This window comes from Malus sylvestris, chromosome 10 (genome assembly GCF_916048215.2).
Source record: "Malus sylvestris chromosome 10, drMalSylv7.2, whole genome shotgun sequence".
NCBI lineage: Eukaryota > Viridiplantae > Streptophyta > Magnoliopsida > Rosales > Rosaceae > Malus > Malus sylvestris.
Genome location: NC_062269.1, coordinates 18,917,914 through 18,990,002, shown reverse-complemented (window position 1 = coordinate 18,990,002; position 72,089 = coordinate 18,917,914). Strand labels below are relative to the sequence as shown.

The window sequence follows — 72,089 nt, the reverse complement described above, 5'->3', positions numbered from 1 at the left end:
GCGTATTGAGGACTCAGTTTTCCTCGCTTACCAAAATGAACAACACCCTTCAAGGGAGACAACTTCAAGAACACAAAGTCGCCCACTGTAAACTCATGATCCTTGGAGTGTTTGTTTGCAATGCTTTTCTGTTGGTGTTGTGCTGCTTTCAAATTCGCCTTAATTAGTTGGATATTAACGTTGGTGGTATCCACAATCTTTGGTCCCACCAACGGCCTTTCTCCTGCCTCTGTCCAACATAAGGGTGTCCTACACGCCTTCCCGTAAAGTGCTTCAAAAGGCGCCATACCAATACTCGAGTGATAACTATTATTGTAAGCAAATTCCACCAACGGCAAATAGTTATCCCAACTACCTTTCCATTGTAATACCGACACTCTCAACATGTCCTCTAAAGTCTGAATTGTCCGCTCGGACTGACCATCAGTTTGTGGATGATAAGCAGTGCTAAATAGTAACTGAGTACCCATAGCGGCATTAAAGGCTTTTCAAAACCTGGAAGTAAATCTGGGATCTCTGTCTGACATAATGGAGATGGGTACACCTTGAAGACGAACAATATTATCGAAGAATAATTTCGCCAATTTCTCCAATGAATAGGTCTGTCGATTTGGTAAGAAATGAGTGGTCTTGGTAAGCCGATCGACAATTACCTAGATACCATCGTACCTTGACGGTGTTCTAGGCAGTCCGTACACAAAGTCCATAGTGATAGCCTCCCAGTTCCAAACTGGTATCGGAAGATTCTGCATCAATCCCCAAGGTCTTTATCTGTTTGCTTTAACCTGTTGGCGGATTAAACATCTACTCACATACTCCGCTACATTCCGCTTCATCCCTTCCCAGTAATTGAAAGGATAAATGGTACAATACAATTTAGTACTTCCCGAATGCATTGCATAAGCTGAAGTATGAGCCTCATCCAGAATTTCCTTCTTAATAGCTTCATTATCTTTAGGCATGAACAAACGGTTCCCTTTTAATAACTCTCTGTCCTTACGGATGACGAATTTCTCATTATCCCCCTTCAACACTTGTTCCTTTAATTCAGGGCATTCTGGATCAAGTTCCTGAGCTTCTATGGCCATGTCTACAAAGATAGGTCTAACCTAAAAATATGCTAGCCAAGCTCCGTGCTCACCTGGTTACAAATTAACACCAGTTTCCCGAAGAGAAAATAGTCATGGAACGTGTATAGCTTGAAGTGATGCAAGCTGCTCGTGATGTTTCCGACTAAGAGCATTAGCCACGGCATTAGCATGCCTAGGATGGTACTCGATCGAACAGTCAGAATCACTGATAAGCTCCATCCATCTTCTTTGTCTCAAATTTAGCTCATTCTTGGTGAACACATACTTAAAACTCTTATAATTCGTAAAAATACGACATTTCTCCCCATATAAGTAGTGCCTCCAAATCTTCAAAGCGAAAATCACTGTTTCTAACTCCAAATCATGAGTGGGATAATTTCTTTCATGGGTTTTAAGTTGTTTGGAAGCGTAGGTGATAACTTTTCCATGCTGCATCAGTACACACCCAAAACCTGATAAAGAAGCATCAGTATACACCTCAAATTCACCACTGTCATCTGGAAGAGCGAGAACAGGGGCCTAAGTGAGACGTCGTTTAAGCTCCTGAAAACTTTGTTCACAATTTTCATCCCACACAAACTGGATACCTTTACGAGTCCATTTAGTAAGAGGTAGAGCAATTGCAGAAAAATTCTGAATAAATCTTCAATAATACCTGCCAAACCCAAAAAACTTCTCACTTCGGTGACATTCTTCGGTTGTTCCCAGTTAGCCACTGCTGACACCTTTTGGGGATCCATGCTAATTCCTTCAGCAGAAACTATGTGCCCAAGAAAACCAACCTGAGTTAACCAAAACTGGCACTTACTGAACTTGGCATAAAGCTGGTTGTCCTTTAGTCGTTCTAGCACTAGTCTCAAATGCTTCTTGTGCTCATTAACACTTCTAGAATAGATTAGAATGTCATCAATGAACACAATCACAAACCGATCTAGATACGGTCTAAAGACTATGTTCATCAAATCCATGAATGTTGTAGGTGCATTTGTCAATCCGAAAGGCATGACACGAAATTCATAATGCCCATACCTCGTATGGAAAGCAGTTTTCAGGACATCATCCTTGCGAATCCTCAATTGATGGTAACCCGACCGAAGATCAATTTTAGAAAAAACTTGAGCACCTTTCAATTGATCAAACAAATCATCGATCCGAGGTAGAGGGTAACGATTCTTTACCGTCACCTGATTCACTTGCCTATAATCGATACAGAGTCTCATTGATCCATCATTCTTTTTAACAAAAAGAATAGGAGCTCCCCACGGGGATGTACTCGGCTGGATGTAACCTTTGTCTACCAATTCCTGGAGTTGGATCTTCAATTCTCTCAACTTCACTGGTGCCATTCGATAAGGTGCCAAGGAAATAGGATTTGTACTGAGAGTAAATCGATAGTAAACTCAATTTCCCTCGTAGGTGGCAACCCCGGTAAATCATCAAGAAACACATCGATGAAGTTCCTTACAACTGGCACCTTTTCTAGACGTAAAGAAGGTTCATCCTTCATAGCCACATGGGCTAAAAACCCCACACAACCCTTATTCAACAACCTAGTTGCTCGAATGGCAGAAATAATACTAGTGGGGAGGACACGTCGCTCACCCATAAATGTAATTGCTGGAAGTCTTGGCCGATTGAACGTCACAAATTTCTCCCAACATGCGACATTTAATCGGTGTTTAGATAGCCAATCCATTCCTAGAATGACATCAAACTCCGCCAGTTTGAAAGGAATTAAATCAATCTCTAAGTTTTCCCCTTCAATAATAACTGAACAATTCCGATATTGCCATTGAGCACAAAATAATTCACCATTTGGCATTTAAATCAACATATCAAAACCTAGTGGCTAAGGTTGAGAAGGTATAGCCCGAGCAAAAGATGAAGAAACAAAAGACTGTGTAGCACCCGTATCAATTAAAACTCTAGCCCAAGTATTACAGACAGGTAACGTACCGGTTATAACTCGAGGATCCTGATTAGCCTTATGCTGAGTCATGGCATTCATACGTCCATGAACTTGATACCCTGCATTATTGTTCTGATCAACACGACATTTGGAACCACGTCTTGCTCTGTTCCTCTAATTACTGCTAACAGAAGATGTTCCAGCCTGCTGCTGGGTCGAAAACTGAACACTCCGGCTGTCATTTCCTCTAAAACTCTGGCTACCTTTGCCACCAAGCTACACATCTCTGATACCCTCGTAGTTCTGATTAGTACTGCTACCATAACTCTGACTACTACTGCCACCGCTATCATAGCTCTGTCAAGCGCCAAAATTCTGAACTGGTTGATATCCACTGTAGCTTGAGCCAGAGGTAAAATCACCAGGTGGTGTTGAAGGACAATCATGAACAAAATGCTCGGTGCCATTGCACCTGCGACAAACTACATTAGTTATCCCATAACTCCCTCGATGACGTAACCCACACTGATTACATATCGGATAACTTAGAGTGAAATGACCTAAAGATCGTCTCGTTGACTCATTGCCTGAGCCTTCACTGGACGACCTTGAACCCCAAACTGGTCATTTAAAAGAAAAAGAATGTTTGGGACCTACAGAACTGAAGGGGCCCACTGATTCTCTGGTACTTCGTGACTGGAAATTCCGACTCATCTGATTCTGATTCCGCTACCTATTTTGTCTCAGGGGTTGGATCCAAGTCTAAGGTTGATCTTATATCTCCGTATCCCACTTAGACTATTCTATACTCAAACTTATCACGATTAGTTCTTCATAAGTTTTAGGTCTATGAGCAGCTACCAGTGTACGGTACTCTTGGTTCAGTGCAATTATTTCCTGATCCATCTGTGCTTGTGGATTATCATAAGTCTCATTATGATGCCTAACTAAGCGCCTGAAGGTACTGTCAAATTCTGTGATGCTAAGGTCACCCTGTCGGAACTCTAAATACTCCTACCTCTTCCTCAATATGTAACTGGGGCTTAGAAAGTAAGTAATAAAACATTTCCTGAAGGCAGCCCATGTCATCCAAGAACCAAATGGACGAGATTCCTTCATTGATTTCCACCAACTCCTAGCATCACCCTGAACGAAGAAACCTGCAGTGTTTGCCCACTCATTTAATGGACACTTCATAGCCTCTAAAGTATCATCCATTTTCTCTAACCACTGCTCAGCTTCTTCACAATTTTCGACAAATTTCAACTCAGCAACTCCATGACTTCTAGCGATTTCTCGGCCTATAACCCGGAAGAGCATTCATTAATGCAGAGGTAAATTAATGGATTCCCTCCATTATAGAAGAACGATGTCGTCGAGGCATATTCCCACCAGGATTAGACATGATTCTGACAAAGACAACAAGATTTAGAAAGGCTGAAATTTACCAAATTTGTGGAAAGAAACCCTAACCATGCTCTGATACCAATCTGACATGTCCCGACCCCGATATTCCCCGAAAACCCAGATAGGCACGTGCTAGCTAATACCTGAGGGTGACAAAAGCCATTTATCGAACACAAGATTAATGATTAGGAGGAACATAGGCATGAATAATCATTAGAATCTAAAGGTAATAACCAAAGTTTAAGGAAATATCTAGAGTGCACTGAATATGATCTAATTCAAGATTCACAAAAGGAAAGATCATTACAAGATATCACACAAGTGGGTGATAGATTGCTACTGGTAGGGGAGTGCCTCGTACGTTGTGTCGTAGTCCTCATTTCTAAGACCTGAATGGGGGCGCAAAATAAAGGTGAGTGGACCAAGTTCATATATACAATAAAAATAAAACAATTATCAAGATACTAACCCCCACAGTTTATATAAAGAAAACTACTAGCATAATAAGTGATGGTTTTACTGAAAACCCTAGCATGCCAAAAATATCTCAAACGTCTCACAGATCATCTCGTTGCGCAATGTATTACTAGTAAGATCACTAAAATAAATATATCTCCCGGCCCTATGCCAGCACTGTGGTCTCTGCGCCCGTAGCCAGAGATTACCAACTCCCGGCCCAATGCCTGCTCCGTGTCCCTCAGCCCGTAGCTAGGGATTATTTCTCCCGGCCTAACTGCCAACACCAAATCCTCGCCCCAGGCAGCATAGTGTCCACTAGGTACGAACAAACAGTTACGCCTCTCATAATAACCATTTCATAGTATAAAGTCATCCATCGTCTATACTATAAAGAGGGGTTTCTAAAACATGTTCTAGCATCCTATCGTAATCCATCAGATAGTCTACCAATTCATGGTTTTTATAGAAAATACGATATATTAAAATATAGCTCAATATAGGCCAACAATTAATTCCTCACAAAAAACAAGACGATAAACAACATATTTCATAAACATGCTTAACATAAAAATCAATTCATAAACTCGTAAGGCATGTATTTTATTTATGCAATTAAACTAGGAAATTATGCAAAATTTAGAAAGGGTCCACTCACAGATACTCCGTAGCAGCAAAATTGTGCTGAAACGGATTAAGGAAATCCCCACTAGCAACTTCACCTAAGCTAAAAAATATACAATTTATCAAACTACCCCACTATAGAATTTCAAGAAATGGAATTGTGGGTTTGGATCCGGATTAGGGCTTAGGTTACATAAGGTTAGAGCCTATTGGGTTTTAGTTTTGGATAGGCTTACGAATAAAAAGGGTGGTGGTTTGGGCTTTAGCCTAAACCCACGCAACACATAACACACACACGCCAGCACACACACATGCATTCACAACACACATGCACACATCTGCCCACACATACATTCACACACGTGCACCACACACATGTGCACATGCTTTCACACACACACACACACACATACACTCACACACACTACACACTATGCACGCATGCACGGACACACATACATACATACACACACACACACCCACTAACACGTACAGCCCAACACACATACACACTCACACACACGCGCGGCCTATGCAGGGCACGGCCCCCAGGCCAATTAACCAACCAAAGACATAAGAAACTGGGCTGGTCCAAAAATAGGCTAAGGCCCGTGGGTGTTTTGAGAAGGCCTGATGGCCTGGTGGCTTGGGTGTTGTCGGGGAAGAACATCGGAGCTGTTATAGCTCTGGTCGACGGCAAACGTGAAATCAAACATTCAAACCAAGTACCAAATTGAAGAGGGAAGATAGCTGAAATGATGGGAACAGAAATATAACACTGTGAGTATCGACTGTGGTCAAGAATGACGAGGTTGATCAAGGAACTCGTCGAGTTTTCTCGCCAGGTTTTGGAAAACAAAAATATAATGTATGCACATATTAAAACCTTCAATTTAGACTAAGAATGACTCAACAAAATAGAGTAGAGTACTCGCCTGAGTTCGAGTTTCAGAGATTTGAAGCTCTCGGCTTCAATGGCAGAACACATAGAGGTGGTCTACTGATACATGCAGGGTTATAGCTGTGTTCCTCTAGCCCCAAGGATTCTAGATATGTGGTTTAGCTGATGGATTTGATTAGTTTTTGGAGAGGAAGAAATCAAGAGATTTCAGAGCTCTAGAGTGAGTAAGGGTTCCCGTGAGAAAGAGAGAGGTTCGAGAAGAAGTGCTCGGGAAGAGAAGGAAGAGAAGAGCTGAGAACCTGCCACTTGGCAGTTTAGGAGCAATAGGGAATCTAGATCAACGGCTATGATTAAAAGAGAAAAGGGATTAAATTGATAGATTTAAAATATGTTTGAGGGGAAAATATATATAATTAAAATGTAGGGGTGGGTGTACCAAATTTTGTCTATTTAAGCTAATTTCAATATTGTGAGTTAATATTTTATTTTCATTTGATGTGATTAGATCGTGTGGATGCAATTTCATTTTTATCGGCCACTTGAATATTTTTTAGTAAACGATTTAAATTTGACGGCAAACTACAAATGGCTTGATCCTGTTTGAGGGTATTGTTGACCCTAAAAACCACCAAACCTACGTGGCGCGCATGCCGAATAACTAATGAGCTAACTATGTCCTTCAGTTGTGTATGGGGCGTGCCAACTCGACGGCCAAGCTCGGCTGGTGAGTAAAATTTGTTGATGTTGCGTTGGGCGCTCTGTTGACTTTTGAATCTCATGATTGTGACCGAGGAAGGAACACGTCTCGACCTTCGGGTTCTAGAGCCTAAAGAAAAGGCTATTAGTTCTGCGAAGTTCAATATCAAATTCGACTTTCAGGGTGCCGAATGTAGTAACTTGGTAACACCTCACTTCGTCGAGAAGGCTAATGAGATGACCTCTGCCAAAAAGGATTTGAAAATCCTTCTCGACTGAGACTTGGATAGATAACCAGTCGGCCTTGTCGCAATACTGTTTATCCAAACTGAAGGTGCTTCCTGGTTGGCTGATTCTACTGCAACAATGCTGTTTATCCAAACTGAAGATGTTCGCCAGTTGCCTTCACAGTGTTGTTTATCTAAATTGAAGATGTGTTGGTGAAAAAGAAAATAAAAATCTCAAGGTTGTTGAGTGGTTTCGCGTACAGCGAGAGTTTGCGCAGGGCAGTTTTTGTGTTAAGTTGAAGAGGTTTTACAATGCACAATGCCTCTCTATTTATAACGCTGCTCTCCCTGATGGCCAAGCCGTAAATCTCTAAGTCTCCTAATGTGTCACGGCTACTAGAAAATAATCTCTTAGTCTTCTAATGTATCACGACTACCAAACTGAAGCAATCCATGAGTCTCCTTAATATTTAAATACACCACATCTGACCAAACATGCCTACTCCTTATCCTATCATCATGTGATCAATGGTCAAGAAATTACCATGTCACTATCTTCTGATAATTAGCTTTTCCATCATGTCCATAGGCTGAAGCCTACTCATTTTTTTTTATCTAGATATAACCATCATAATCACATCACATCACCATCTTTTACCTTTATCCCATGCATGGATTAATTGCATGAAATTAATCTAGTATTAGCTGCACTGCAAGATACCGAATATCCCATCATCATTCAAATTGGGATTTAGATAATTATCGGGTTTAAATAATTTAATATATTACTAAGAGATAATATCATGATTAAAATCACAATATCATTTCTTAATAATAATTAAAAACCATTTCAACCACTTTATCTTTCAACGGTCTAAAATCTTGCTCATTCAACAGTCTTGATTGCGCGGGTTGATAGCGTAAATTTGGGTCTAAACAAGTACGTAGACAGTCTAACGAGAATATTAGATGCAGCCATAAAATGACCAAATTAAATTTATTGTGGTTAATAGAGTATTGATTAACCATGACTTTATTTTTGGCCTATTACTGAGAATCGCTTCCGAATAAATTTTGGGTTGTTACAATGATTTCCTTTTGCATTGCTTGGGGCCAATAAGCATACTTGGAAGCTTGCAGATAGGTAGTAGGAGTGTAATCTTGAGAGATATGTGAGGGAATTGGATGTTTAGTGGCAATATATGCTTTTGGTTTAAATATCCCTGATTTGGACCTTGTTTGCAGTGGATGAGTATTAGTTGGTAAGGTAGATAAAGGAATGGAAGGACTATGTGTGGTTGCAAGAATATGAGGAGTAGGGACTCTAGGTTAAGATGGTAAGGATTCAGAAATAGGATTTGGTGTAGATGGCAGTGGAGTAGGGTTTCTAGGATAAGAAAGTGAGGTAGTGATAGAGGTCAAGGTTAGATTGGATTGGATGGTATGTGTGTTTGTGATAATGGAGAAGATGCATTGGGAGGTATGAAAGTTGACGGATGAAATGGGAAACTAGATTCATCAAACAGTACATGTCTTGAAATATACAACCTCTTGGTGACTGGATCAAGACACTTGTTACCTTTGTGATGCAAGCTGTAGCCCAAGAATACACACAACTTGCTTTTTTGTTCCAGTTTTGAAAAAGAATAAGGTTGCAGCCAAGGGAAACAACTGTAGCAAAAAACTCTAAGAGTAATATAAACTGGTGATTTCTTGAACAAAGATTCCCAAAGTGAAGACTTTGTAGCAGTAAGAAGTATGTTTATCAAATAAATGGCAGTAGTAAAGGCCTCAACCCAATAAACATAAGGAACCTAGGATGTAGCTAAAAGAGTCCTAGCAGTTTCAACTAGGTGCATGTGCTTTCTCTTAATACCATGATCAATCAAGAATTTTGAGAAAGAAGAGCTCAAAAATTCTCCACCATAATCAAACCTTAAGGCAATTATTTTAGGATATAGAGAATTCTCAACAAGAGACTTAGGGGTGGTTTGGGAGTGAGTTGCTTAAAAAAAAAAACACCCATGAAAAAAAGCTGTGCGGGTTTTAGATGTTTGGTAAACTGAAAAAAATGGCTTATTTTGGAAGCTGTTGTGAGAATAAGCTGAAATCAAAGGAAAAAGTTGAAGCTGCTATTTGCAGCTTTGGAAAACTGGCTTTTTTTCAAAGCACACGGAGCTACAATGCTCATTTAATGAAAAGACCCACTATCAGACTGTTTTTTTTTTTCCAAAAGCACTTTTACAACAAAGTTTACCAAATACTCTACTGATTTATTTCACAGCCGCTTATTCTCATAGCAGTTTTTTTTTTCAAAGCACAGGAATACCAAACCAGCCCTTATATTGCCCAAAGGTTTGAAATACATTAGATTTGTACTTAAAAGGGAAAAACCTGCTACATTATTTTGTGTAATCATCCACGAAAGTTACATAGTACCTATAATCATGACTAGAAGTGATAGATATTGGCCCCCATACATAGTATATATGAATTCTAAAGGCTTACTTGAATTACAAGAAGCTGAAACAAACGGAAGCCTAGAGCATTTGCTTAATGCACATTTAGAGAAAAATGACTTATTCTTACTATGAAAAATACAAATACAGGACTGAGCAGAGAACTTATTTAGAATTATAACAGATGGATAACCCAATCTTTGGTGCCAAATGCTGCTTGAGACCTTACCAGTTGCTGCAAAAGCTTTATGAATACCAACTGGAGATGGTGATTGAGATGCATGGAACGGATAGAAACCATCTTGAACAGGACCTTTAAAAAAACATCCTCCCCGAGGAAAGATCCTATAAAGATGAATAGAATGCCAATTATCAAGCAAAAATTGATTTGCAAACAATAGATTTTGTTTCAAATCAGGCACATGTAAAATATTATTTAGTTTAAAAATGTAATTAGATGTAGGTAAAGTAGAGGATTCGGAGTGAAGGATGGGCAAACATTTTCCATCACCAATAAAGACTTTTTCTGGACCAGTATAAGCTTTTGGACTTTGAAGATAAGCATAAAAGTTGGCCATATGAGAGCTCGCACTAGAATCAACAAGCCATGATGGAGTGGAGGGTGATGTACTTGCAAACATAGCTGACTGAGATGGTTTACCACTGTAACCAAGATTTTTCATGTGAGGACATTCATTTGCCTTATGATTAAATTGTCGACAAATTTGATAGTTGATCTTCTTGCTAGAGTTATAGTTACCAGAATTGTAATTGTTACGACCTCTATGATTGTAATTTTGCCTCGAATTATTATAACAAAAATTAACACGATTGTAATTCCTAGGGTTTGAGTTGCACGTCCTTGATTATTTGAACTGAATGTATTTGGAGCAGAGAATGCCTGAGAATTTTATATAAGCAATGTAGGAAGAATACCAACAAATGAATTGTATGCCTGAAAAGGTGTGGCTGCAATGGATTTTTTGCAATTTGTGGGTTGAATCTCCTTGGTAAGAAGCAGTCCATGTAATTCATCAAGTGTAGTAGAACCAAGATGGAACAGGATAACATCCATGAAAGAATCAAATTCAGAAGGCAAGCCATGGAGAGTAATAGAGAGAATTCAGAATCCTCAACTGAAGCACCGGCACTAGCAAGAGCATCAGCCATTCCCTTAATTTGCTAGAGGTATTGAGCTAGAGATGATTCTTCTTTTGTTAGATTTCGAAGGAGTGAACGAAGTTCATGAATATGTGATTGAGAAGCTGCAGCAAGGCGCGATTCCAATTTTGCCCTAAGTTCATGAGTATATGTGACTCTAATAGTATATGGAATTAGGGATTCAAAAAGTGTAGAATTGATCCAGATAAGAATATTTTGATCATTCTCAAACCACGCTACATGCTCCAGATTCAAGATCGCAGTGCAATTGCTAGAAAATTTTGGAAGAAACTTAGGTGTTCCTGTCAGAGATCCATCAATTATACCAGTAAAATTGTAGTGATGGAAGATCAGAGCGAAAAGAGCACTCTAAGTGAGATAATTGGTGGTGGTGAGTTTGATTGGGACCATGGAGCCAATGTTCTAGATCGTAATGAAGGTGACTGTTTAGAATTGGAGAAATTTGAGGAGTTAGGGTTTGGAATCGTATTAGGAGACGGATGAATCTATGATGCCGAGTTAGAAGACGATAAATCTGAAGTTGCCATAGCCAAAGATCGAAAAGCTAGGGTTTTCATTCGGTGTTGAAGATTGAAGAGAAGACAATCAAATCAGAGAAAGAGAAGGAATTTTGGATTGATGGTCGTTAGACATAGGAGGCGGGTGATACCATATTAGGAAACATAGTTTGTATTTCATCAAAGGAATAATGTTACATACTTGAGTATTTATTTGAGGCACAAAACTTAATGAGTATTGCCTACTAGCTGCCAAAACTAACTAATTGCTATAAAAACTATTGTATCCTTAAGTTATATCTCTAGAGGACACAATTACATTTTTACCCTTAATAATCTCTAGCCATATTATGCGTGTGGCTGCAAAACAACTTTGCTATCTTTCCCACGTGTGGGATTTTCCCTCTATATCCTTACAGAAAGACCAAACCAAAGGGCTTAAAAACCTCAGGCACATAAGGGATTCTTAGCCACGGCAATGCCATGTCCACCACGCGTGTGGCCTTTGCAGCTAAACGCCTTGTAAGCGACACGCCTTTGATTTCCACCATAAACAACTCATTACTGTAACATCTCACATAGCCCAGAAGAGTGGATCCTATAAGGCTTATATGTATATTTCCATCTCTACCTAGCATGAGGCCTTTTGGGAGCTCACTGGCTTCGGGTTCCATCGGAACTCCAAAGTTAAGCGAGTTCGCACGAGCGCAATTCCATGATGGGTGACCTACTGGGAATTTCTCGTCTGAGTTCCTAGAAACAAAACCATAAGGGCATGGTCGGGGCCCAAAGCGGACAATATCGTGTTACGATAGAGTCAAGCCCGGGATGTGGTGGGGGCCCAGGCCGGGATGTGACAATTTGGTATCAGAGCCAATCCTTGGCCGAAAGTGTGCTAACGAGGACGTCAAGCCCCTAAGGAGGGTGGATTGTAACATCCCATATCGCCCAGGAGAGTGGATCTTGTAAGCCTTATATGTATATTCCCATCTCTACCTAGCACGAGGCTTTTTGGGAGCTTAATGGCTTTGGGTTCCATCAAAACTCCGAAGTTAAGCGAGTTCGCACGAGAGTAATCCTATGATGGGTGACCTACTGGGAAGTTCTCGTGTGAGTTCCCAGAAACAAAACCATGGGGGTGTGGTCGGGGTCCAAAGCGGACAATATAGTGCTACGACGGAGTCAAGCCCGGGATGTGGTGAGGGCTCGGGCCAAGATGTGACACTTACAGTTCCATGTACTCAAAATTGCCCAGGACTCGAGCGGGTCAAATAGAAACTCGACAAAAAGCCACCATAAAAACCTGGTAGGTACGGCAAAATATATGTTGAGATTGAACTTGTTTTGTACAATCTTGTTGATGTCATGAGGGAAAAACTCAGTGGTGGAAAATCAGGGGGTAGAGGGCCTTGAACTCCTGAGGGTTGAGTTTGATGGCTGTGAATCGGTTCTGACTTTTAACACAGTGAGCAAACGCTGATCGAACCAACGTTGAAGGAGTATTGAATTTTTTGGTGAAGAGGTTGATGGAAGCTTTGTTGTCCACTTCAGTTGATATGTATGAATACTCAGCTCCATTTTTCCTAAACCTCCATTTTCCCTAAACCATTCTTCCATTTAATTAACCAGCTTTAACCCAATACCTCTTCTCCTGCAAAAGATCACATGACATTGAAATTAAATCAAAATTTTGAGATTAACCAACTAAATTAAACTAAAATGAGTCACGTTATTGATCGCCTCTCTAATAAAAATGTATCACAACTATATGTTAGTAATGGTGTCTACAATGTGGTAAGTGAGACATTATTTAATGATTAGATACCTGGGTGAATGAGATATTCGTAGGCCAAGAATGTAAGCAACTTTCCTGCAAACGGGGACAAGTTTGGGATCAAAATATTCACCAGTAGGGTTTTCAACTCCTTTGTTATTGCGTAAGAGCTTTTTGCCACAAGTAACAATTTTGATGCAACCCCTAATGACTCCACCAATTTCTTTAACACTTGGTGTGTCATTGTTCAAGTCCAACTCCCTAATCACTACTATGCCTTCCATTGCCTCTTCCATACTCATGGAGATTAGTCACTAATTACAAACACCAATCAACCTAGAAAGCCAAATAGAAATATAAATAGGAATGTAGTGCTTTATATAGTAGTAGCAGTAGCATTGGGTAATAGGGCTTACAAAAAAATATATTAGAGTTTATGATTCCTCTTCTTTTTCGATGATTCGAATCCTGAGAATGGATTAAGTTGTGTAATCATTGGATTAGAGGAAGAGATTAAGTTGTTACGCTACCTTTAAAAATTAAATAAAGAGTAATGCTACGAAGATTAAATTTGTAAACTAAAGTTTGTAAACGAAATGATGTGGTTGTTGATGATTGGTTTATTACTTAAGTGTTGATCAATGTGCTTATTTTCTATTGGTGACACATCATTTGGTTTGTATATTTGGTTTAAAAATTTGGTCTTCCTAACATTATCCTTAAATATTGATGTCAAAGATTATTGGTCACTCTAATATCATATTATATATTGACACTCAAGTCCACATTCAGTTTTTCTTGCTAAACCAAAACTGATGCATTAACGCTACTTGGTACTACGGTCTAATGGTATTCCTCTTCACTTGTAAGTGAGAGGTCCTAGGTTCGATTCTCTCCAGCGGCGAATTTGAACCATATTATCGGTAGTCCATTGTGAGGCTAGCCAATAGCCACTCTTCCATCCCTTAGTGTAGATAATATTGTTTGTTAAAAATATATATATATGATGCATTCAAAGCATTTTCTTCTTGGCACCAGAGCTTGGTCATAAAAAATAAAAATAAAAAGTTTCGAACCCTAACAGGGTTTGTTACTGTGCCATGCCCAGCATCACTGTTATGCATTCGATGAACAGCGAGCAACGTGAAGTTGTTGCTGTGTCCCGATCTTCTGCCTCGAATTACAGTGAGCAACGTGTGTTGTTGCTGCCCTGAGTACCTTTGTCGCTGCACATGTTTCCTATTCTTTGTGAAAGATGTCTGTCGAGAACAATCAAATCGTTTCTGCTACCGCTCCGGTCATGATTCAGTCGGATAATTCAAGCTTCAAGTTTGGGATGGTTTTGGATTAGAAGTGCTATGATTTATGGGCTTCTTTTGTTTAAATTCATATTGCTAGAAGGAAGAAGATGAGATATCTTCATCGGTCCATTAAGGCCCCTGCAGAGGATGAAACCAAATATGATGATTAGTTCTTTGAAGATCAGAGAATTAAAAGTTGGCTCTTGTCGGCAATGAAGCCAGAGATCATGAAGTGTTATATTCGATTGTCAACTTTTAAAAAGATCTGGGATACTCTTAAGACTGCTTATTTTGATTAGAATAATGAGGCTAGAATTTATTCATTAAATCTTGCACGTCTCAAGCAGAATGGGCGGCCTTTGGCTAGTTACTTAGGAGAATTGATAGTGATTTGTCAGGAATTAGACCACTTTAACAAAGTGGCCATGGCATGTGAAAAAGATGTTATGATTTTCTAAAAGACAACCGAGTGACAAAGGTTGTATTTGTTTCTTGGTAGGCTTAATGATGGGTTTGATCAGGTTCGTGGAGAAATATGGAGCAAAAACCCACCACTTGGACTTCAGATTGCTTATGCGTATGTCCGTCGAGAAGCAGGTCGCAAGGAAGCTATGAAGATGAGGGGCCAAATCTCATAACCGGATGCAATAACAGTGAAGGCTTGAGGCCTTTCAACCCGTACTGACCAAGGTGGGTCCAAGAATAAAACTGGGCAACCAGGAACCGGCTGAACTGGTCGTGATCGTCCTCAGGGTAAATTTCCCTACTATGGTATGGTAAGACATTCCAAAAGCTAGTGCTTGGAGCTGATTGGGTATCCCGAGAATTAGGATAAGACATATGACCCTCACTTCAACAAACCTCTAGCGTCTGTTGCAGAAACCAAGGATGATTCAGCAGATGTAGTAAGCAAAGCATTAACTCTGATTACTACGGCAGGTATCAAGCTAAGGCACTTAATGTCTCATCTTCTGTTATGAATAATACATGGATAATTGATTCTAGAGCTACTGAACTTATGACTTGTGATTCTAAACAGGTTCCATCACTAAAAACCTGTACCCACACCGAGGTTAATGTGTCTAATGGTGATGCCGCCCCAGTCTTGGAGAATGCGCAGTTTCCCTTTCTGATACCATAAAACTTGATATTGTTCTTATGGTTCCCTCATTGAATTATAATATTATTATCAGTTGCCCAAAAAACCCTTGCCTTACATTGTTTGGTGGTGTTTTGGCCTTATTTTTATGTATTTAAGGACATCCAGACACAGAAGATGATTGGTTATGGTATTAGACGAGGGAAGTTGTACTTCCTCGAGTTGAATTCCAGTAGCTCGTGATTGCTCATTCAAGCACTGTCAGTGAATAGGACTCCAGTCGAGAATAATAAAGGGTCCAATGTGTGGATATGGTATCGTCGTCTTGACCATGCTTCGTTTGGTTATTTGCATAAGTTATTTCCTAGTTTGTTTGTGAAAAATGATGTTTCTCAGTTTAAGTGTGATGTGTGTGAAATGGCTAAGAGCTATCGAACTTCTTTTCCTCTAAGTTTAAATAAGAGTTCCGTTCTTTTTGTGATTCTTCACTATGATGTTTGGGGCCCTTCCAAAATTGCCTCAGTTGGTGGAGCTTATTGGTTTGTTACAATTTGCTAAAATTGAAAAGTGATAGTATGGCCTTTCAAAAATTTCACAAAATGGTTTCAATACAATATAATACAATATGATAATTCAAGTGGTTTGAAGGGATAATGGAAGGGAGTATGTTAATATTGAACTCGCTCTTTCTTTGATACATACGGTATTGTTCATCAGACCATATGTTAGTATACTTCTCAGCAAAAGGGGTGGCTGAACTGAAGAATAGACACTTGTTAAAAATGGTTAGTGCTTCTCTTGTTGAGGCAAGTCTTCCCTTGTATTATTAGGGTGAGGTCCTCACGTCGGCTGCCTACCTTATTAATCAGCTTCCCTCTTGTACCCTCGAGTTTCAGACACCATTTCAGACTCTTATGTCTCTGCTCAGCTGCCTGCTAGTCTTTAACCTTTCCTTTTGAGTTCTTAGTTGCGTGGCTTTTGTCCACATGTATCCTTCACAATTGCAAAAAAAAACTTGAACCTCGAGCTCTTCGATGTGTGTTTATGAAGTATGCTACTACTCATAAGGGTTATCAGTGTTGTCAGCCTCCCACTAAGAAAATGTTTATCACTGCCGATGTCATTTTTCATGAAACGGATATGTATTTGGTTCCTCTGAGTCCTTACTTTAGGAGGAGTTTTAAGGCGATGAAGTTCGTATGTTTGATTATAGAACCAAGCAGCAAGCTACAGTACAACTACCCACCACCGAATGGCAAACCACTGCACAACAGCCTACCACCGAGCAGTAAGCTACGGTGCAGCCATCGAGCAGCAAGCTATGATGCAGTAGTTAGCCCCTGAGCAGCAGGCCACTACGCAGCAACCTACCACCGAACCTGTGTCGACTTCATAACAGCTAAGTTCCGAGCAGGTTGTTGCTGCACAGCTGCTTCCTGCCGAGTCTAAGATAGCAGAAGACATGCCCCCTCGTCGAGCAGCAGGCCATTGCGCAACAGCCTACCACCGAACCCATGTCCACTGCACATCAGCCAAGTTCGAGCAGGTTGTTGTTGTACAATAGTTTCTTGTCGAGTCTGAGATAACAGACAATGCCCCCTTGGCCCCCTTACAGTTGGAACCCGCGGTTGTAGAAGAAACAGTACATGCCGACTCTTCTCTTAGTGATTCTTATAACCAATCGTTTTCTACGCCAGATAGACCACCGCTCTGTAGTCTCTCAGAAGAATTAATCAAAGTATTCCTAAACACACCTATGAGGCAGACCCTAAGTGTAAAACTAAGTATTCAGTGACCGAACCAACCCATAACTCAAGAGTGAGGTACCTATTAAACAACTATGTGTCCACCTGTCACCTGTCTGAATCAAATAAGATGTTTGTGACAATTGTCTACTGTATATATTCCTAACTATGTGTAGGAAGCTTTAGCCAATCCTACATGGAAAGAAGCAACGAATGAGGAACTAAGTGCTGAAGAAGAATACGACCTGGGAATTATTGGACTTGCCAGCGGGCAAGAAACTTGTGGGATGTAAATGGGTCTATATAGTGAAATACAAAGCAGATGGAACATTTGATTGTTTTAAAGCAAGACTAGTAGCAAAGGGGTACACTTAGAAGTATGCCATAGATTACACGAACACCTTTGCGCCAGTAGCCAAGATCAATATTGTTCAAGTTTTCTTGTCCATGGCAGCGAACCTAGATTGGCCACTTTAACAGTTTGATGTCAAAAATGCATTCCTACATGGAGATTTAACTGAAGAAATTTATATGGAGCTTCCACCGGGATGTACCTAAACAAACATGAACAAAGGTAAGGTATGTTAGCTAAAGAAGTAACTATATAGATTAAAGCAGTCACTAAGGGCATGGTTCATCAGGTTCACTAAATCATTGAAGCCAATGGGGTATGGCCAGAGCAATTGGGATCATACCTTGTTCTTGAAACGAAAAGATAAAAAGATTACAGCACTTATTGTATATATGGATGACATGGCGGTTACCGGGAATGACTTTGTTGAACAATCGGCTCTGAAGAAGTATTTATCTACGGAGTTCGAAATGAAAGATCTTGGATCTCTGAAATACTTTCTGGGATTGAGGTATCAAGAGGCAAGTCTAGGATATTCTTGTCTCAAAGAAAGTATATCATGGATTTGTTAAAGAAGACCAGGATGTCAACCTGTAAACCTATAGCAACTCCGTTAACTGAAGGAACAAAGTTGAGTCTCAACAAGAATTAAGTAAAGGTAGACAAGGGAAGATATCAAAGGTAGTTAGGAGATTGATGTATTTGGCACATACAAGACCCGATCTTGCTCGTGCCTTAAGCATAGGCAGTCAGCATATGCATGATCCAGGAGAACAACATATGAGTGCAATAATGAGGATATTGTGTTACTTGAAGGGAAGTCCAAGTAAAGGAATTCTGTTTAAGAAAATGATCATTTCAAAATCGAAGGGTATACCAATGCCAATTGGACGGGTTCGGTAGATGATCAACACTCAACATCAAGATATTTCACTTTTGGTTATAGTAATCTAGTAACATGGAGAAGTTAAAAGAAAAATGTAGTAGCTTGTTCGAGTGCAGAAGCAGAATATAGAGGTATGACTCTTAGTATTTGTGAACTCTTGTGGCTTAAGTTTCTATTATGAGATTTGGGGGTCAACCATAGTTCGCCAATGAAGCTATTTTGTGACAACAAAGCTGCTAGGGATATCGCTCATAATCTGGTACAACATGATAGGACGAAGCATGTGGAGGTTGATAGGTTCTTCATTAAAGAAAAATTGGAGAAAAAAAAAATTAATTGAATTGCCGTCGATTAGGATCGAGGATCAAGTGGCTGATATATTCACAAAGGCTGGTTCCAGTGATAAGTTCTCAAGTTTTTTGGACAAGTTGAGCATGTGTGACATATATGCACCAACTTGAGAGGGAGTGTTGACTTGTATAATATTTTCCTTTAATTATGGGATTCCTATAATATTGGGTTTCCTAGTTTAGGTTGTAGATTGCTTGTAATTATTCTTTCCTTATTGTAGTAGGATTGTACATGATTATATATACCTCAGAATGAGAAGAATGCAATCAACACATTCATAGCATTATCTTCTCTCCTCAGGATATATGATTTTGTGATCATTTGTTAAAAAAACTAATAGTTAGATAGGGGAAAAAAGTTGTTACATTATAAAATCAATTAATAATATAGGCAGTAGCTCAATTTATTTATAAGCCCATGTTAGGTCTCTCTTTACGTATGACAAATTTTCATGCCGAACACATGGACAACACATAGGGAATGACGTGGAGCAAGTGTGGCCATTGGGTTTCACATGTGAGACAACGTGCTTTGATACTATAAAGAATGATTAATTTTGTGGTTTTCAACATTTAGTACATGAAGTTTTTTTTGTGGTTTTCTACCTTTAAGTACGTGGCGTCCATGTGGACAATTATTGGTCGCCACGTGTCAATATGGGCCTACTTTAATATTAAAAAATTAAAAAAAACACAACAAAAAAAAATAACCAAACAAACAGCCGTACCTATCTTCTTCCCCGCACCATCTCCCTCCCTTCTTTCTTCTGCAACCCGCACCCCTTCCTTCCCTTCTTTCTTCTGCACCTGCACCACCCTCCCTTCTATCCTCGCAGCCATTGAAGCACCTCTTCCGCGTTGCTTCTTCCACCACCACAACGATTCTCAGACGACCATTTTCTCATTCTTCTTCGTATTATAGAGTTGTCCTCTGCTGTTGCTTTTCTACCTCCATCTCCACCACTCCTGCTAGAGCCGACGGCCGCAACCGGCAGTTATCCACATCTTCCTCCACCTCCGATGGAGACGTTGTTCGAGCCATTCGTTTGAAAAAGGTAAGTACTTTCCAATGAAGCTCTGACTGAACTTCTGAAACTTCAATGGCAGAATGTTGGGACATGAAGGAAGTCAAATTATGGGTTTGAAATTTGCTTCCTTGAATTCCGTTTCCAAATGGATTTTAGGTAGAAGAACTGAGGAGCAAAGGTTTGGAGCCAAAGGAATTCCAATTCAACAAGAAACCCATCCAATTTCTGAAATTTATCAAAAACTCAGTTGACCCAAATCCCTAATTTGGATAAATTCCCAAATCCTAACCGATTCTTGAGCATTCCTACGTAGTGCCAGGAATTTGAATCGAAGAATAACCGAAGAATTTGAATCGAAATATGAAACCAAAAGCAAATCACTTTGAACAAATCCAAAAACAAGAAGGTTTTTGTGCCAGGAATTGAAGTACAAAGTAGAGAGGGATGAAGAATGGATAAGTTAGAGAGAGAGGAGAGATCAGACTCCGTCTGGGTTAAATTTATGGGTTGGGGAAGGTTGGTAACCTATAAGGTCATATGCACTCATGACTTTGAAGCTTCTAGACCATGGCGACGAGGTAAGGAGTGCAGCTTCCCATCTCAATTTGTCTAACAAATTTGGAATTTTTTTGAGTCAATTGGGTTTTTGATAAATTTTAGAAATTGGATGGGTTTTTGAACTGGAATTCCTTTGGGTGGGATTTTGTTGGGTTGGGTGTGTGGGGACGGTGGGTATGGGTTGCAGAGGAGAGAAAGGATGGTGGTGCAGGTGCAGAAGAGATAAGGGAGGGAAGGGGTGTGGGTTGCAGAAGAGAGAAGGGAGGGAGAGGGTGCGGGAGAGAAGATGGGTACGGCTGTTTGTGTTTTTAATTTTTTATGTGTTTTTGTATTTTTTTTAATTTTTTAATATTGAAGTAGGCCCATATTGACACGTGGCGCCCAATAATTGTCCACGTAGGCGCCACGTCATCAGTTAACAGAAGTTGTAACGGAAAACTTAACAGATATGAGACTGTCCCAAAATTAACACTTTTGGTATGACTCTGGGACGAAAAAAAACTTCATGTACTAAATGTTGAAAACTACGAAACATGAGGGTAGTTAATTGAGATTAACCCTATAAAGAAAGTTGAAGATCCACCATAAACTTAATTGGTAATATAAGGAGTAGACCAACTTACTTATAAATCCACACAAAGTCTCTCTTTCCATCAACGTGGGATTCAATCTGTTTAGAATGATAGAAAACTATATTGACGGCAAAAGTCAATGACACCTGCATAAAAGAAACCGCTCAAAATCTGAATTCTCTTACAAGCCACCCACAAGCATGGAAATGATCGTTTAGATTTCTCCGGAACCCATTTTCCACATCTGGATTTTGTCTCTCTGCGGTGACAAATTTTCAGCTAAAAAGCAAGAAGAAAAATCAAAGATTAGGTCTGTAAGGTCACATACTGTTTGCCGCGGCTACCAGTTGCCGTTATATATTAGTAAACTAAGCCGATATTTGCTTAAAATAAGTTGCTGTTAACTTCATTTATTTGTACTTAAATCAATAGGGTTTGTATGTTTCTGCGCTTTGTTTCTGCCAAAAACAACTCGGTGCACAAAGAGGTTTTGTATGGATCACAGGGGGGATAAAAGACAGGCCATGAAACCACGTTTATCTTTTCCAGTGGAGCGTACATTACGAAGGATATCTAGATTGGCAATTTGCCGTCACAAGAGTACAATCCCAAGTAATCACAATGTGTTTTCTTATGAGAGTTTTAAAAGATTTTTAATATATATTGTAGCTAAACCTACATTCTTTTTGTTTTATGGAAAACCTACCATTAAAAGATTAAACTATTTAATCCGATTGGTCGAGTGGTAAACAAGTCGTAATTTCCGACGTCCTAGGTTTAAACCTTTACAAGACTCGGTGTAACCGCTTGAGTTTACTAACATATGTAGTTTGCGGGGGTGATTAGTTACACATATATCCACATTTATCCTAATAGTATCGTACCCTCTAATATAGTGGATGATTAGGGTTATCAGAGAAAAACTAGTTGCGTCATATAATTATATTTAGGGGCACTTTGGATGCGGTCCCTAACTATCAATATTCTTTTACAGAAATCTTGTTGATTTTCAATGTTTGATCCAATTCCCGGAAATTAAAGTGATAATCTATTTCTATGTAGGTTACTATATTTTTCTAATTAAAAATTGACATTTATAGTTGTTTGTATTAATGAGATTTTAAATAAAAAAAACCCATAATTTGTGGATTAAAATTATTAAAATATAAATTATACTATCCAATATATTGTGTGTCTGTGTGTGTGTATGTATATAAATATGGGTACATTCATCAAAATTAACAAAAAAAATTATTGTACCAAAATATGAGTACATTCTTCAAAACCACACAAAAAATAATAGATATTAGGCTTAATAACATTAGTAATTTTTTTATTTTTATTAAAGTTGACATGGATACATTCTCAAATCAAGAAAAAGAATGTACCCATATAAGTTTAAAAATGGATTAGAAAAAAATTGAATAGATTTTATATAAAAAAAGGGTACATTTTACTAGAACAAATTGGTATATTTAAGAATGGGTACATTTTAAGATTAAAAATTTTAAAAATTACATGAATGGGTACATATAAGATTAAAAAATTGGAAACCTTTTTATAAAAAATTAAGGGGTACAAACTTATTCTATTAAATTTTTTTTTTTATTTTGGAAATGTTTTGAATTGAAAATTAGTTAGGAGTTTAATAAAGGTGTGAGTATTAAAATCCTAAATCAATTATTAATTTTTATTTTTAAAATTATGTAACTAACATGTAAATTCATTATTGCATTAATGCTAGAGACCTTGATGAAAATCTGAAAACTAATAAGGTTTCAATCAAAGAACATTAGTAACTAAGGACTGAATACTAATTTTTTTCTTATATTATTTATTGACTACATTGTTGATTACGTCTCTAACATATTTGAGACCTAGTGAAGTGTGGCTTATTTATCCAAGTGAGTTTCTCCTCTATGAAAAATATGATTCCCAAATATGAAACATTACTCTACACCATTTGTGAAACTAATTGATGAAAGATTCTAAAACTTAGAAGTCCAGTTCTAATAATCTCAATACCCAATACAGAGAGATCTTCGCATAAAAGTATAGAGGTTATAGGTGCAAGACTAAAAACAAGCTGTAAATTGCTTGAAACTTCTTATAATTTAATTAATACTTAGAACATTCATATATTCACTGGAAGTCATGTCTTGAATTATCCCCAAAGTATCCGTGTCCCTTTAGCCCACAGAAGGGACGTTTTGGAATAGCTTCAATTGGAAATGGAAACATCCAATACGACATCCTTCTAATCCAATGAATCCTCTTTTTGGCTTTGTATGTATGGCCAAGTGATGGAGAGATTTTTTAGTGTGCTTGGAAAACTTAATAGAACCCATGTCATCATATAATTAGAGGGACATTTGAAAAAACAATTGAAAAAAATAACATTTTCTCCAATTGTATAATGACATGCGTTGTTCCAAGCACAATAAATCCCTTGAAGTGATGTCCCATCTTTTATTCTCACTATTGTAAAAATCCCCGCCTATAGCCGCCTAGGCCCTAGGCGCTAGGCGGTTGGGCACCTAGACCTAGTGAATCGCCTGCCTAGCCCGCCAAGACCCCCCTAGGTTGCGACTCACATAGACAGAAAATAGATAACTTTCATTTTCATTTTATTTTTTTCAATAAATTATAAGAGACTTGTTGAATACTTAAATGAACACAAATTATATGTTTCTTTCCCATGTTTTCATTATGTTCCAATAGCTCATAATATATATGTCATTCTATTTTGTAGTTTATGATGAAATTATAATTATATATATATATATATATTAAGTATAAATAGACACTTATTTACACGAAATATAATATATTTAATTAAATCCGTTTAGACGCTAGGTCTCATCCTGCCACTCGACTAACGCCTAGCATTTTTCAAAACCTTGTTTATTTTATATGACCTAATTAATAGTATATGCTAGCTTAGTCCATAGTGACGGGATCGAGTGACCTTGCATTCGGAAGCATGCAATCCAAATTAAAGTGAGTTGTGAAAAGTTAATTGTATTGGAATCCCATTCTCCAGAAACTTCATTTTGTTAATTAACAATAAATTAAATATACTTTATGTAGCATTAGATTATTAATTGTATTCCTAATAAGATAAAAGATGCCACGTACCCGAGTCGCGACTATAACTTCAATGCTTTTACTTTGTCCATTTCTTCATCTTTATCATTAGTCCCATGCGTGCCACTTTCTTCCCAACTTCTGCGCCTTGTAAATATAGCCACTCACTCACTAACCCTTCAAGTGAAAATAACTTGTTCAACTAATAAAACACATATATGATTATGTATAATAACTTAATAAGGTTCTCCTAACATATTGTATAACTTTCTTAAATTTAATCAAAATAATACAATGTGAATCATTTATTTATATTGGTTAAGTACAATTGGTGACACCCTTTTGACATGTAAGGGATTATTATTCTTTGCAAAAGGGAAGGAAGAAAGTTGGGGATTCTTCTACCATTATATGGAAAAGCAATAATGGACGGTTGCTATTATATAAAATTGGTTTCCCAAAAGAATGGAATACACATTTACACCAACTTAATTGGCTGTTAAATCCAATCCAGCTAGACTCCCCACTCCCTTGTATGTTCTAAATAATGCTTAATTAGAGATGGTAATCATATCCTAGCAGCACTAAACATATTTTGGTCTTGCGCGCAAGAGTTCCATGAGTAGTACAAGCTATATATTACAGCCAGAAGCAAATAGAAATAGAAAGAAACAGAAATAGAATATCGTCACAGATCTTAGATAATATCCATGCAGAGGTATATATATCCAACGGTGGAGGAACGAAATTATGCGAACCACACCGTTGGGTGGAGACATGCAGCCGTCCCTCACCAAGTTCCTTGTAACCCAACCCAAAAACCCTCGATTATACAGTCGAATCAACCACGCACTCAACTTTAACTCCTATAACTTAACCCTAGTTAATCAAATCAAATGCTGGTTAATATTAATAATTACCTACGAGTAATAACTCGAGCGATTTTCACATTCCTCTTCTTTAACTATAGGTACCTGCATTCAAAACCAATCATTTTTCACCCTTTTTTTACACTCATGGAAGGAGTATTTTTTTATAATGCAGGTACGTACAGTTAAAAAAAGTAATGTCAAAATCCTTATGGAAGGATCATTAGAAACACTAATCTAGCAGTTAATTTGGATCATACATTCAAATAGAATAGTTAATCACTAATAGAAAAAATAGCTTGCATGACGAACAACAATTCGTCACACAAGAAGCACTTGCGGGACTGAAAAACGTATTCGTCGCGCAAAATAGAAAACATATTGAAAAAAAAAACTTGCACGTGACGAAAGAATTTGTCGCTCAATAATGCTTAGCACGGCGAATAATTGTTGTCGACGAGTAAAGTCAGGGCGGCGTAATTTTATTTGGCACGAAAAACTTGCGCGACCAATTGTTCATCATGCAAGTTCTAGTCAGCTTTGACCATTTAATGCAGGTGAATTAGAGGACATTTAATACAAATGTATGCGCGACAAGGCCTTCGTCGCGCATCCTAACTTTGCTATAAATAGGCGTTTCTACTGTCCTTATTCTTCACAATTTTGTTATCCTTATTCTTCACAATTCTATTCGTGCTACGATGGCGGATAAAAACAACGATAAAAGTGTGCGCGACGTCAACCCGCATGATTTGAGAGAGCATTTTGAGTTTGCTCATGCGATTGTTATAGCTATGGGGAATAATTAACCGACTGCTGAGTGGCGTTCTCGGAAAAATGTGCCCAAGAATGGGAAAAAGGCTGTAATTGATGAACTATTAGTAAGTATATTGTTGATGGTTCAAAATAATGAAGTTTGTGAAATTTTTAGTTATATGTTGGAATTAATTATTTGCATATATGTGTAACAGTGTAAGTATGCTTTTGATGATGAACCGAAAGAACAATTGATGAAGTTGCTGGAGGATGAATTGGAGGGAGGTTACAATCGGTGGTGTTATGAAGTCTTGCGGAATGGAGCAAGATCATCCAAATAGTAGTTTAAAATTCATGTTTTGTATGACAATATTTAAATTTCAGGTTTATTTATTTATAATTTATGTATTTGGACTTAATTAGGTTTCAATTCATGTTGGGTTTTTTTATTGAGACCTAATGTAAGCACTCTAGCTATCCTTGGTTTATATGTGTTTTTAAAACTTAATGAATATTGTACTTATGCTGAAAATAATTGTATGGATTAAGCCATTAATTATTTGTAGAATAAATATTTAAGGTATTAACTATTTATAGAATAATATTTTAAGTATTAATTATTTATAGAATAAATATTTAAAGTATTAATTAATTTTAGAATAAATATTTAAATTATTAAATAATTTTAGAATAAATATTTAAGGTATTAAATCATTTGTGAATATTTGTTTGTAATTATAAAGTTTATGCAAACATAGATATCTATGTTTACGTAAACTTTGTATATTGCGCGACGACACCTTCGTCGCTTAATTTATTGCACGACAATACTTCGTCGCATAAGATATTTTTGCGCAACGAATCCATGTGTTTGTCAAACAAAGCACGGTCAACCTGTGTTCAAACCTTCCAATTTATGACGCATTTTGCGCGACGGACTTAGATGTTTGCGCGACAAAAGGTGTCCTAGTGCTATATAATCATAGTTTAAAAAAGAATGGCCGATTCTAGAGAAGGTTATGGCTGAGGTGCGATTAGAGAGGTATAGACGGAAGCAAGTGCCGTACTTTGAAAGCAAAAATTTGGCTGAGGTGTACGCCAAATTTAAGTATGACATTGGGAATTTGGGAGGGATTTTTCTGCCGAGTTTGAGTCTTGGAAAAATGTTCCTGAGCAGTTGAAGAAGTCCATGCTGGGAGAGTTATCGGTAAGTTTGTGGTAAATAATGAACAATTATTTTTGTTAAAACGTAATATTTTTTAAATTAGTAATTTATTGTTATTGACATTAATGTAGGTTCATTGGGATTTTGATGAAACTGATAAGAAGCAACAAATTTATGTGGATGGGCTTTTCAAGCAGAGTTTCTGGCAGTGGAAGTTTGATGTATTGCGGGCGAGGGAGGATTGAAGTTAATGAGGGTTTTTTTTTTATTTTTTTTAAATAAGATTTTGTGGACTTTATATTTAATTTAATGAATACATATATGTTATGTGGATGAGTATTAATATTTTCATTAATTATAATTTCTATTTGGGATAATAAATCAGTTTTGTTAATTAATTTAATGTTTAATTAGATTTGAGTTTTTGATTTATAATAAAATAAAAAGTTACAATACATACAAATAAAAAAGAAAAACATAAAAAAAATATGCATTGTGCGATGAATGTTCCTTTTTCGTCTTGCAAATGGCATTTGAGTGACGAAGACTTTTTTTATCGCGCAAATGCCATTTGAGCGACAAAGACCTTTTTCGTCGAGCAAAGATATCTTACACGATGAATTACATGTTTCTTCACGCAAAATTGTTCGTCCTTTAGAATCTAGATTCAGCCATGTGCAGAGGCAAACTGCAAAAAAATTGCAGATTTTGCCTCTGCACTCATCTCTTCGATTTTGCTCAATTCAGCGTCCGTCATTTCCATTTTCTCTCAATTTCATCATCTAATACTCCCTCCATCTTCTTCTCTAGGTTGATCGAGCTATCTTGGTGTGTCTGGTAAGCCTTTTTTGTCATTACAGTAAAAGTATTAATGTAAATTCATACTAACGCCATTAATTTTGTTGTCTATAAGGATATAGTGTGTGATTAGTGATTGGTGGAGAACGATTGAGAAGGTATTTTCTTCATTTTATTTTTTAAACATAATATTAATTAAATTATGTTGAACTTAGTTTGTTATGTTTATATTGTGTTATGAAATTATATTTATATTATGTTGTTAAATTTGTATGTGACGTACAAATATGTGTTGTGATGTACGGAGTTAATTAAAATTAACTTCGTACTTGTTTTTTATTTTTAGTAAAACTTAGTTTCCCGTTCGAGGATTAGTTGGATTTCGCGCATAAATGCAAAAGCATGACTGTGGTCCAATTAATTCTTGAATTGTCCCATTATTTGGACAGTTTGATAATGCACAGTTATGATGCGTGGTTTATGGTTGAAGGATTAGGTTTCTGTTGTGTAGATTTCAGTGTCATCTATGTACATTCTTCGGGTCGTACACCTGAAGAACTGTATCGAGATGATGTCGAAATTCATCCATGTCAAAATCTAATCTGATGTAGCCGTAAATAGACTCGGCAATTTCTGAAAACGACACGAAAATAACGGGTTTCGGGTCAACACGATAACTTATCGGGTCATTATCGGGTGACCCGTTAAGAACCCGTTAATAATGGGTTCTTAACGGGTATACACGCAGGTAATCCGTTTCGACCCGTTAAGAAAAAAATTATTTTGATCATTTTAAAGTTTATTTACTAAAAGATTTATTATAAAATACAATAGCCATATTAATATATACAATATATTCGATATTAAATATATAGTTTTGGTATTATTATTCTATATAAGTTTAAAAAAGAAAAAAGGTTTTTGTCATTATTTATTTTTATTATGAGAGTTCCTTATTATCATTACTAGAATAAATTCTACTTAACATGTTGTTGTCCAAAATTAAAATAAACTAATATAGTATTTATATAGGCAATAAATAAGAAGACATACATACAAGTTCAAAAAATGTGAAACAATATATAAACACTCGTGATTCATCATTATTCCTCCATGAGTAGATAATGGTTACATCGTTTAGATTTTTAAAATCCTCCAAACCTTCATGAATAATGTTTTTTATTTGAGGGCAAAATTAATAAAATTAATAATAATTATTGTAGAAGTGTAAAAAATGTAAAAAAAATATGCAATCACTCATAGTGACAAACTTTACAACTTTCATGAAGGGTCAGCTTCGAAATCCAACACTATAATTCATAAACCTTAAATTTATATTTATCCGTCGATTGTCATTTACGCTTTATTCTTCTTACTAAATTTCATTTTTAAAATTTTCTTTTTTGAAAACATGATCATCTAGCGGATGTAAGAAGATGAACGGTTCAGATCTTTGATACCACGTTTCGATATTTACGGTTAACTGAAATATGAGTCGGTGTCATATAGTTTGTAGAAACTTTATAAACATCAAGAAATATTTTCACTAACTGTAAAACTCTGAATATATTAACAATGATCCAAACCGTTCATCTTCCTGCATCCTCTAATAGATCAAGTTTTCAAAAGACAAAATCTGAAAAAACAAAATTTGATGAGAACAATGAAGCGTAAATGTAAACAACAATCAATGGTTAAATTTTGATCTATGATTTATATGATTATAGTGGTGAATTTCGAAGTTAAGTTCTTCATGAAAGTTGTAAAGCTTGCCATTATGAACGTTTATATATTTTTTTACACTTCTACATTAATTAAAAAACTATTATAGACTTTATGTAAGTGAAAATATACTTAAAAGAAAAATGCATTTTTATGTTTTGGATGTGACAATATGGTATGTATATACTTATTTAGTATTATGTTTTTCATTTGATTATTTATTGGTTTAAAATATATTTTCCTTAACGGGTAACGGGTCGGGTCATATTACCTGTTAATATTATCGGGTCGATTTCGGGTCGGGTCATTTTACCCGTTTATTTTAACGGATGTTACACGACACAACCCGTTAAGATATTGGGTATGACACAAAAACGACACGAACACGGAAAACACGACACGAATGTCAGGTTTAGCCGTAAATTACGTGACATGACTATACATTCCCGAAAAGGATAGGGCCCTTACCGGAGGCATAAGGTGACATTATCATTTTGTATGAAGTTGTTGTGATTGTTGTATAGTTATTGTGGTTCCAGGAATTATGGACAGGACGTGGATACATAACCCGAATAGATGCGCGAACGAATACTTGGATGGAATCGAGGATTTTATTGACTTTGCATGTACACATAACCCGGGTGCAACTAGAATCTGGTGTCCTTATAGGACATTAAGGGAGACAATTGAAAATGCTCGATTTCATTTAGTAAGGAGTGGAATGATTGAGACATATAATACTTGGAATCATCATGGGGAACAATTAGACCATGCTTCGTCTTCAAACGACACAAGAGTGGATAATGTTGAATCTATTATGGATCCTAATGAACAAGTCATGGATATTATAAATTATGCTTTTCCATTTGCATCGACAAACACCAATCAAGAAGGGGAAGATGACGTGCTTACACCAATGGACAATGCAGAGTTCGAACTATATGAAAAACTATTAAAAAAATGCCAACCAAGAGTTATACCCAGGGTGCGAGAGCTTTTCCATTCTTACGGCCATTGTGGAACTAATGCACGGAAAAATAAAGTATCGTATGTCGAACAAGTGTTTCGATTACTTTTTAAAGGTTTTCAAGAGAATGCTTCCGAAGGACAATTGTTTGCCTAAAGACCATAGACACGAAGGTGTTGAATGGTCTTGGATTGGGTTATGAAAAAAATTCACGCTTACAAAAACAATTGTATATAAAACATTGGATAAATGCCCTACATGGAATGAGTTGAGGTTCAAAATGACATCTCATAATAGAACGACTAAGATCCCACAAAAAGTCATGCGTTATCTGCCCCTGAAACCTAGGTTGCAGCGATTGTATATGTCGACGCATACTACCACAGACATGCGATGGCATAAGGAAAAATGGGTAAACGACGATGTGATGCGGCATCCTGCAAATGGGGGAGGCATGGAAAGAGTTTCATCGAACGTTCCCCGAGTTTGCTGCTGATTCTCGTAATGTTAGATTGGGAGCCACTGATGGATTTAATCCATTTGGGGTTTTAAACCAACACCATAGTACTTGGTTGATTTTCGTATTTCCATATAATTTGCCGCCATGGAATGTATGAAAAAAGAATACATGATGATGACTCTATTGATAACTGAGGATCCTGGTAGGTCAATCGATGTATACTTACGACCGTTGGTGGATGAGCTAAAAGATTTACGGCCATTGGCAAGATGTTCACTTTGCAGGCTACAGTGATGTGGACTGTGAACGATTTTCCCGCATATGCAATGGTTTCCGAGTGGAGCATTAGGGGTTATATGGCATGCCCTGTGTGCAAGGAATACGTAACATCTAGTTAACATACCGAAAAAGTTTGTTACCTTGGTCATCGAAGATGGTTGCCTTGGGACCACGAGTGGCAAGAGTAGGATAAAGAGTTTGATGGGGAGAAAAAGCATCACCTCAGACCCAGAGAATGGTTTGGTGCTTAGATTTTGGAACAGCTTCACCGTTTGGATTTTGCTCCTTTTAGGATCAATGTCAATAAGAGAAAACCTTCCACACATATGAATTGGATGCACAAGTCTATATTTTTTTAGCTCCCGTATTGGTCCAAACTAAAATTGAGACATAACCTCGATACTATGCATGTTGAGAAAAATGTATTTGACACATTGGTCGGCACAATTCTAGATATTGAAGGCAAGACAAAGGACACGATCAAAGCTTGTCTTGATTTGGAATGAATGGGAATACGACGGGATTTATGGATGAATAGGGACAATGATAAAGCCACAAGGGATCTTGCATTTATTTTAATGAAACCGAATGACAAGAAAGAATTTTTAAAGTTTTTATCGTCTATAAAGTTTCGTGATGGGTATGCTTCAAATATCACACATTGCGTGAATGTTGATTAGGGTAAATTAGCTGGCCTAAAGAGTCATGACTGCCATATGGTTCTGCAACGCCTACTTCCTGACTTCTCTTGCCAGCCGATGTAGTGAAACCAATCATGTTGTTGTCCAGTTTTTTTTCTCAATTGACGTCAAGAACATTGCAAAAAACGGACGTTAATCAGTTGCGCCATGACATTGTGCAAGTTCTATGCAAGTTTGAGATGATATTTCCTCCAGCTTTCTTCACAAGTATGATACACGTGATGGTTCGCTTACCAGAGGAGGCATTATTTGCTGGACCAATCAACTTTCGATGGATGTATCCAATAGAAAGGTATATATTCCTCGTCTTTTTTATTAATCAATATTAAATATATTACAATTAGTAATATGTGTATTGTATCTTTTTCTTTTGGCAAGCTTCTCGAAGACTTGAAGAAAAGTGTACAAAACAAAGCGAAGCCCGAATGATCCATTATACAAACTTGGGTGGCCTATGAGGTGCTTACATTTTGTGGAATGTATTTAAAGGATGTTTGTACCATACTTAGGGCATCCGTATTTAAATCTTGTATAAATACTCGGGGGACTCAAATGTAATTATGTAATAAATGAAGGGACAAATATCTAATAAGTGAGGAGCCCTTATTCGATAAAAGGACCCCTCACTCTCCTCATTAAGGAAGGCCAATTCTTAGGCCATGGGAAAAGCTCTCTCACCCTCAAAAGCTCTCTCTCCCTCACAATCCTCTCACAAACAGAGAAGTACAATATCAGTGTGGACGTAGCCCGAACATTGGGGTGAACCACGATACATCTTGTGTTATTTACATTTCTTGCAGATTCACGGTCAGATTTACGTTGCTCCAAGACCTCCAGTTTTGTGCATCAACATTTGGCGCCGTCTGTGGAAAACGACATGAAAAGCTATGTCAATCTTCTCTTAATTTTTCATCTCACCACCGTGAAACCTCACCACAATATCCACCGTGAATCTGCTCACCTAAAAACCATAGATCCAAATTTCTCAATCCCAAATCCCCCAAAACCCATGAATTCTCCAAATTTCCCAATCCACCAACAAACCCAATTGATTGATTCATAAAAAGTTCAAAACTTTCCACTTTCCCACTTCCCCATATTCCTTAATTTGATTTGATATAGTGAGCCGGATCTCTCAAAGTTTATCAGGCTCGGAGCTGCAGGACGGTCATGGCTGACCAGTTCAAGGACAAAGTCCTTCATTCGTGTGAACAGCTCTCTGGGATGGAAGTCTTCAAGCCATCCTCTCTTCGACACTCACTCACAGATTCGAATCCACCTTCGCTGCTTTCTAATAAACCCGGACCAACCCAGACCCGCCAAAAAACCAACTTCATAGAAGCTACCCATCGACGAGACCTTGCTCGACAACCCGGATTTGGGTCCCTTTCTGCTAAAGCTCGCCTAGGACACTATCGAGTCGGGTACGAGAATGGGGCCAAAGAGTTACAGTCTGAGAGAGAGAGATGGGTTAGAGATGGCATTGAGGTCGAACACCAGAAGCAAGACGCGGGTTAGGTGGTACGAGCTGGGTCGGACTCTCGGGAAGGGTAATTTCGCCAAGGTTAAGTTCGCTCGCAACGTCGAGACAGGGGAGAACTTCGCGATCAAAGTTCTCGACAAGGAAAAGGTCCTTAAGCACAAGATGATCGGTCAGTTGGGGAAATCACAGAAAATGAAAATGTTTTCCGCCAACGAGCAGCGCCTCCTGCGAGTTCTCTGTCTCGGACTTGAAGAAGAAGGTCATGGCAAAGACCGTCTTGATAGTGTCTAGCCCACCTGAAGTCTCAACAGCTGAAGGTGTCGGCTTACCTGTTGCTGCCCTCACATCTCACAAGCGTTTCATGGAATCTGCTAGGATCAAGCTAGACAGAAAAGGCCAGCAAAAGAACATATTGATTACTGCTGCCTTTGGGGGCGTGGGTCAGTATGCAGTCATTTTACAGTTGGAGTATACTGACCTTTACAACCAACAAGCGGAAAACGAAAAGCAACAAAGAAGATGCCCACACTTTCATCATGTATGTTTCCCATTTTCTGAGAAAGCAAAAGCAAAGCAGAAAAGAAAAGAAGAAAGTAAAAGCAAAAAGTAAAAGCAGACATAATTGCAGTGGTGATGGCATGTAGAAAAAGGAATTATAGGCGTGACCCATTGAGCTGAGGGTCGAATTTATTTTTGAATGATGTGATTTATTTTTCTTATATTTCGGACATATCTGTATAACCCCATCAGAGAGTAATAATAATAAAAAAATAAAAAAAATAAAAAAAACAGCAAGCCCAAAATAATGGGTTGGAATGTTATGTGGAAGGCGAAAGCCCATATGCCTAAAAAAGCCAGGCCCTATGGCTTCACTTTTATTTGGCACCCTGCCGCTATTATCACCAACCAGGTGATCGAAAGTACGCCCAGTACTTTAAATTTATTCGGCACCCTGCCGCTATTATCACCAACCATATAATCAAAAGTACGCCCAGTACTCCAAAATTATTCGGCAGCCTGCCGCTATTATCACTAACCAGGTGATCAAAAGTACGCCCAGTACTCCAAAATTATACATGAGCATTACTCGTGTCAATCATACATAAACATTCATGAGCATCACCCATGTCAATGATACATAAACATTCATGAGCATCATTCATGTCAACATTCATGAGCATCACTCATGTCAACATTCATGAGCATCACTCATGTCAACATCCATGAGCATCACTCATGTCAATCATACATAAACATTCATGAGCATCACTCATGTCAAATCAGCTTCGAAAGCTTCATTTACAAAGCTCCAGCTTCAAAAGCTTCATTTACAAAGCTCAAACTTTAAAAGCTTCACTTGCAAAGCTTCACCTACAAGCTTCAGTACAAGGTATACAAATACCGCCTTCGAACAACCACCACTTCGGCCGATACATGGATTCAATTTGAAGTTTCTAGCCAACAGACTTTATTGATCGAAGACTTGGGGGACTACATTATGTACCATATATTGGGCATCAACTAGGCCTCATGAAAAGTACTTGGGGGACTTAGCCCATTCTTTATGTACTGAGGAGCGAGCCCTTATTCTATGAAATAGACTCCCTTACTTTCATTAGAGAACACCCATTATTCATGTACTGAGGAGCGAGCCCTTATTTTATAAAAGGGACTCGCTCACCTTTATTAGAGAGCATCGCCGCCAACTGAGCAACCGTCTCACCGCAAGCATCACTCTTAACCCATCACTTATGTATTGAGGAGCGAGCCCTTATTCTATAAAAGGGACTCCCTCACCTTCATTAAAGAGCATCGCCGCCAGCTGAGCAACCGTCTCGCCGCAAGCATCACTCCTAACCCATCACTTATGTATTGAGGAGCAAGCCCTTATTCTATAAAAAGGACTCCCTCACTATCATTAGAGAGCATCGCTGCCTATTAAGCAACCGTCTCGTCACGAGCATCAACTCTAGCCCATCATTTATGTATTGAGAAGCGAGCCTTTATTCTATAAAAGGGACTCCCTCACCTTCAACGCCATAAGCCGAGCCAACCAAAGCAACATAAGCCACAAACCGAGCAGCCTCGCAACATGTGCTACTTTTAGTTAAGCATCATTTCAGATTGAGCACCGCCTCATATCAAGCATCAGTTCAAGATGACATCTAGTTACTTCGGCCCACACATGGACTGAATTTCAAGTCTCCAGCCAAAAGACTCTCTTGATTGAAGACTTGGGGGACTACTGTTTGTACCATACTTAGGGTCTCCGTATTTAGATCTCGTATAAATACTCGAGGGACTCAAATGTAATTATGTAATAAATGAAGGGGCAAATATATAAAAAGTGAGGAGCCCTTATTCTATAAAATGACCCCTCACTCTCCTCATTAAGGGAGGCCAATTCTTAAGCCATGGGAATAGCTCTCTCACCTTCAGAAGCTCTCTCTCCCTCACAATCCTCTCACAAACAAAGAAATACAATATCAATGTGAACGTAGCACGAACATTGGGGTGAACCACGATACATCTTGTGTTATTTACATTTCTTACAGATTCACGGTCGGATTTACGTTGCTCCACATTTCTTGCAGATTCACGATCAGATTTATGTTGCTCCAAGACCTCCGGTTTTGTGCATCAACAAAGGATGTTGAGACAACTTTCAATCGTCCTCCTCGCAATAATGACTGGGGTGTGAGAAAGTAAAAACTTTTAGTTTTTGCCCAAATCGCTTGGCCATTTGGAGATCCGATTTATGGCGAGTCGTTTTCCAAGAAGGACATAGAGGTAGCATATTGGTTTGTACTCAACAATTGTGACGAGACACTATCATACCTAGACGAGCATGAAAATATGATGAAGCAAACACATCTTTCACATTTGTATGCCTAGAAACACCGTGAATTGTTTCCGCAGTGGTTTCTCAAATATGTAAGTTTGAAGTGTTTTGTATTGGACATATATATTATACCAATTAAGTTGCTCGAACTAACAAATTTAAATGTTTGTCTAATATTAGGTGAATCAACTAAAAGCATCGAATTCCCCCGCGTACAATGAAGAGTTATATAACTTGGCATTCAGACTAATTCATGTTGAATTGTATTCGGTTTTCCATGTCAACGTCATCAAGTTCTTAGTGGGTGCACGAGATGACAAGTTGTGTACGTAAAACGGCGATCTTCATGTCCCTGGGGGAAACGCATTCTACGAAACTAATTTCAACGATCCAACCATCAAACTTGTTTGTATATGGTTCAAGATCGCATACGCCAAAAATCGCAAAAAACAACCATTCAAAGATCAAGTAAAAGGACTAAACTTTTCGACGGTTATAAATGAAAAATCACGATTTAACAGTTATTTTAACTCCAATTTTAATGATTTTTTACAGCTACACTCCTTGATCCTATATGAATACAATGAATGAATTCGATCTTCAATTTAAATTATTTACACTAGTGGATACCACAAAATCTTATGTTATACTTAATGAAAGTATAAATAAACTCTAAGTGTTAGTGAATCTATCTTTTTGATAGGATACGCATTCTACGAAACTAATTTCAATGATCCAACCGTCAAACTTGTTTGTATATGGTTCAATATCGCATATGCCAAAAATCGCAAAAAACAAACATTCAGAGATCAAGTAACGAAACAAAACTTTTCGACGGTTATAAACGAAAATTCGCGATTTAACGGTTATTTTAAATTTAAACGGGAATATTGCGTGACGAATACATATATTTCGTCGCACAAAGTATATTTGGGCGATGAAATATATGCATTCATCGCGCAAATGTCTGAAATTTCAATTAAGGTGCTTTTTTTTTGTAGAAATTTTAAAAAACTTGCACGAGATTTTTAACCTTGCGAGACAAATGCTCTGTCGCGCATTGGGGTTACAAATTGGGGGTTAGAATTAGAAATTTTTGGTTTTTTTTCTTTTTCAAATTGGGGGTTAGAATTAGGGCAATCGGGTTAGATTTAGGGTTCGTAAATTGCGGGTTACATTTAGGTTCTTAAATTAGAGTTTTTAGGGTTCTTAATTGGGGTTAGATTTAGGTCTTAAATTAGGGGAATGATTTTGAGCAATGAGGTTAGATTAGGTTTTCTTAAATTGGGGGTTAGATTTAGGGTGCTTCTATAGGGGTTAGATTAGGGTTCTTAAATTAGGGTTTTATAATTTCAAGTAAAGGGTTAGAATTAGGGCCTTGTCTCACTCTTGATTGAATTTTCTTATTACCATGCAAATTGATTCAGTGTGTTGAGAAATAATGGAACTAAATCAACTTACTACTATCTTTAGCTTTGTTCCTTGGTTTTCCGAGTGGGGTTTTTGCTACTTTGCAGTTGGATTTTGGAATTTGTCTTATTAAATTGTAGCACATTTGTAAATGATTGTAAACAAGATGAGGTTTGAGAAGCCAATGTTCTTTCCTACAGATACAATTAGTTTCAATAAACTATCTAGCAATATTGTTAATTTGGGAGTTTTGCATTTTTTTTAGATTTCCTTCATGTTGAAGTTTATTTGGAATTGAAAATCTTTTGCGGTTAAAAAATTAAGTGGCACTCAAAACAATATATCTAAGATGGCCTTGACCTTTGTTGATTTGTGGAATATTTTGAATCATCAAGTTTTTTCAAAAGTTCAACCATCTCCCTTCTTTTTCTCAATGTAATTAAAAGGTTGCCGGTTTAGGTTGTGCTCTAATCTCAGTTCCCGTGTATGCTTTCTTGGCTGAATTTGGATATATTTGAGAAACAAGGGGAGACAGAGTCGGATGGCATTTCTTGTTTTTCTCTTTTGATGTATGCATTGTACGTGCTCTATAGAAACCTATGTGTAGGTCTATATAACTGTAAACTTGAATTTCCGACATGTAATTTTGTATCCTAAACAATTTTGGTAAGTGTTCTCATTGCACTTGGGGCATGCTTATAATATAAATACATGATCACCATCCTTAAGTGCTAATTAAGCAAATACTAAGAACTAAATGGATACCTTAATGACTTCTTCTAAGCTGCTCTTCTCCCTTACTGTTCTTACTCTTTTGTTGTCTATTTCTCCTCCGTCTTGCTCTTCTATTGAAGATGATCATGGCATTGATTTGCTGATATGTCTATTTATATCCAATAGTCATATGATTTCTATATGTAATGTGGATGTTTAAAGAGACTGAGAATCACTTTATATGGTCCCTTTTCTCATTACTACTTGTGAAACTATTAAGTGATTATGTTGCTTAGTACATATACACACAGCACACACACACAACTTGCATACATGAACACACACACAGAGTACATGGAAAATTAGCATACATCAACACACAGACACACCCAAAATTAGCATATATACATGGACACATACACAAACAGTACACACACACACCCACACACACAGAGCACGTACATACAGACGGACACATACGCTCATAGGCTATGATTTTGCATCCAACTACTCCTTTATGCTAGTTTCTTCTTATAAGTTATAATTGTTGGGTCTATATCCTATCTGAATTGATTAGTTTGTGTATAGTATATCAGTGTTAAGTTTTGTTTCTGCCAAACTTGAATTGGGTTTAGAATTTGGGTCATGTGTATGGTAAGTTAAATCTTTGTGTACAAAAAAAATTGATTTCCAATTTTGTAGATGTCTCACCTCATTAGAACCCGGAAGCTGGTGACTTCTACACCTCGTCCGACGGTTACACCTAGTCCGACGACTACACCTACTACTGCAGCCACTGCTCCAGCAAAGATGGACCATAGGCCAGTCAATCCAATTGATCCAGTTGGTCCTCCAATCCCACAAGCGCAGTCATCGTCGACTTCTTCGGTGGTATTACCTGTTAGCACCCAACGTACTCACTGGCGCCCCCGCACTATGCACCAGATATGGCCATTGGGATCCACAACCGATACCTCGGGTACATAGCCAGGTATACAATCCTAATTCACTCCCCCATTCCCATGTTAACTAAGTTTTGTTATTTTAGATTCAATTTGTTATGTCATGTAAGGATTAAAAAGTTGTCATCGTTTTGAATCTTTTATTAAATTGTTGTGATCATTGTGTTGGATACGTATATTGTTTATGTTATTTTCAGGGTTTGGGGAAATGTTTTAATTATAGGGGAGGTTATGCCGAAATTTTAGTAGGATTTGTTATTAGTTTTGGGTTAATGATTTTTTTTTTCATCTCTTTGCAGTGAAGAAAAACACTCAGGGACCTTGTCGGCAATTGAAGACGGCGAAGGTCACCCAGGTGACCAACGGTCGTATCCCAATCGGATACGATGAGCGACATCAGGCAGCACCAACGACGGAGTAACATAGTGCATTGGCCCATGACGTTGAGCATGTCATGCGGACCTTTTGCCCTATGATGTGGAAGTCTTAGAAGGCGATGTCGGATGAGACAAAGAACAGGGTGCGCAATCAATTGTTCGTAAGTAGTGTCACCTTTTTAATGTTTTTCATGTAAAATTTATTTATTTATATTTATTACTGTCTTTTATTACTAATACTTTCAAAATATTTGTTTCATTGCAGACAAACTACAATTTGGAGGACATGGACGGGGACATGTTCGCGTACCTCAATCAGCTCTTCTCTAAACGCTATAAGCAGTGGAAGAATGACTTGCATCAATGTTTCTAGCAGTTTGATGATTCACAAGTCGCTCTTGATGAGGGTTGTCCGAATGAGTTGGAGGACCAACAAGATAGTTGGGTTTGGCTTTGCAGTCATTTTCAGGAGCCGACCTATATGGTGTGTTTCTAATTACAACTTCTTTCATTTTACTTTTTAAAATTTTTACTAATGTTTATTATTATTTTTTTAATTTTCTTTAAGTATTACAACTAATATGTTTATTTTTTGTATAACGGAAGAAGTTGAAGGTGAACAAGATCAATCAGGAGAAGAAGACTCTTCTCCACCATTTAGGTTCGAGGCCTTTCTCCTATGGGATGGAGGCATGACGGAAGGTATATATTACAACTTTCATTTCCAATTTTAAAATGTCGCTAATAATTTTTTTTTCATACTAACATTTTCCATATCTTTTTCGATTTTAGGAGGGTTCAAAATTTTCGGAGATTGACGTCTTTGCTGACGTTTACGTTCAGCCTGGGAATGAGTTGACCAAGTCCCTTCATGTAAGTACTTTCTTATGCATTAAATATTTATACTAATTATTTCAAATTGTTTTCTATTAATAATCCATGTTTTTTTCCCCAGGCGACTATGGTGGAGAAGAGTTAGTTGGTGCTTCAGGAGTCCGCCTCCTAGGTTCCCTTGGACACGCTGATCGAGTATGTGGATTCCCCTAAGGATGCAAGGTTTCACATTGTCACAGAGACGTTGGACCAGACTTTCGGTCGAAGGCCAGGGACATATTGTCAGGGGATGGGAAATGCTAGGCGGTGGGAGAGTGGAGCCTCGTTATCCTCACAATCAAAGAGCCAGGTTACGACTTTGACGCATGAAGTCTCTAGCTTGAGGAGTAAGCTGGTATCGTACAAGTCTCAAATGTCAATGCTTGTACAAGCCCTCGGTTCCTCCAAAATACATCTCCCCGGTTTTTCTGCACCATCACCCTTATAACCCTTCCACACCGAGCAAGCACAACAATCAGGCCCGTCAACCTCTGACCCCGTCCCCACCCAGCAACAAGATTACCAAGCACCTCCGAACGACATGCCTATAGATTTTGCCACTTTCTTTTCATAGTTTTGTTCCCGCTTTCTTTTAAAACTTTACATTTGTACGTACATTTTTATTTATATTATAAATATATTTTTTAATCATTAATTTGCTTTTTTTTGTCATTAGTATGAAATCTTTTTATTTTTTTATTTTCCTTTTATTCTATTTATTTTTTTTATTAAAAATTACACTTGCGCGACCACGACCGGTCATCGCGCAAAATTAAGCGCGTCTTATTTATTCGTTGCGTATTACCACGTGCATCTTACATCTTTCATCCTATTTATATCGTATGACAAAAAAACCTTTGTCCGTATAACTTTAGTGCGACAACTAGTAAAGTGTCGCGCAATTGTTTAGAGGTGCGACGAATTTGAAAGTTTTCATCGCGCAATGTCTTTTTTCACGACCTTTGCGAGACGATTTCCGGGTCACCATAGTTTTTGTGTGACCAAATAATGCTTTGCGCGAAAAAATATCCCTCGTCGTGCAAACTGTTTATGTTAGTAGTGAATCATTGAACACCAATTGTAATATCTAAACTATATGCTTCAGAAATTATGAACAATTATATATTCATGTAATATATATTGACGTATGTTTTTAGATTGTTAATATAAACAAATCACAAACTTATATAATCCCAATATTTACATAAAATACTTTAATTAATGTGTTGACATTGTAAATTCATATCAACAAACTATTAATCTAGTGATATTCTTCTTTAGTTAATGACTGTCCTACTACCTCCCCCTATTTATTTTTATTTTTTAAAGCTAATATATTGTATACGTCAGGACCTGATAACATTTCCCACTCTCACTCACTATATATACAAGTCATGATGCCAATTATAACACCCTCCCACATTTCCAATATAAATTAAACGCAGGCTAGTCCTGCATGTGGGTTAGATCATCTAGTCCTTCTGTTGTTGTCGTCGACGTCGTCGTCCAAGATCAGAATTCGATCTGTTACTATATATTAATGGTGAAGAATGAGTTGCAATGGATGCCGAGTTCTAAGAAAGGGTTGCAGTGATAACTGCATCCTTAGGCAATGCCTACAATGGATGGAAGACCCCCAAGCTCAAGCCCACGCCACCGTTTTTGTGGCCAAGTTCTTTGGCCGCTCCGGCCTCTTCTCCTTCATCAACGCAGTCTCTGAGTCCCAACGACCCGGTATATATAAAGTTTTCCCTTATCAAATCAAATTCGAAGTATGTGCATACAGACGTTCACACTGCAATACGTTGTTTTTGCATGATGATCTATCAAGCATGCAAAAATATTTAAGTATGCAGTGGACGTCTGATTTGAACCGGCATATGTGTGTGTGTGTGTGCAAATTATAAAGATATCTACGATCTCTGATGAGGATTAGGTTTTCTTGGTTTAGCTTTGTTTCAGTCGTTAATATTTGAGGCGGTGGGGCGGATTATAAATCCTGTAAATGGGGCAACAGGGCTTCTTTTGAGTGGGAAGTGGGAGGTGTGCCAGGCGGCGATAGAGACGGTGTTACGTGGTGGCGCGTTGGAGCCACTTCCCGAGTATAGTCGTGACAACCATTATGTTCGTGAACATCAGGTTCGAGTAGAACAACGGCAATCCACCAAGAAGAAGAGGCCTAATTTTGCTGTCGATGATATTGAAGATGACGTGGCTAATTTCCAACCGCCCGATCTCAATCTATGCTTGACATCTGCAGCTGGGTTGACGTCGATGACGAAACGGAGGGATTGTAGAGCGGCAACGCCGTCAGTTGAAGACTCGGAAACGACAACGTTGGGGAGTTCTTCATCAGAGAACAATTGTACTGCTGGTAATTTAGAGAGAACAAAGCTTCTGAGGTTATTCATTTGAAACCTTCTTCTCCTCCGTTTTGTTGTTGCCGAGTAAATAATCCGTGGGGAAGAAAATATTTCCACAAATTATTAAACAATCTTTGGTTGTATAAGCATAAAAGCACTCTTGCATTGCGTTGATTTTTTACCTTTCACTATAGATTTGAATCATTTGATCTAAAGTTTTTTTTTTTTTTTTTTTTTTTAAGGATTAATTATCTTAAGCCTCCAATCTTTTAGTATCATTCTAAATTGGCCTCAATCTTTTTAAACATTCCAAACAAGTACCCAACCTAATGTCATATCCGTTAAGTTTCAGTTAAATGTTCCGTTAAACGTACATGTGACAACAATAGATCCCACTTATTTGCTTACTGACCCTATAATAATAATAATAATTTCTTCTAAAAAGCATGAAGAGGGAAAAAAAATTCACAAATAAAATGAAAAACAAAAATGAAGAACGGGAAACTCCTAACAAAGAAGAGGGTTAAGAATTCAAATAGGGTCTCCAGGAGCTTATTTCTGCTCATGTGATTTCCTCATTCACCAATTTTCGGCTAGTAAAGCTTCCAGTTCTTCTTGTGGGGAATGAAGATGGTGGTGACCGTATCATGCCAATCCATACTATTTAAGCAACCTCCATGACCTTTTTCTTGATGTTGGCGGCTTGAGTTGTAAGGTGGAGTTCTTGGTTGTGCATTGGGTTTGGAGGTGATGGCTTGAAGGGGGTGGTGGTGACCCTCACTTGATGGAGGTCATGCTTCCATGACTTTCTATTGATGTTGGAGACAAAATAAGCCCTAGTTAATTTGATAGAAAGTTAATTGGCGCTTAAACGGATGTAACATTTTCAATAAGTTTGGTACTTGTTTGAAATATTTAAAAAATTTGAGACCAATTTGGAATAACACTAAAAAAATTAGGAGTTTTTTAAGTACTTAATTGCTTTTACCGTGCATTTTTTGTTTTAGGAAATCAATGTGCAAATTTAATAATCAGAGGCCATGACTGAAGATTTCAAGATGTAATACATGCGTGGACCACATTTTGAATCTCTGTGATTGGCATAATGTGCAAGGGTTGTCTAAATTTTGATGATGGAAAGTTGAAATTAATTAGGTAGGGGACATATGGACGAGTGGACTATTACTGCTGTTGGCCTTTGATTAGCTTCAAGAGGCGCATTACACTTTTATAGACATGCATGTATACTAAAATTCTGAAGAAAAGTGTCTGTACATACATACATACATACATATATATAATATAAATGTATTGAACAAACAATTTTATGTAATCTAGTGATTCCAAAATAATCAGGCATACGCTTGCGAACGTAGTGTTACAAGTTCATTAGAGTGTAGCAAACAGGGGAATTCTCAGTCAATATGTAGATCGTATTATAGTATAGAAGTAGTAGTAGTACAAAATATGAAAATTCTTAACAATATGTATATCGTATTATACTATACAAGTAGGATACCGTAAGGGAATTCTTGACGTAAAGCTCAATATAGCGCTTATTGTTTATACATGCAAGTCTTAAACGTCAAAATCAGAGGAATAATCTTAGGAGACGAGTTCGGTTGATGTAACTTTGCTCTCTTATAGCTAGAAATGCTTTCTTACTTAGCCTAGTTCTCTTACCCCATCTAATGAGTCAATTTCTTTTTGGCTGTATAATGTAGGAGGCATATTTTTGATATAGAAAAAAGAAACAGCTGATTACTCGGAGTCTCAGATTGGTTCTCGCCTCTCAGCTCAAAACGATTTGTGAGTTCGGTTGAAGTGTTCATCGATTGGATGAGACACGGAGTGTAACGCATCTAAGTTGGATAGAAAGAGCCATAGTCTTTGTCACCTTGACGTGGCAATAGAAAATAACGTATGAAAATCTACATGATTAAGGTATTGGTCTAGTGACATGTTGGTGGACGGCATGTCAGCACTCATATAGCTCATTTTGATGGTTGTGGTTAGTCATACTGAAAATCCAACCCACTTCCCTTCATTGTAGACTTTGTTGTTAGGGGTGGAAAAAAATTCTAAGAATTCCGAACTGTACGAAAATGCCGCAAATTGTTCGGTACCTGAAACTGAACCGATCTCGAACGAGATTCAAAATCCCAATTATGAACCAAACCGAAACATATTTTATAATATTATATTTAATTTTAAGTTAGATTCAAGAATTATGCGGACCATTGGATTTGGTTGAGATTAAATCTCAACCCTCCATTCATTACCCTAGCTGTCTGAGCTCACTTGAGTCATCTCACTGTCACAGTCACTCTCTCTCTCTCTCTCTCTCTCTCTCTCTTTCGTCTCGTCTCGACTCGACTCCGCCACCCAAAATCGAGCTTTGCTTCACAGCCACTCCAATGGCTTCCCTCACTGTCCTCTGTCCTAGGGCGTGCTCTGCCCCCGGTACCTGCCTCAACTCCTCCGCCCAGTCGTCGCAGCTACAACAACACCTACTCTCTTCCAACAATTGCCTCGATCGCTACTCCATTCCATCTCTACAAATTTCTGGCCTTCAGGTTTGATTAATTCCGCATACCGTTACTTTGTAAGCTTTATTTGTATAAATTTTATTGCTTTCTGTGTTTTCATGCTTTAGTTTTGTATTTTGTTCAAATGGGTATTCTTTGTATAGTTGTAACTTGTATATCTTCATTCTGAAGCTTCTTTAATTGTTCCAAACCGTACCGAAATAACAAAAAAATTCTGGGAATCCCAAAATTTCGGTCCAGTCTCGGTTTTTCAAATCCCGTCGCGTAAAGGATTGGTTCTGAATTCGGGTTATGCTTTTCGGTTCGAGATACCAACCCTAACCACCCAAATTGCAGGTCATGCATGCTTGGAGAAGGGAAAATATTAAGGGTTTTTGCATGTGTCGCTGCATCTCTGAATAAAATGAGACATTTGAGAGTGGATTCAATTGGAACTTCCCTACAACTTTTGGGTCACTCACCTTCCAATATTTCTTCTATAAATCTTATTTCAAATATCAATATATGTATGAAATCCTAATTCTCAAACATAATAACAATTGTATGGTACTTGAACATTGTCAGGTGAATTAATAATATTGTGAAAAATTACCACTTACTACTATAATCTAATGGTATTCCTCTTTCCTTGTAAGTGAGATGTCTTAAATTCGATTCTCGTCAAAGGCGAATTTGAACTATATTATTGCTAGTCTATTGTAAAGCTAAACCCACCCACCTTCCCCCTAATGTACATAATACAGTTTATTAAAAAAATTGTGGATCACCCTGGTGGTTAGGTCATTTTCCACTGTATCAGGCCCCTCCCCCTTCCTCTTACTATAAATTAGTGTAGAATATAACTTATACTAAAAAAATAACATTGTGAAATTTGAACCACTTATAACATATCTAGATTCTCGATTTTCAATGAGAAGGAGAATTTTAATTTAAAAATAGATAATATAAAGACTAACTACATTCACAATGTTTGGAGTGAAACATAAAATGAGTCAAGAAGGTTCAATATTTCTCATGTTGCACCATAAAGTTTTGAAATCGTATCAATTTATGTCTTCAATCTAATTGACTGTCTGATCATGCGTAACAACGTGTGCCTATTTATGAGTTGATGTGGTAGCTAAGCTTGCACAACATCGAGAAAAACTAATTATCATGGAGTTTCAACTTCTTCTCAACCAATGCTTCATATTTCAAAATGACAATGAATCACATAGTTTGGTCTAGATGAATTAAGTGTGACTTCTAAGCAACCTAGAAACGAGTCTCACGTCAACCACATTGTTAATTTAACAGAGGATCATATAGTCAAATAGATAGAAGCCATAAATTGTTATAATTCTAAAATTTTATGATACAACGTGAAAAAAATTGAAAACAGTTAGGCAAAATTTGGAATTTTTTAGATCGAATTTGAAATATTCAAATACATTCCAATTCTATCAGACTCTTTTTGGAGTGTTTGGATTTCGAATTTAAATCGGACAAAATATTTTGAACTCGGTCTGAATCGGATTTTCTTAACCCTCAGTCGAAGGTTAGAAAACCGACAGCAGTTTGCCCTTTCAATTGGGTGTTAATGGTTGGCCATCACATCCTCATGTGGTGGAAGTTCCACCGTGGAACTAGGGTTGGAATTTATTGTCAAATTACCAAGCTAGTCAAATTGTCAAATGTACAATACTGATTTTATGCTAATTGGTAATGACACGTAACGAACCAAATTTTTTTAGTACGGTATTGGTATTTGATACCATTATGATAGTATTATCGTACCAAAAAATAAATAAATAAATATATACATATATGATTTTATAATATTTCAATAATATTTAGGAAAAAACTCTTTATTGCCTCTGATTCTTTCTACACTTTCTCTCTTAATATTTAGGAAAAAACCCTTTTTTAGTCAAATTGTCAAATGTGCTTGCTGCTTGTGGTTTCTTACTGCAAGGATTCTATTTGGGTTTTCCCATTTGGGCTACACTATATGAGATAAAGTCGTAAAATAGAAAAAATCAAATGTTTGGACCTTGACTTCGGTAGGAAAAAAAAAATCAAATTTTGGCCCAAAAAGTGGCCCAAAACAAATTAGCAATTATCATTACCCTACCTGCCAACTGAACTATTTGGCAATACCATAATTTAATATACCAAATGTTTGATATGATAATGGTAATAAGTTTTGTCGTATCAAAATTTTGATATGGTAATTGGTACGGAAATTTTGGTAAGGTAGTCAGACCTAAACCACTCCTAGGTAGAACTTCAAAAGGGCTGTCATGGACCAAAATAGTCAGATTAAGTGAAAGCCTTCTTTCCAGTTGACTCCTTTCGTCGCATTTCTTTATAGAAGCTTTGTGAATATGTGGATATTCTTAAGCCGTTGGATATGACGAGCTCAGTCAATCAACGGTGAGTGAGTGATGTTAATAATATTCTTCTTTTCTCATTACCAACTTGACCCCTTTTCCAAAAATGGAGGCAAATGCATGTACCAAGTTGGTTCGTAAATTTTCAATCTCATGTTGATGCATTTACTTAAATAAAAAGAGCTCAAGAAAAGAGGAATGATAGGATCAATCGCGTATCATCGCCTAAGTTAATCTCGATCATTCTTACTAGATCCCACATTCTTGAATAATCAAGATCAGCTCATACGTGCGACATATAATGACGGGATTGGCAAAATAACAAATACACGAGCAAAAGAAGAGGCACATTGAGAGGGTAGAATGAAGAATTACCACAAACTACTTAAGTGTAATCCGGAGAACATTACATACACATATACATATACATTTCCTTTTGGCCCAAAGGAAAGAAAAGAGTGCTTGTATACAGCTAATTAGTGAGAGGGAAAAGCCCTCTACTGTATTCTTCAGATACAAAGACACATGAGACGCGATACTTGACACCGAAGACCACAACCAGGTTCCAAAAATGCCAAATGCGAATATCGGAAGCCAAAACTAGCTACTTGATCAATCCTTACCTCTGCTGCCTCCACCCGGTGGAAAAAGAAAGGTTCCGTGTAATGTGTTAGCATTAGGAGTGAGTAGTCAAATAAGATCAGTTCTACACACGTGTTGTCAGGCTTCGGGTTGGTACACGTTGTAATTGTATTATATGGGTTCTCAAGCTACAATCCTTGACCTGTTACGTTGGATAAGAAAGCAATTGAAAAACGGAGGATAAAAGTGAGAGATTGGAAGGCCAAAGAAAATGAAAAAGACAGGCAGATTACCTGCATGGCAGATAACGTGGACAAGAAATCTTTGCATTGTTCAAGCACAGCCCGTTCTGTCGTGGTAACCTTCATAAGTTCACACACCAAGGAATTCATTTCCTCCACCTGTAAAAGGGAAGTGCTTCAGAAACTTCCTTAAAACAGTTTCAACTTCTTTGCAGATTGTTAAGGGCCTGTTTGCTACTCTACTTGAATCCAACTTTTTAAACTCAAAAACAATTTTCAAGTTTTAGGCCTTAAAAACTTGTTTGGTAGGACTATTTTCAAAAACTGAACTCAAGACTAACTCAAAAATATAGTATATTCTCTAAAAACATAAAAAGTGAGTTTTTAGAGTTTTTAAACTTAAACTCTCTCTTTTCTTTTTTCTCTCTCCTCCCCTCTCACTCCAAACCTATCTCTCTGTTTTTTTCTCGGTTCTTTCTCTCAACTCCTCTTCCTCTCTATCTATCTCGTCCAATCCTCTCTCTTCTTTCTCTTTCCTTCAATCATCTCTTACTTTCTTTCCTCCTCTCTCCTCTTTCTCCCTCTCATGTGACCCCTCTTTTTAGATTTCTTTGTCTAGTTTAAGTCTTAAGATTTAAAAATTTTAAATCACAAACCAATCAAGTTTTTGAGTCTTAAAAAAAATTGTTTTCAAGAAATGTTCTTAAGAAATGTTTTAAGAAATGATAAAAATTTTCAAATAGGATACCAAAAGGCTCTAAGCTATTCGTAAAGAGGTTCAAGTAGTCACATCTATCAGGCATCAATAGATGACATGCATAGAGGCTAGGTGACATGCCAGAATCAAATCTCATACGCTGTCAAAAAACAAGAGTGAGGGTGTGGGGGTGTGGACGTCAATAACTTTCTATCAAATCAGGAAGCAACTGCTGTAGCTCAATCCAATTGCTATGTTTTGTAATTCAAAAAATAACATAAATGACCTAGGTGTTGCAATGGAGAAGAGCGACTTTTTATGGTTTTGTTTAATAACCGGCGCTAATGTTCAGAAACAGTGACTTCATTTATCACCTTATTTACTTCTATAATTGGAACCTATAAGTAAATGAACCTGCTTGAGGAACAGGATGTTAATGTAATGTTTCTGTGAAATGTTTTACATTAACAGCGACATCAACCAAGAAAAGTAAGATTCAAGAGAGACAGAAATAGGTTACCTTTGATGAAAGAGAGCATATCGAGGATGCCATTGTCTGCATCACATCAGCTGCCGAACCCACAGCTTCTTTCAGCTTTTGAAAGTCAACCTAACACAGAATAAGCATTGTCAGTCTTTTGAATAGTAATGGCTCCGTTAGGCCTTTGACATGCCCCTTGATTAAATTAAGGGTAAAAATAAAAAGTTCATACCATTGCTTTTCCCACAACTGGAAGACGGAGAGTACTGGCCTGCAAAGCTTCAGTTGCTCCTAGCAAAGAACTAGAGTGATCTCTTTCCAGAAGACCCCATTCTTCCAAATAACTAATCTACAATCACCAAGGACAATAAATCTTCATTCATTATGAAGGACAAGATAAATAACAAAACAAGCAGTAGACACTAAGGGAAAAGAGAGGATGTATGTATTTAATACAACACTCGCAAATTCATGGTATGATTACATGATATAGCTATCAAAGGTTTATACAATGTATTCAGTTGTAATCTCTGCAAGGAAATCATTTAGAAAGAAAATAAATAGTATTTCAGGGTAAGATAAGTTGTAATCTCTGCAAGGAAATCATTTGGTAAGAAAATAAATAGTATTTCATGGTAAGAATAGACATACAAACTCAGGAAGATGAGCTTTATTTGGAAAGACATTTAACTATATTGCACACAGACATACACCCACAGGGCACATCCATGAGGACGTGTGGATGCTCCCTTCACCAGCACCTATATTGATAGTAGTAGAATGAGTTATTTGTGTCCATCTTCTGCATTCGATGAACCAGATTTGAGATTGACATTTCAAACTCTGTAGCTCAGACAAGAACACAAGCTCTAGAGCATATAAGTATAATTTAGTGGCAATCAATTGAGGTAACCGGGATCTCAACCAAGGTTAGTATTAGTAACTACGCAAGCCCTTCTTTTCCCAAAACAGAGTCTCACTTTCTGATTTTTCACAATGCCTTTGCAGACAAGAGATTTGTATGTCTTCCTACAGAAGATCTGAAGATGTAGCACATTGTCTTCGTAGAAAACATATTACTTCACTAAGAACTTTCCCTCGTCCGTAGTGTGCCCCAACTCCTAAACATCTCTTTTTTTTTTATTGGAAACAAGACCGTCTTATATGAGAGACCTGATTGCCCTAAGCTATCCAGGAGTAACGTTCACCAACAACCATTTTACAATAAAAGGTTTCGAGTAAGAAAACTAATAAGATAACACCTTCTACCATCACAATTATCCATAAACAATAACTCATCCTCATTACAAAGGGCAAACATCCTTAATACTATTATGATTATAAAGTTATGACAACATGAGCATTTTTAAGAAATTTTAATCCTCCTATTTGGTTATTGGAAATCTGGAAGCTAACACATACAAAAAGGTTCCATATAAACACCAAGTTTTGTTCTATCCAAACAGCTACTTCACATAGTAGGACAAAGGAATTTGGAGTTGGAGGAAGATTCTTTTCAACATTATTCCTTTTATTGGATGCCTAAATACAAATCATTTGAACTTGACTAATCAGGATACAAGTTACAAAGAATTTATTAGTGGCAATCTTATCAACACTGTCCTGATAGTGCTTTTTGGACATTCATGCAGATTAACGAAAGAAAGAGAGTGGAACTAATCCAGAAGAGGGCAAAGGTAGCAACATTGATGGTATCAGTTTTTCTTTGAACATAGACAGTCAAAAGTTCTAATAAGGAGTCAACAAAGTGGAAGAAAGGTTTATCTGAAGGCCAGCACAAAACTTAGTTACATCTCAGAAACATGAATCTGTTGGAGAAATGATTAGAAAAAATTGCTACCACCACCATATTATGTACTATTACATTGCGGATGCCAGTCAATATCACATGTTAGATTGGAGCATAAAGTAAGTGCTAGGAAGATAAAAAATAAAAAAAATAAAAAAATAAAAAAATAAAACTTTGAAACTTACTTGTCCTCTGAGAATAGAAGTTAACTTCAATTTTTGCCTCAACAAGAGTAACTTGATCTTTTTGAGTGTGACAGAATGCCGGAGCTCTGAAGTTGTTACCCATGCATTCCACATGTTTTTCTGGCACCCAAGAAAATACAAATTTAGATATAAGAAAATTTACGTAACAGTAACCAACCTGACCATTTTGCAACTAACTTATTTCGTCACAAGACACATGCAAACTGTCAAAATATCAAAACCAGACACAATGCATCAAGTCACTTCGTATATATGGATGGTTCATACAGAAACAAAGAAGTCACAAAATGGAAGTGAAAGAGCATACTGGCTTGTAGAATCTTACATTCAGCCAAGATCAAACATTTAAAAAGTTCAAACTGTCAGACAAGTTAAAACAGTTATATAAAAGAAAAATAGTTCGCCAGGTAGGGTATGAACGCGATTTTCAAACAAATGTACAAGAAACCCATAAAATCCGCAGGGACCTAATCCAAAAGAAAAAAAAAAACGAAAAATTAAAACCGTAGAAGTTATTCTAATAAATGTAATGGTATGAGGGCAAAGGACAGAGATCTAAATATCCAAAAGCAAACCAATTAAAAAACAGATCACACTTTGTTGGTTTCTAAAATGAGTTGAGATGCAATATGACAGATGCTCACCAATTTGATACATTAACTTTCACTTTTCTAGCATGAATCATACAGTTCTTATCATCAATAACAAGGTCATTTAAATGTATCTGCTTCTTCTCCATACATATACCAGCATCAATCACTTCCGCAATGAGTTCACAGCATTAACAAGGGCTGGAACCAAAGGAAACCACTAAAACAACCCCATAACCTTATGCTCCACTCCTAATATCGAGTCTGTCCAATTCCACAGTGACTTTTACTAGAATAAAGTAATCAAGCGAAAGATTCTCTGGAAACCAAAATTATTAACAAGACATTGGTTCTGGATTGGTTTGCATGACCAAGCCAAGAAGTAAAGCTTATAATGTTATCCATAACAAATCGTCAGATAAGTGCTTCATTTGACTTCATCCGAAAGAAATTTTTCAAGTTTCACTGAATGAGAAAGCACATGGGAAACTGATGCCATGAGTTCAAGATATTTATTTGATGTAAGTTTAGGATATGAATCAATCTCACAAAAAGTACTAAGGACACCAATGAAGCCCCAAACATGACAATAGTCCAATTCATGGAGTCTATGAAACTGAAAGAGCAGAGAATTCTTCATTGCATGCTAGGCAAGAGCCATCCATAGTTTTATCTCCATTCTAGACCAATTGGTTAACTAAAAATGACTTCAAAGACTACACAGATCACCTTTCTATTTTCACTTTCCTAACTAACTCCACACGTTCCCAATTGCAGCAACACAGTTTTTTCCCTTTTAAGTAAAAACCAATGACAGTGACACCCCTCATTTAAGATCTGATCTCCATTCCTTGTATTACCCAGAAATGAATTAATATAATGGCATGCTCAAGCTGAACAAAGAGACGTCCTCCTCAAGAAGAAAAAGAAAAAACAAAAGAGACCTGCCACAAAATAATTAAGCTGAAAGAGAAGTTAGCCTTCTCATTGTAATTACTGGGGAAACGAAACACTAATCAGGAGTATATACAATGTTGAGAGTATAAATCCCACATTTGGGTTAAATGCTCACATTCTGCTCTGGTACCAAACCAGGCTACCATGTGTTGGGCCAAACAGCCCATGTCACCAATATGTGTTGTCCACATGCTAGACTTAAATGACACCACAATTGCGGGGGCGAGCTTGAGAGTGAATTTCCACATCGGGGAATTAAAGCCTTGCCTAATAGTTTAATGATCTTAAGCCTCTCCCTCCTATTGCCAGTTGGTTTTGGGTTGGATGCTTTCACATTCTAATATGGAATACATACACCACAAACATCAAGCATGCTACATAAATAGAAATCGATATAAAGTTCAGTACATAACGAGGTGAAGTATATATGGATAACGATATCTAGGAGTCTGACCATACAACACAACAAATTCATGGACAAACATTACTGAAATCAAGAGATAGAAAGCAATGCAACTTATAGCACAGAGATTATACCTCGGCATTTCGCCTCTGCACCATGAAGGTAGCATCTGATCTTGCATTTACAAACCGCCATTGCAGATAACGGTTATACAGAAGCCTGAGCATGTGTGCATCGACAATCCTGTCTTCCCCCATCTTCCCTCTCCGAGTATCAACAGAAAAACTGAGAATTGAAGGTGCAGGACCAGAATAACTCTTATTCAAGGTACTTTCAACACTACTTCTCCGAGAAGGACTATAACCCCTTGATGGTGACAATGATGAAGAAGACCAAAGTTTACCCGGCGAAGCAGGCCGAGTTGGTACCCTAGTGGGGGAAGCCATTGTCCGGGAAGATGATGATAATGGGACATCACCATTAAACCTTTTCAATTGAGATTGAACGAATTTTGCTCCTGCTCTAGACACAGGGCTTGTTGATGAAGGCGAACCGGGATCCTGCAACCGCCTCAACCGGCTATTAGTCTCCTGCCAAAACCTCGCTGACACAGCAATGCCACGAGGTAAGGTTCGACCCTTTTCGGCACCACCAGCATCCTGCACACCTGAGGTGCTACCAGAAGAAACACTGTCTGTATCAGAAGCAGTGAGATCAGATGGCACAGAAGACTCATGGGCCGAATTAGCATCTGGGTTTTGCCTAGCATCCTTCAAAAGCTCAGCATTCCCCAAATCCAAGCTCAATCTACCATCAAAAGAAGCTCTTCTGCTCTCATCAATCATGGATTGCTGCAACGCTCGACCCACAATCCCAGATCCAATCCCACTGAGCTTCCTGTTGTCCGAGCTGCAGTCCATGCTCCTGGACAACAAGTTATTAGTCCCACCCGAGCTCAATTGTCTAGTCCTGGCCGGCCACCGGTGCTGATCACCGGGCTTAGAATTCTCAGCCTGATCTCCTCTCACAGGGGTCGACCGGCGTCTCTCAGGCGTGGCCTTCCTCGCCGCAGTCCCACTCGGCGAGGCTGCAGCCTTAGTCTTACTAATCGGAAGCGAAAAGGCCTCACCTTGGAACGAAACCGATAAGCTCCGAGTGGAAGTGACCAAAAGCCGAGTGGCGGCAGAGACTTCAGAACCGGCATTGCTCAGCCTCGCCTCGGGGAGGCCGCCGGAGGTCCGAGGTGTAATGGGTCGCCGCCGGTCCACTGATTGAGCCCTTTTCTGAGCCGGAAGCGGGGTCGAGTTCGAAACGGAGTTTATGGACCTTGAGAGCAATGGAGATGGGCATCTTCTGGAAGACGCAGAGGACGAGACCGTAGAAGTTGAAGTCGAGGTTGAAGAAGAAGAAGGAGAAGGAGACATGTATTTCGACGAGACTTGCCGGCCTCTGGGTCGCTTCTGAACGAAGCCATTGTCTTTCTCGGAAGGTAAGAGAGGAGGCCTCGATGGGTTTTGGAGATGGGGCCGTGAGCGGTGGTCCGATGAGGCTTTGGGGTTGGGCGGTGGGCCGGCCGGAGCTGCTTCAGAAACGGCAGCCACCATGATAGGGGCAGTTCAAATCCTCTTCACATTGCGTGTCAGAGACTGAATTTTTGGGAACCCGCCATGTAAATTCCCCAAATATAGCAATGCAGATTTATGAAATTGCGGTAGAATCTGAGAGAGGGAAAAGCAACGAGCTTTGCTATCTCTGAGATTGTGGGTTTAGAGAGAGAGAGAGAGAGAGTAGGTAAAGGGGAGAGGTGAGATTTGGGAGTGTACGAGAGTGCGGTATTAGAGAGTAGAGACGAGAGTGTCTGGGCTAAAAAAAGGAGAGAGTACTTTTCTTTTCCGCGTTTTGGAAATTTGTTTTCTGAGAAACTTTAGAGGGACGTTAACGTTATGCGTTTATGTTGATTTAATTACCTTATGCACTTCAATTTTTTATTGATTTTGTTACTACAATTTTCTCCACATGTGACAGTTATGGATATATTTTGTCCAAGACCAAAAATTTCAAAATTAGTATTTTTTTTTTCATACAACGATTACTGTGGTTTCAGCTTTTTTGTTTTACTAATGGGTTTACTTCTACTGTTTTTTTTTTAATTTAAAAAACAATATTATCTACGTTAAGGAGTGGGGAAGTGATTAGCAATAATGTGATTTAAATTCATCTTTGACGAAAATTGAACTTAAGACCTCTCAGTTACAAGTGAAACTGATTATCACTAGATTGTAATACTAAGTTACTAGTTTAATTCTACTACTAGTTTTACACATATTGTCAAAAAATAAGTTATAATTTTTTATTGTCCTTCTTAAGGAATCATGTTTCCACATGGTTATGACTGTGAATGAGTAATTACCATAAAGTACAAGATAAAACTTACAATAAAACTATAATGTATTAATAAACCCACACAATAATCAGACCCTTACTATCACTCAAGCTTTCTCTTGTGTTCACTGTTATAAAAATCCCCGCCTAGCACCACCTAGGCGTTAAGTGGCTAGCCACCGTCCCGATTAATGCCTAGATGTTTGAAAATTAAGAAAGAGCACCTAGACCTGCTGAGGCGCCCGCCTAGACTGTCTAGGCACTTGCCTGGCCCGTCCAGACCCGTCTAGGTTGCGACTCACTTAGACACAAAATAAATAACTTTCATTGTGCATTTTATTTTATTTTTTCAATAAATTATAAGAGACTTGTTGAATACTTAAATGAACACACATAATATGTTTGTTCCCCATCTTTTTATTATGTTGCAATACTTCATAATATATATGTCATTCTATTTTGTAGTTTATGATGAAATTATATGTAAATAGACACTTATTTACACAAAATATAATAGATTTACTTAACAACACCGATTTCTTTTTTGTGTTTATGTTCATACATTTTCTACTTAATTGATGAACGCTTGTTTTACGGAACTCCCTTTGTTGCTCGCTAAGTTGTTAACACACCAAATATAAAAAGAGCGGATTAAACTAATGAGTACATGCCTCTCGACCTGACAATTTCTTACACGACCTATTAACTCAACCCACACTAGTACATAACAGCATATTTACCACATCAATTCCATCACGGGCATCAACAGCTCGTGGTGGAAACTATTCAATTACCACGGTCAAATGTAACTCGTGGTAAATAACATTAATTCACCACGGTCAGATTCTGGCCCGTTGTTAAAAGTGAATAATCTACAACGGTTTTTAATCCCGTGATGGAATATTAAAACCACCACGCAATATGCTTGTTGTGGTTACTTCAAACGACCACACCGCCTTTTGAAAATTCGCCACGCCATCGGCCCGTGGTGGATGTTTTTTTTTAATATTTTGGAGGATATTTTAAATCTAAAATCCCAATTATTTCCCCTTGCATGAAACTGGACTAAAACCCTAAAAAGAAAACGTCAATCCTTTTGTTTCTCCATCTCTTCCGTCTCCGGCTGATCTCGGTTTGGTCGTCTCTCCGGTCATCTCTCCCTCAGTCCTTTTGTTGTATAAGCACCTCCAACGTGGGAAAATTATTGAATGAAAAGATTTTTCACGAATCTATCTTTATCTTTATTTTGGTTTAAGGAAGAAAAAAAATCCACCAATCATACAAGGGACATTAAAAAAACAGAACTGATCATCAGAATTTTAATTGCTAAACAAAACAAAGAAAAAGGGTTTCACCCTCAATGAAACTATGAACTCACGGCTCAAGCTCAAATTGACCCAATCACCACATTTTCATTTTTAGTTATAAAAAATAAAAGAAAAAAAAGAACAGAGGAGATGAACGGTCTCCTCCCCCTCCAACCCAACCCTTCCCTCCCCGACGTCTTCCCAGCCATTCTTTCTCCCCCAAAACCCAGCCTACCTTCTTCCCCAAACCCCAAGCCATTCCTTCTTCCCAAAACCCAACATTCCTTCTTCCCCGAACCCAACTTTCTTTCATTCTCAAACCCTATCTTCAACGATTTCTTTATCTAAAAAGGATGATCCTCAAACGCAGCCTTCCTTCTTCCCCCAGATGGAGGTCCTTTGTTTACGGTTATCAATTTTTTTACGCTAGATTGCGAAATCCACAAAACCTTCAATACGGTTCTCATCGATTGAGAGTAACCATTACTCTCCTCCCTCTTGATTCATGGTACCTGAGCTCCCTCCCTTAGCTTCTCTAAAGTCGACTCCGAGTCTCTGACCACCACCATCTGCTCCTCTCAACTTCGACCACCACCTCATGGTCATGAGTCTCCTGACTCCTGAGTTATGACCAATCCATTTCGAAGCCACAAGGTAATTCAAATATCTATAAGTATCATACCCTAAACAATTTTTATTGTATGTTAATTACCAATTACTGTATACTTTGCACTCGGTTAGGAACCATGGATAGATTACCGCAATGTTCTTTAAGTTTTCAAAAGGTTTATTCACTAAAATTTCTTTTGGGTTATTTTGGATTTGCACTTTGCATTGGATGTCCTGGAGATGTTAATTTGGATTGGATTTGGATGTCATTTTGGATTTGGAATTTGGATTTGGATAATAATGTAAATATGTGCTGCTGGGCACAATCTGTGCTTCAATACTTCCTTAATATGTGTTGCTGCAGTGCACTGCAGTGCATCCTCAATTCTTGAAGACAGCTGATGCGAGTGTAATATGTGATGCTGCAGTGCTGCTGTGTTGCAGTGCAGCGGCTGCAGCCTTATTTTATAAAAATGATGTATAAGAGAGTCCTAACTCGTGCCAACCCCTAGTATCAGAGTCACAATAAACTTTTAATTTTATGGCTATAACAGAGTCCTAATGATGATATATATAATTGTAAAACAATTAACATAATAAAAGTTAATATATGTTTTATTGGAAAGAAAACTTAATTAAAAACCCACGAAGCAAAGAAACTGCCGTTCAAAGTTCCCACCAGTCGCGTGCAATTATATTTGGTTATCTCCTCAATCCTTCTCTTCACATTGTTCTTTTTTACTAGGACGCAAAAGATTATTCATTGATCTCTCTCTATAAATTTCGTATGAATTGAGTGGTCTTGTAGTTGCATTTGGTTACCCTGCGAAATCTTTCTCTCTAACTTCGTTTTTTCTTCTAGGACAGAAAACATTCCTTTCTTAATCTCTCTACGAATTTGGTTTCAATATTTTTAGGTGTCTATGGATTTGGATGGTTTGCCAGATGGTGACGAGATGCACTCAAGTGATGATGTGAATGAAGCAAAAAAGAGAAGGGGAAGAGGTCCAACAATGTTGGATTATAATGTTGTGTCAAAGGCTAAACAAATTGGTGTTCAATTCAATGACAAAGGACAACATTTTGGTGCTGGATCAGCGAGTTTGAGTTCTTCGGCAGGGATCCTTGCAAGACAACTAATACCAGTAACTTACGCAAGTTGGGATGAGGTTCCTAGAATTTTCAAAGATAAATTATGGGTTGCTGAGAAGGTAAAATTTTTAACTTATTTTTAACTTACGCAAGTTTATATGCATCTATCTTGTTATCAGTTGTTTCATTTGATTTTGATTATTTGCATTTATCTTTTTATCAGTTACAATGTAATAAGAAAAGTGCACCAGAGGCTAACAATAGTTCTAGACACTCTTCAAAAGCTAGTTCTCAGGTACATATATGATCCCAAGTATAGCACGATGTAATTTATAAAGTTTTTATATAAGTAAACCAAACTTAGCTTCTTCTATGTTTGATTGTCTCAAAGAGTTAGTACATGTCATATGCCACTTCTCAGGTAGTAACACACACTTGATAATATTTGTTAAATAGTTAGATAACTTAATCATTTAAAATTGATGTTCTTATTTGATTTCTTTATGCTAGTTACAACCTGTTGGTATTTTACGAGGGTCTTCATGCAAGTTACTAAATTGGCTCAGAAATGGACAAGTTGTTGCAACTGGAGAAATAGAATCAACAAATCCTGAGGCGAAAGTTCATCACATGGTGCTTGGTCCTGATTGCTGGAAAGTTTGGGTAACTGTTGTCAAAGTGAAGAATATATCTTTGTACCGTCCTACAAGTGAATTTCGTGTCCTGGAGGATGCTATATCTAGTACAATTGCTTGGCCATCAAAGTACGTCCAAGTTGGAGAGTAATTTAGTTCGTACTTAGACTAGAAAGTGGTACTTTGGCACTACATGGATAGTACTTTATGACTTCTGTTGTTTATGTATTCATTAGGCACTACATGGATACTACTTTATGACTTCCATTGTTTATGTATTCATTTGGAAACTCAAGTATTTTTAAATTATGTTATAATATTATCAAGTTTTTTATTATGTAGTTATTATATTGTAGTAAATATGCAATTTTGTTGGTTATTATGTACTAAAATATATAAATACAGATATATATATTTGTTAAATAATTTTTTTTAAATTTTGAAAAATAATTTATAATGGGCATTAGATGTGGTTAATTAGTAATCGACAACGGTCATAGCACGTGGTGTTAGATCTCAATTTACCACGGGTATAATCCGTGGTTATATTGCATTTAACAACGGGCATAGCCTGTGGTAAAAACTGAGACTTTTTATGACATCCAGAATACTAACGGGCACAGTGTCCGTGGTGGATTGCAATTTATCACGGGCATTAACCGTGATAGATGAGCTTTTTTCTTCTAGTGCCAAATTGACATGAAAATAACGGGATTTGGGTCAACATGTTAACTAATTGGGATATTATTGGGTCATAAGTTAAGAATCCGTTATTAATGATTTCTTAACAAGTTTACCCGCCGGATAAGAAAAAAGTTAGCTTTACAATTTTAAACTACTAAAAAACCTTACTACAATAGCCATAGTATTTATCTCACATAAGTGAGATTAAAATACTACAATAACCATAGTATTTACACTTTGGCCGTCGATTGTCGTTTACGCTTTATTTTTCGCACCAGATTTCATTTTTCAGATTTTCTTTTTTGAAAACCTGATCTTTTAGCATATGCAAAAAGTAAACGGTTCGGATCTTTGATATCACATTCCGATGTTTATGGTTAACTAAAATATGAGTCGTTGCTAAATAGTTTCTAGACACTTTATAAACTTCGAGCAATATTTTCACTAATCGTAAAATTCTGAAAGTGATATCAACGATCCAAACATTTCATTTTTCTACATTCACTAAATATGAACGAAATTCGAAAAAAAATGAAAATCTAAAAGAAGAATGGAGTTTATACGTAAACAACTATCAATGGTAAAATTTAAATCCATGGCTTATGGGATTATGGTGCTAAATTTTGGAGTTGACCTCTTCACAAAAGTTGTAGAACTTATCATTACGAGTGTTTGTATATTTTTTTCATATTCTTCACACTTCTACATTAATTAAAAACTATTAAAAAAACCTTACTATAACAATAGCCATAAGATCTCACATTCTTATCATTGAATTCTTTGATTTCACTTACGTTTTTATTTTATTATTTATTGGTTCAAATATATTTTCTTTAACAACTAATAGGTTGGGTCATATTGAAAGAAAAATATTGTCCTAACTAAGAACATACAAGAATATTTGAGCATACAAGCATACATATAAAACTTCAAAGTAAGCATGCACTCAAAAACAATTCTATAAACCCTAACTTTCAAACGCTTAGGAATTAATCGAGGTAATGGCTAGTCATCTAGCACCTATGCAGAACCTAAATGGCGCTAGACGAGGATTTTTAAAACAATGTCCTTGATATTTGGCACCTCGCATATCAACTGAGGGAGGTGGAATTCTGCTATGTTGCTGCCCATGCTGTGGCTGCCCATGTTGCCTTACAAGGTGGCGTCTTCTGGTGGGATGCTTTGGGTCTGAAATTTATTTTTAATGTATTGACAGAAGATGTAAATATTTCAATTACATTATAATAAATTCTACCTTTTGACAATTTAAAAAAACATTCGGCCAAAATTAATATTGAGTGTAAATCATAAAGGTGATGCTAACAAAATTGAAACCCTACTAATTTAGCTATAAAATACAAACAAATAATTTTCTTTGAATGGTTAAATATATCACATTCTTGAAATAAATCCATCATTTGACCCAAATTATTACTATAGGGAATTATGATGTGGTATGAGAGCTTCTTCGTTAATCATGAATTAAACAAAAGTAAAATGATGATATATAGATAATGATGAGCAACATAATAGGCGGTAATCACAAGGTACAACTAGTGAAACACGACTAGTATAGATTAATTATTTATGTGAAGATGTTTATTATTATTATTTATGTGAAGAGATTGAGTAGCCTTTTGTTTATAGTGATATTAAATCTCCACTTTATTAAAAGAGGTTTTGAATATATATATATTATTCAAAAATTGTAGGGAGACTATATTTTTAGATCAAATTTTATAAATTAAATGATGGTTAATACTTGGATTCCATTTGTAATGATTTAAAGAAAAATTCAAATATCAACCGCCCCATTATGTTGTCTACAAATATAGTCTAAAAAGATGGTCATCGCCCTTAATTATTTATGTGAAGAGGTTAAATAGTCCTTTTGTTTTGCTTAATAAATACTAGCATTTGTCTACACACTTTGTATGTATGAACACATTTTTTTAGAAAATGAGAAGAAGAGAGGGAGAGAGAGAGAGAACGTGGAGGACTGGGAGGTTTTTGTTTTTGGTTTTTTTTTTATTTTTTTTTATTTTTTAAATATTGGAGGTATTTTAACATCACCTGTAGGTGAGTTTTTAATAAAAATAAAATAAAATTTGGACCTATGAAATTACATTATTGCCCATCATTTTTTTTTTGTGATAAAAGACTAATTTATCTTTTCACTCTCTTTTGATTAACAAAAATGGTTTTATTAATTAGTAGAGAATATATGGTTGGTTACGTGACACTAAATTTCCACTTTATCAACAGAGGTTTTGAATCAAAATCCTCTGAATTCTAGTTGCTATTATTAATCTAGTTCTTCACTTTAACTTTTCTTTATTGTATATTAATTCACCCTTCAATTCTCCTCATCTTATGGTTTTTCTCCTATTTCACTTTGTACTACGGTTTAATTGTGTTCCTTTTCACTTGTAAGTGAGAGATTTTATGTTCGATTTTCGCCAAAGGCGAGTTTGAACTACATTACTGTTAATTCATTGTGAGGCTTAACCCACTCTCTCACCTTTTTAGTATAAATAATATCTCTTATATATTGATGTGATGCATGTGGAAAATCCAATTTAAAGAAAAACCCTACATGTTTGATGGATTAAAAGATCCCTTATTTTCCAGCCGATGCTTGTTGGCTCTAATTTTTTTCTCATCCTTATGTATTGGCCTTAAACTCTACTAAACAAAAGCTCCCATAATGATTTAGGCAACTGCACAAAACAATTAGTTAGACCATTTCCGACCGAGAGGGTTAAACATAGCTTCGTCCATAACAAAAAAAAAATAATGAACAGTATCATGCCATACTCATATATTATCTCCAACCGAAATGACTAAATATTCACTCAATCATTTATTAGTTTTAAATTTATACTTTAAATTTATTGGTTAATTTAATTAAACTACCTTTAGATGTTTTCAATTCTAACAATTGAATTTGAATTAATTATTACATTTGAGGAGATGGGCCAAAAAAAAAAGGCTAAGATGAGGGTTACATTTGGCCAACCTGATGCCTTTTTGGCCAAATAATGGCCTGATGGGCTCCACATAATTATACTCTATCCATCGATTGGGGATGGGTGTTTGGGCAAATCAATTTTTTAGCTTTTAAACCTTTAGCCCTCTTCATTAAAGATGATCTTAGTATCTATTTGTGGAGCAAAATAAGTTTCATAATTGTCAATTAATAACAAAGTAATGTGATTCACATTAGCAAAAAGGAGAGAGATAGAGACAATTCTCCTTATTGGTTATAAAATAATAATGTATAATGAATACATAAGCTGCAGAATTTTGTACATGAGGTAAATACATACGTATAGGAATGAGCTAACCTCCATGAAAACAGCATTCAAGCAAACAAAGTGGTTGATGACATCAATTAATGATGTCTTAAGCTTAAACAAAATTAAAGTATGATTAAGCAGCATTGTGTCATTTTTGCAAGCTAAGTCATTATCACTCACTCTCAATTTTTATAGTTATGCCTTTGCTTTCAATTTTAATAGTTTTGGGTATAGAGTTGCCACATCTTTTTCACTCACTCTCTATTTTACTAGTTATGCCTTTGCTTTCAACATATTTCCTCAGCCACTTGGTACTACAGTCTAGTGGTATTCCTCTTCATTTGTAAGTGAGATATTTTTGATTTGATTCTCATCAAAAGTGAATTTGAAGCACATTATTACTAGCTTATTGTGACATTAAGCCCACTTCCTAACTTTTCTGTGGCTAAATATTGCTATCCCAAACCACAAGCACTACATTAGATCTCAGAAGAACTTGGATGGTGCATTGGGAAATTAGTTAATAATTTGTGGTCAAATTATCCCAACTACCTAATAATTTCCTTTTTTAATTGAAAAAAGCAACAAACAAAACATGATTAGTGTAACCAACTTTCTTATAACTTCTCTTTCCAACATTCTTACTCTGATAATGAAATCTAACTTAGTTTGGCTGTAAAGCTACATGCACTATGCAGAATTATTTAGGTCAAGGGGCCATATAACCCTAAAAGCCTTTTACACTGAGGTCAAGAAGTTAAGTTACATTTGGTAACTTTGCTGTAGTTTGCTAATGCCTTTCGAGATTGTTTATGGAAGAAGATGACTTATGTTCCTAAACGTTTACGCTCGAAACAGTTTAACTAGAAACATAACAATATAAACAGGATCAAGATCGGGTGACACATATTTTTGTGACATACTTTCTTAAGGCTCTCAATCTATAATTTATTTTAAGGATCCGAACTGTCCTATGTCAAATCATTATTCATCTTTGTAAAAATTAGACAAATTCAAAACTATTCAAATCATAATTTTACTCCGTTGTGACCCTCTCGGAACACCTCCCATTTCTGTTTCATATTATATTGGAATTATTAAAAAATGCAGGACGTATGTAATATTTTTTCTTTGATTCCATGCGTGGACTTCGTCATTTACGAAAAAATAAAAAGACAATATACCATCCGTGATCCGACCAAATACAAATCTTACTGATCTAGACTTCCTTATTAAAATAGAAAAGGGGAAAAAAAGAAAGAAGAGGAAATGAACCCTACACACTGAAATTCATTAATCCGTCTGCATAATAATTAAGATTTTATATAAATTTAATTATCACATTAGTTTGCTTGCCATCAGGCCGACATAATATTTTCTCAAGCCAACTTGTAAATTCAGAACTCTAACTGTCCCACATCGGGTTAGATTTATTAATCAAAATTAGTAAAGTGGTATGATCCGTACATAATTGTGCATCCACTACTATTTAACCTTGTTGACTAAAATATAGACTTTACACTTAAAGTGATTTGTAACTTTAGCAATGATTAACCAAAGAAAATACTTGACTTTTTATTTTCATTCGTATAAATGCGATATTGGGAAGGGAAGAGAAAATCAAATACATAGTTTCGAGAGAATGAATAAATACTCTTAGTTACTAGAGTTATAAGTCTGTTACAAAACAAATCTGTTAAGAACCCCCTGTCACCTATAGAATATGGATTCACCAATTATGGAATAGCATAATTTGGGTTTTAGCTAAGGCTACTATATATCCTCAAATAATGATAGCTTTGAATTTTTTTTTTTTTTTTTAATTTTTTTTTGAGCCATGTGACTTAAGGTATACTCCAGTTGAATAACTGGTTTAAAAGTAACACACCCACTAGAGGTGATGTTTGTTTTATGGTGTATTAGTTAGTTTGTTTCGAAAGTGATTATAAACTAGAAGAATGATTTGTCTGCACCTCCTTATAGCTTTCCAAAAACATTGCTTCTCCTTTCCTCTCCAACCCCACTAATAAAACAAGTGTGACCATTTCTTCTCCAAACAAAAAAACAATTGTGACTAATTTTGCCCTAAAATGCGGATACGATGGAGTACAAGTTGTGCAAGTCGTTAAGTTAGAGACAATATTAGTTTCAAACTAGTTAGTAGTGGGACTTTGTCGGGCAATCTATATGCAATCTTAACAATGCATAGTTTTATTATCAACAGTGAATGAGAGTTTTTAAGTCGATTAGAACATTTTTCAACATTAAGAAGAGAGATACGATTAGAACAAGTGTGGTTAAGGTAGTGTTCAGATATTAATCCAACATGTGTGTATTATATGTAAATTTTTTGTTAGGGCTACATTTCCTGCCTTATGTGTGTATTATATGTAAATTTTAGTTCTCTTCGAATCTAAGAAAGAATCATTATAAAATCATAAATCATTTTGGCCCTTTTAAATTTTAGTATAACCAATTCTTTTAAATGCCATGCTCCCACTACTCATTATGATTGTCAACAATCATTCATTGTATTAAATTCAATCATCATCTTGGTTAAATTCTCTCCGGGTGTTTTGCATGTCAGTCATGTACAACAAATTTTACATGAAAAATAATAGAAAGTGTTTTAATTTTTTATATCTTGAATAAATCCACTGCTGAGATTGAGTAATTGTATGACTTGCAGAAGCTTTTACCTGAATGATAGAGAATCAGACTGATGTTGGAAAAAGGGATCTGAAAAAGAGGATTTGGAAAATAATTTGGAGAAGAACTTTTAGTCAAGTTGGTTGGTGAAGTAGATTATTATGCAGGCAGGTACTTAATTTTTTGCTTTTGTTTTCTTTAGTTTAGGTGATCTGATCTCACCCTATCATTCAAGATGTATAGCCTCAGTTGCGATGTACAAAGTAGTTCAGGAGTTGGGATCCATATAAAATATGATGCTAGTACAAGGATCAAAATACAAGATGCTAGTACAAGGATCAAAATACAAGTTATGAATTGCCAACTTATGGTTCTAGTGGTTGATCATTTATTTCCACAGTCCACGCTGATAACAATCATAAACCAAAATGTAGGAAAATTTATTAATAATATTATTATTATATTAAATTTATTAATTGAATGGAAATTAGAAGTGAAGCCTTTTGGTAGAAAGATATGTCTATTCAAATGAAGAGTTGCAACTTTTGACTCTTCATGAATACATGTTTTCCAAAGAGGTATCTCACATTCTATATATAGGGAAGCCCCTTATAATCACAAAACAACTTTTCATTGTTTTACATAATCATACATAGAGTGTACTAAATATTGGAGAGTCTCATTGAGTCCATATGAGAGAGTTACACAATCATGGTTCATGGAACCATGTGATTTGGAGTGCTATTATTACAAGGACATGGTCATTGTATCTTGGGAGACATGCGCCGATCAACCATGAGCACCGTAGTGGGGCGTAAACTTGCCTCAAGGACAAAGTGTCCAACACTTGCCTTGACCGTATTTTCTAGGTTTTTCTAATCCATTCTATCATGTTCATTTAACATTGGTTACTCATGTGCATGTATTATTGTGATATATAATTGCATGAATTATTTCTTGATTTTCTATTTGATTTAATATAGCAATTAGACCCAATTTTTCCAACACAAAAATCATAGAGAAGAACAGAGGATATTAGAGATGCTATGCTGTTTCCTGGAGCACCGAGAAATGAGATTAAGATCGAGAAGAAAAACAAAATCAGAAATTGATCTTCTGTCTCAAATCTAAAGTACCAGTTTGAAAATGAATGCCAAAATGAATAACAAAACTTAGCTTACTAACGCGAAGGAATTTTTCGTTGATTACATGAGCTAGCCAGTCAATCCAGCCGTTTTCCTGTTTGGTGCGCTAGTGTGCCTAACTAATAAGTAGGTGTTTTCTTCACTGGGTTAGATTCCTAATCCACTCGTCTTCAAATAGCAGTTCATCATCATCGATGTTTCGTCTGTACAACTTCACTACAGAAGTTGTTGAGTCCATAATCAGACTTCTGAGGTATTCATATTCCGATTCTCCTTACTCCAGCCTTGGAAATTCATGGTCCCACACCAGAGAACAATGAATTATGCTCATGCATGTTTATTAAGAAGTCATATTCCAAATTTGCAATAGTTGCAGTTTAAGTTGATGACATGAATCTTACTGGGACTCCTAAAGAACTTGAGAAACTGCTGCTAACCTGAAGTCAGAATTTGAGATGAAAGACCTTGGGAAAACTTGAGTCTGCCTCGACCTAGAGCTTGAGCATTGTTTAGATGGTATTTTGGTACATAAATTGAACTACTCCCACAAAGTGTTGCAACGCTTTAACAAGGATAAAGAGAAGCTTTCGAGTACTCATATGGTCGTTTGAACGCTAGATGCAAAACAAGATCCTTTCTGTCCTAAAGACAGTAAGGATGAGGTTTTCGAGGTTGAAATTCCATACCTTAGTGTAATTACCGCTTTTATTGTACTTAGCTCAGTGCACTAGACCAGACATCTCCTTCACTATTGATCTTTTAGAAAGGTATAGCACCGTGTCTACACACACATACTGAACTGGTGTTAAAGACATCTTTCATTACCTCAAGGGTACTTCAAATTTGGGTTTATTCTTTATGCATCTTAGAATAAATCACACCTCTTGGCCTTCGGAATGATGTTTGCCTAGTTGGTTATGCTGATACAGGTTACTTATTTGAACCACACAAGGCACGTTTTCAAATGTGTTATGTGAAATCTTGTTCCTGGATTTCACTGTTATAATCTACGTATTTCTATTATTGAGATTTTATATTATTTTTCGAGAATTTATATTAATTTATTTGAATTTAGATTTCAATTAAACTAGTTACGAAGAGTGAAGTTTGGAAAATTATTATTTACTCATTGACCTTTCGAGGTCACAAGTAACTTTTTCGAATAGATCTCCGAATCACGAACGCATAGGCGAAAGCTGTTTGCGAGTCCGAATTAGTACAGTATAGTTACAGACGTTTTAAATCGTTTTACTAAACTATAGGTTATAAATTAATTAAAACTCCTATCATGTGGGAATGGTAACCAATCAAAGTTGATGGACCATTCAGAAAAAAAAAAAAAAAAAAAAAAAAAAAGGATCTGATTCTAACCTGTTTTGGGGGGGGGGGGAGAATGGACTCGTTAACCCACCAACTTGACCCGCTTGTATCTCCTCCATCCGAGCTCCGTTTTGGGTGATCTTGGTGTCTATGGAAAACTCTTGACGAGCCCTACATCTATGTAGTGTTATATTTCCCATTTTCTTTTCCATCTTTGCAATTCGAAGCCACAAAGCCCACGACTTTTCCGGCGGTTTTATCATTTTTCCGGTGATTCCGGCAACCATTTCCTTTGAGTGAGGTATGAAACTTCATCTACTCTTCATAATCTTCAAGTTGGTATGCTTAGTTTGTGCTTTCATGTTCATTTTAGAGTTGGGTGTTTAGAACCCTAGAAATCCAATTTTCTCCGGTGAATTTGGACTATTTCTTGTTAGAATTTATCGTCGGCCTAGTTGTGAAAAGTGTTTCCCTTGTTAAGCTCTATCTACCATGTAAATTTGAGCTCATTTGGTTAATATTGAAAATTCGGGGGACTGTCCACGAGTGTTGTCTAAATACCAAATACCTTCTAGTGACCCTACGAACCTATTTCTAGCTCGTTTTCCCGAAATTCAATTGTTCGGTGTGGTGATCAAATTGGACCTCCACTTGTTTGTGTGATTGACGACAATCCGATCGTTGGATCATAATGAAATATTAGTATGTTATTCTAGATGTATAATGCGGACTTTGGGAAGTTATGGATCAGAAATCCGATGTGCGGATTTTCAGGATCGAATTACGTAGAGTTGTGGACCCTATCGTTGACCGAGAGTTGATTTGTGGTCAACATGTCTCGAAACGTTCTAAATAATAAAATTAGTACTATGGGACTAATTGAAGTCTAGTGGGCCTATATTGGTTAGATAGTGACTTGAATATATGAGATACGATTATTATCTTAATTTCTTATATTGGTATCATTTGTGAATATGATTTGGTCTTATAAATGTGATTTCTATTGAAATGTGATTTTTATATATTTAGCCATAGACCTATGCTTATTACATATGATTTGGCTTGTGTACTGATGATGTTTGTGATATATATGTGTTTAATTATCTTTTTAATAATGTGAATGATAATTATGATGAATGTTATGACAATTATGGGATCTAATTATTGTTTGATAATTATTTGGATACTATTGCCAACTAAATACCTATTTGAACTTGGCATTACTACCTAGTATGTGATAGGGATGAAAGTCAGGAGATGAGTTAGGTACTTTATTAGATTTTTTAGTAGAAATAGTAATTAGGGGAATTCCTTGTGCTGTGCTTCATATGACTAGATGCTGGTTGATATGTGGAATCGATAGCGTGTATACGTATAATTGGGTATAATGTGTGATGATGAGGCCGCACCATGTAGTAGTGGTACATGGATGGTCATGCTTGGTATATCCGCGATGAGGGACCATACGTATGCTAGGAGTGATCATGCTTGGTATATTCGCAATGGGTGATCACTACCTAGAGTTATATGATACAGTCATGCTTGGTATATCCGTAATAGGTGATCACTGTCTGCACGATGAGATTAGGCCTATGGTTGTGATTGGTATATCTGCAATGGGGGGACCATACGCATTCTATAGGTGATGATGATTAGTTGTACTTGGTACATTTGATAGGCGATCATATTTAGTTTGATTTCGTTGAGTGGTCCGAAACCCGAGGTTGTTGGATTTCGTAGAGTGGTCTGAAATCCCATTATTTGGATAAGTAGGCTTGGCCTAACTGTGTCATTCTAGCCTTAGTTTTGTATATATTAGTGTCAATGGTTTCGAGAATCTTGTGAATTGAGTTAGAAAAGATGTTAGATGTCTAGGTGACTCTTTCGGGATTTTCTACTATTCGATTATGACTTCATAAGGTATGAATTTATAAGATATGGGAATGATTGTTATTACTTTGATCAAATTAATTAATTAATGTGGCTAGAGAATGGTTTTGTGTTTCGTCGGTTCTTAAATATGATGTATGTTGTGAATTGTGATATCATGATGAGACATAATGATTTATATGTAGGATGGAAGAGAAATCATGATTTCATGAGGGTTTGTTATGTAGCCTAAGCCAGGAATTTCATGCTATCATGTTATATTAAATGATTGAGGAATGTTATGCTTTTCTACTTGAACTCAGTGGGATAAATGTCTGATTTTGTGAATGGTGAACTACGAATGGCTTGATCCCTATTGAGGGTACATAGGAGTCTAACGAGGAGGTTAGATGCAGCCATAAAGTATACGAAAAAAAAATTACTATGCAAATTCGAGGCATGAGTTGAGCTTGATAAATATCTCGGAGACGAGGTATGTTAGATATACGGATTTTTTATGACGTCACGTGTTGGTCTTGGACGTAGGTTGGGATTGGGGCGTGACAACTTTTAATGGTATCAGAGCAAATGATCCTATTCTATGATATGTAACCTTCTCGAGTCTTGTTGGCGTGAATTACGATATGCATTGTGGTTACATGATTTCACAATTTTTGTGCATAAAGATGCATTCATCTGATATATATATATATATATATATATATATATGGGATATGTTGATGCATAAAATCAGTGAGGACTTTGGTACAACAGAAAATGTTAAGTTTGTGACCTTCGCTAGATTGCTCCGGTCACTGATGTGGATAAGTATGTAAATGGATAGAGACAAGGAAGCAAACACAAGATGTACGTGGTTCACCCAGATTGGCTACGTCCACGGAGTAGAGGAGTTCTCATTAATTGTGAAAGGTTTACACAAGTACATAGGTTCAAGCTCTCTTTTAGTGAGTACAAGTGAATGATTTAGTACAAATGACATTAGGAAATATTGTGAGAGAATGATCTCTATTTATAGAAGATAGTTTCTAGTTTCATTATGACATTGACATGTGTCGTGTTGTGATTGGCTTCTGATGTTGACACGTGTCGCGCTATGATTGTCTTCTGATGTCGACACGTGTCGCACTGTGATTGGCCTCCTGGTTGGAGGGAAACTCTTCTGGGTCCTTGACAGTACAACGTTGACCGGTGCTCAGTAGTTTCGGGATTGGTCAAGTATGGTACAAACAGTGCTCCCTTAAGTTCC

The 72,089-nt window shown here is 37.0% G+C and overlaps 3 protein-coding genes, 1 long non-coding RNA gene and 3 pseudogenes across 5 annotated transcripts; 4 read left to right on the top strand and 3 right to left on the bottom strand.

Annotated features, from left to right (window-relative positions):
• LOC126584291 (uncharacterized) overlaps window positions 1-3,467 on the bottom strand; it is a 6,023-nt pseudogene extending 2,556 nt beyond the window's left edge.
• Window positions 3,468-11,862: 8,395 nt separating this feature from the next.
• Window positions 11,863-13,507, bottom strand: LOC126584290 (probable N-acetyltransferase HLS1; annotated as a pseudogene).
• A 26,883-nt stretch (window positions 13,508-40,390) lies between these two features.
• Window positions 40,391-41,153, top strand: LOC126585377 (uncharacterized; annotated as a pseudogene).
• An 857-nt stretch (window positions 41,154-42,010) lies between these two features.
• Window positions 42,011-43,116, top strand: LOC126587461 (LOB domain-containing protein 37-like). Its single transcript, XM_050252535.1, has 2 exons — window positions 42,011-42,313; window positions 42,531-43,116. Exons 1-2 carry the CDS (start codon window positions 42,130-42,132, stop codon window positions 42,992-42,994), a joined length of 648 nt encoding a protein of 215 aa, XP_050108492.1. The 5' UTR covers window positions 42,011-42,129; the 3' UTR covers window positions 42,995-43,116.
• A 2,136-nt stretch (window positions 43,117-45,252) lies between these two features.
• LOC126587478 (uncharacterized) lies at window positions 45,253-46,089 on the top strand. Its single transcript, XR_007611082.1, has 2 exons — window positions 45,253-45,518; window positions 45,828-46,089. It is a non-coding gene; the product is annotated as an uncharacterized LOC126587478 (long non-coding RNA).
• A 2,124-nt stretch (window positions 46,090-48,213) lies between these two features.
• LOC126587683 (QWRF motif-containing protein 2-like) lies at window positions 48,214-55,737 on the bottom strand. Its single transcript, XM_050252772.1, has 6 exons — window positions 53,966-55,737; window positions 51,861-51,980; window positions 50,098-50,214; window positions 49,905-49,994; window positions 48,739-48,846; window positions 48,214-48,647 (listed from the first exon to the last, which is right to left on the bottom strand). The coding sequence occupies exons 1-6, from the start codon at window positions 55,433-55,435 to the stop codon at window positions 48,570-48,572; spliced, it is 1,983 nt and encodes a 660-aa protein (XP_050108729.1). The 5' UTR covers window positions 55,436-55,737; the 3' UTR covers window positions 48,214-48,569.
• A 1,898-nt stretch (window positions 55,738-57,635) lies between these two features.
• LOC126587367 (uncharacterized) lies at window positions 57,636-60,197 on the top strand. 2 transcript variants are annotated; one of them, XM_050252402.1, is made up of 4 exons: window positions 57,636-58,174; window positions 59,047-59,340; window positions 59,445-59,516; window positions 59,732-60,197. In XM_050252402.1, the coding sequence occupies exons 1-4, from the start codon at window positions 58,148-58,150 to the stop codon at window positions 60,005-60,007; spliced, it is 669 nt and encodes a 222-aa protein (XP_050108359.1). In that variant the 5' UTR covers window positions 57,636-58,147; the 3' UTR covers window positions 60,008-60,197. The 2 variants fall into 2 exon arrangements, with proteins under 2 accessions (XP_050108359.1, XP_050108360.1); XM_050252403.1 differs by lacking the exon at window positions 59,445-59,516 and having other exon boundaries at window positions 57,638-58,174.
• Window positions 60,198-72,089: the final 11,892 nt, after the last annotated feature.

What these genes read in the sequence shown, in the direction of transcription:
- LOC126587461 (XM_050252535.1), top strand. Translation starts at nt 42,130, where the DNA reads ATGAGTTGCAATGGATGCCGAGTTCTAAGAAAGGGTTGCAGTGATAAC. An exon ending in CTCTGAGTCCCAACGACCCG is followed by an intron (nt 42,314 to 42,530) that starts GTATATATAAAG and finishes TTCTTGGTTTAG; the next exon opens with CTTTGTTTCAGTCGTTAATA.
- LOC126587683 (XM_050252772.1), bottom strand. Translation starts at nt 55,435, where the DNA reads ATGGTGGCTGCCGTTTCTGAAGCAGCTCCGGCCGGCCCACCGCCCAAC. An exon ending in TGCAGAGGCGAAATGCCGAG is followed by an intron (nt 51,981 to 53,965) that starts GTATAATCTCTG and finishes CTTGGGTGCCAG; the next exon opens with AAAAACATGTGGAATGCATG. An exon ending in CCACGTTATCTGCCATGCAG is followed by an intron (nt 48,648 to 48,738) that starts GTAATCTGCCTG and finishes CCAACGTAACAG; the next exon opens with GTCAAGGATTGTAGCTTGAG.
- LOC126587367 (XM_050252402.1), top strand. Translation starts at nt 58,148, where the DNA reads ATGACCAATCCATTTCGAAGCCACAAG. An exon ending in AATTATGGGTTGCTGAGAAG is followed by an intron (nt 59,341 to 59,444) that starts GTAAAATTTTTA and finishes TCTTTTTATCAG; the next exon opens with TTACAATGTAATAAGAAAAG. An exon ending in CTTCAAAAGCTAGTTCTCAG is followed by an intron (nt 59,517 to 59,731) that starts GTACATATATGA and finishes TCTTTATGCTAG; the next exon opens with TTACAACCTGTTGGTATTTT.